We start from the raw sequence: 72,089 nt of genomic DNA on the forward strand, positions 1-72,089 counted from the left end.
GAACCCAAATGCTTTGTATCCGACCAGTATCAGCCTCTTCCTGCATTTTGAGGGTTCCCTAAATTGTAACTACCGGTAATCTTCAGCCATAGACAGAACCTTAACCCAGCAAGGACAATCCATTAAGGAAAACATATTATTTCATTAACTGCAGACTTTTGCTCTACCAGCCCCAATGGAAACCAATAACCACTGGACTGTATATTTAACATCACCTATTCTGATTCTCTTTTGATACAACGAATTATAAGTATTTCATAAACTGTTTATATATCTATAGTGCCACTGAAAAAACTATTTCTTCTGGTCACTCAAGCAGTATATAGATTAGAATATTTTATTATGACAAATCCCTGGCAACTCTTACTGTTTGGCTGACAAGGTCACCTTGTCCTGCAAACAACTGTAAGTTCAGAAAAGTGCCACCATCTTACATACTTAACCTTCTTTTGAGAACTTGCAAGCAGTGCCAGATTTATGCATAGGCTAAGTAGGCTGAAGCCTAGGACATCTAAATCTAGGGGGCCTCGCCAGCCCATCCGCTCCCCATTGGGCAGTCTCCCCTCTCCCAAAATTGCAAACCTAAGACTTTATGCAAGGGCAGGGCAACTTGGGCCCAGCAATTATGAGACTCAGGGCTAGGCGGTGGGGCCCAGTTTGAAACAGTTGATTTTTTTTTTGGTAGGGCCCCAGTTCACAACCAAAGTCTGCAAAATCTTATAGATATAAATAAAATACATCTAGATTGCCCTGGTGCGTGGGCCCCCTTAGGAGTGGCCCGCTGGTCCCAATTTGGCCCAATTGCTCCAATTGCCTTAAGGTCATACTTGATGAGACTGTGCAGGGGCTGGACTGACAAGCCCTGCACCTTCTAGGTCCCTGGTATCACTATTCAGAGTACGGACTCAAGGACTTGTTATGGAAATAAAGGGGGGCACTTATTGGAAATCAGTTTTGTCACCTCCCGCCCCCGCTAAACCCTGGGACAATGAGCCCAGCCAGCTTTTATCCACAGTCTCATAAGCACTACACTACAGCACGGCCATAAACCTGTATGTTCAACCACTGAAATATGTACCAATGGAGATTTATGTTACTGCTTTATGAATGAACACTGTGTTTTATGAATGTATTTTGATAATTACAAAGAGCCACCAATAGGGAGCTCTAGAATCTGACAGCTAAACAACTGGGTACCACCAAACAGCGACCCCTATTGCAGAAAGCAGGTAACCAGCTCAGCCTTTGCACTGTTGACTGAACAACCCCTGCTGTGCAGATAATAGAGAAAGCTCGTAAATTGTATCCCTTCTGGCATCCAGGCCAGGATGCACAAAGTGGCACTAATAAAGAAAAGTTCTAGGGTGGCAACAGAAAGCAAACTAAAAATGCTTTTGCAGTTAATCAGAACTATCCAGCAATATCAAGTTATAGGAAAACTGGTGCTATTAACAGTAACCCTTCTAGTTGCCTAATTGATTCGGACATGTGATGCTAATCCCCCCCAAGAGTTAAATGACAACTCATCAGAGGCAGCTACAGTGGCAAATGGCAACAAAATATCTGTGAAAGGAGGAGGAGGAGGTTTGCTCAAGTGTGTTGCAGGTAGAAACACTGTTTGTAATGAAGTGAGAGCAGTAGTTTACTAGCTTGAATTAACAAATAAGACAGTTCTGAGAATTTACATGCTAGATTAAAATTGATTAATTCCTTGAGAAGGGGATTGCAAGAAAAACACTAGGGCCTAATATGAATAGTAGAATCTCTGGTGGGCAATCTCATCCTGCAGACCAAATCACTTGTCAGGAGAGCTATGAGATTCAGGTGAGGGTCAGATGCCTTCTCAATCCCAGCAGGTATATAAGAGGACGACCCGGCCTGCAGAAGCCAAAATAGGTCTATTTGCGTAAGGCAAGCATGCTTGGGCTAAGTTAGAAAGGCAGGAGCCCTTTCCACTCAGTTTCCTCACTTCCTGAGTGCTCTCTTCAGTGGATATTTTTTCTAAAAGTAACACTCTGTACTCAAGGCAACTCTGGTTGCTTAATGACTATGAATCAATTCTCTTTTTTAAAAACAAAACAAAACAACCCAAACACTTCAGATAATTGATTTAGTACATCTTCCAATACTTGATCAAGAAACAGCTCTTCACACCTCTTAAGTGTATTGGAGTGATGCTTATCTCATTTTAATAGTGGTAGAACTGAAGTAATTGATGCTAGACTTTTGTATCGATGTCTGCTACTAAGTAATTCAAAGAGTACCAGGTCTTGCATTATGCTATTCTTTTATTAGCTCAAGACAGAAAGATGCTAAGTTTCTTATATAACAGAAGCCAAATATAGGTGAAAACATTTGAGTAGCTGAACAAAGATGTGGGAGGTTTATGTTAAAGGTACTGTTAGATGTGCCATTAATGAGTGACTTGCAACTTTGTTTATTTAACTCCCATTTGTAAATGGAAGAACCAGCACTATTGACTGCTATCCTCTTAGAGGGATGAAATATCACAGACAATTCTGTAACCATCATCATCTGCAACGGGAATAGCAAATGAGACTTTGACAGATGTCTTTCCTTTTGCACCTCAGTTTGCACTCCTCAGGCATGAGCTAGGGGTTAAATTAGACCTAATGATAATCTTGTGAACAAAAATGTACATTATGTAAATAGCCACAAGGAAGCCTGAGCAAGATTTGGAATAATGAGAGGTAAGGAGTGGGACTGATCTATTTTCCCCTTCATGCTGGGGTCCTGGCAAAGGACAATAGTTCAGTAGAAGCAGAAGACTCCACAAGATCTCATGGGGAACCGCCATCATCATGTGACCCAGGTAAGGCAGGCTTTGGCGTGAATGCAATGGTGGATTGGCACCTTCCTGTTTTGATACAGGTGGTGAAATGGGTCGGGTCACTGCTGCACTTAGTATAGTCAGTGTTAAGGTAGAAGAACTAATGATCTGAATTGGTATGTTCCCCATTTTGGAAGGTGCTGTTTGTATACCAAGGAAAGTTCCCATTCATACCAATAATGCTTCTCTTTACATCAGTTATGGGAAATCTTTGGGCCCCCGGATGTTCCTGAATTGCAACTCCCATCAGTCCCAGCAAGCAAGGCCAGTGGCTAGGAATGATTAGAGTTGTAGCTCAGCAACATTTGGAGAACCATAGACTTCCCAGCTCTGCTTTAACTATAAACTACTTTACAGAGGCAATTTTTGTTGGGACCATGGGGGGGGGGGAGTAAACTTCCCATTTTCTACTTCCATAGTCCCAGACTGCTCAGGCTCCCCCATAGCTGCTACTGTGGTACCTCGGGTTACATACGCTTCAAGTTACATATGCTTCAGGTTACAGACTCTGCTAACCCAGAAATAGTGCTTCAGGTTAAGAACTTTGCTTCAGGATGAGAAGAGAAATCGTGCTCCGGCGGCGCAGCAGCAGCAGCAGAAGGCCCCATTAGCTAAAATGGTGCTTCAGGTTAAGAACAATTTCAGGTTAAGAACGGACCTCCAGAACAAATTAAGTACTTAACCCGAGGTACCACTGTATTTATGTTTTAAAACTCTCCATGTTAAAAAAAAGAGAGATTGTCTCGTGATATGTTATTGGTACACTGCCCTGCCCCAGTGCTTGGGGGAGAGTTAAGGTAATGTGTGAGTATTATTAGTCTGCCTGGAGATAAGACAATAATGCCATCAATGTCTTCTTGAAATGATTCCACAAGTGATTCAGTTCATTTAAAAGATTCTGCTGTTCCTGACTGCTAGCTGTAGCCCTGAGAGTGCTTTGCTGATATCACTGTGGTTCTGAATTACATTTGAGAAGTGCATCTGGCATCATCAGCACCGGCAGCTACTCCAAGAGCATTGCCTGTAGGAAAAATAATGGGGCCAGATAAAATGAGATCATGGATTCTGTTCAAACCAAGTCTCTGATTCCACTGGGATTTGGTATAGCTCATTAAGCTGTATCACTTGAGCTCCAGAGGGCATCCTCACTCAAGTTAGAATGCTACTATAGGGCTAAGACTTCCTCCCTGTAAAATGTATATAGGATTTTAACTTAAACCATGCCTGTAAATCACTGGAGACAGCAGTTGCTTCCCGATAGTCAGGCTCAGGATACCATTTTCCAGACAGAAGCAGAGGAAGGAGCAGATGACTAAATGCAAATGCATTGTAAACAATAGGAATCGGTGCCGCCATCAGATAGAAGAAGCATAGTCACCTGTCTTACAGGAACATCATTATCTTCTTGTTTATCCATTATATGGCTACATGAACTCAGACTGAGGTCACTGGATCCTGAATAGCTATTACTGGGACCCTCTGCATACCCTGTGACTCATTTAGAATGGTCTATGAGGAACGCTATGCCTAAATAGGTCCAACAAGAATACCCTGAAAAGAAATGAACAGAATCCCTTCCACTGCTTATTGTAAGAAACTGGTGCTGCAGATCCAACTATTGATTATTGTATTTCATTGTAAAATGCTTTGGGATCATAAGTAATAAGGTATGGTTAGCATATGGAGTATTGCATTCATGTGATAAAGTTCATAAATCTCAATTCTCAATAAATGATCAATTCTCAAGACCTACACAATAAGGGTTTATCAAAAGGGGTAACTTTAGAGTCCATGTTAAGAACTGATAGGATTACTAGACATTCAATACTGTATTTACATCTGTACTTACAAAGCTGCTGTTTTTTATTTTATCATGCTATTCCATAGAAAACATTTCCCTCAGACTTGTTATGTTTTGGATACACAGCTTAAACACCAAGTTCCTTGCTGGTTTAGTGACAAAATGGATTCATCTGTATTTCTATAAGTGTTTTCATCAGCATTTCCCTGACTCTTTAAAAACTGTAGATGTAAATATAGTTCTACTTATGAGTAATAGTTCTACTTAAATGTCTACTTTGAGAACCACATCTGTTGGTAATGTATGAACTGACAGCTGATTTCCATTTCCCTATATAAGACCTCAGTGATGGCCTCAAATTGCAAGCAACAGCCTTATCTTAAACAACAAAAGCAGAGAATTGTCCGCTTTCAAAGTAGGAAATGTTACCTTTGGATCACAGGTTTGTATTTTTACACTATGCAAACTTTCTATGTCATGTCAGAAAGATTTATGATAACCAAATGGTCTCTTTACAAGACAGTCTTTGGGAGCAACAAATATGTGTGCTATAGGGCCAAGTGATTTAAAGTTTTATAGAACAATACCAGGAATTTAATCTGTAATGGTGTTTTATTCCTCCTTAAATTTTTGATTCTGCTCAAATTGAAGCATAAAAGACATTACTATATTATGTCGGTACAAGGAAGAATCTATATATAGAATAAAGAATTCCCTTGATGACAAGATCAAGGTTTGGGGCAAGTATTCTTTAGTCAGAGAACTTCAGCAGAAATTTAAAATCATGGAACATGTAGCAAAGTGTGGAAATATAGACTGCAGGACCTTTAAATATACCCTTCTGAGTTCCAAAACATCCCTCTTCCTCTATCATAGAAAAAGGCCAGGCATTTGGAAAGCTAAAAAATGTTTTACTTAGAAACTCACGCCAAAGGTCAGATTCATGTGCCTTTCCATACAGTATTCAGAAAAATTGCACAGGCAGTAAAACTCTGCTTAATTACAGTGGTGAAAGTTCCTAAATTATTGGTATAGGAACTCAAGAGTCGCATGTTTGATCCATGTGGTTTGAAATGCAGCAACCTGTTGAGGCCTCCTCCACATTGTGTTAAAACCAGATACTATTAGGGGATCTACATATGCTAAATGTGGGAAATTATCCAGCTTTGTTTCCAAGGAAATATGAAACAGCTTGCAATCCAGAAGATTGTGTCTAAGTTCCTATACACATTCGTTGCTTTGGGGGGTTTCCGTGACATTGTTGTTTCTCACACTCTTGGGCATCTTCTTTTGTTTTAGTGTTTTGTTTGAGGGTTGTTTTATTTCTCTGCTTTGTACAGTATTTTATTGCACTGGCTTTTATATGGCTTGTCTGATGGCTTGTGTCTTTATTACAGTATGGTTTTATTGAGTTTTCATCTGTAAATAAGTATCCTGTATATGTTGCAAACAAAGACCTTCCAACACGTATAGCTAACTCTTTTCAGCCAGAGGAATGCATTGACAGCTGGTCACCTTTCTTAGGGTCATGTACCAGTAGTGATGTGACCCACGTATGTGTGCATATATACAGTCTTGCACACATGCAGAGACATGAGTGCACACAACATTTTCCGCACCGGCCCCCCAACCATCACCGTGGTGGGGAAGCAATAAATGCTGCCTTTTAGTACACCCAAACCATTGTACATTTGTAGGGGAACTTGATAGGGCCGCTGTTTTATAGCTTGCTGTTGTTACTTAAAATGCACCTTTGCTTTTATAATACCTCATTTTAAAAATCAATTTCATGCGACATGAATTTTTCTTTGGTATGTTCTGATAAAGCTTTAAAGCATTCAATCAAACATTTAAGCAAATAATTTCTTTGAGGACGGCCATGTTGTCAATAGCATTATTGCAGCAATATAAATTTGACTGCTGTGCCATTGGTTGGCCTTGAAAAAGGTGCTTTAAATGTTCATATGGCACAAATCTGCCCATGGTTTCTCCTTTTAGCAGTTGATTTGGTGGATGCTTCCCAGTGGTGGTGTTGGGCGAGATTGAACAAATACAGGGTCATAATTGCTGCATTCACATGCTACACTATCTGCATGAACTGGAACAAGCACATTCGCCAGTTCTCCTCGCACTCAGCCAGGAGAAACTTAAGTGTTTTGCTTCATTTCCCCCTAATCCCAGTTTATCATTACACACAAACCTTAGGTTGTGGTTTATCATAAACTCTAGTCCATATCAAAACAAGCCGAGCAGATGCGAAGTTGGCTTGTTTAACTCCTTGTAGACATGAACTTTCGGTGTTGTGAGGCACAGATATTCTGCAGAAGGAAGTGTGCCTGCCTACATTGGTTGTCGTGAGCCACATTCATACAATATGAACATGTGGACAGGCCACATAGGAGCTGTGTCTGCCCTTCTCACTCCTTATTCTTGGCAGCAGAGCCCACATGCATACAAGGACTTGCTGACAGCATGGCAGGGTGTCATCACTCACCTGACCTCTGGTCAGTCATGTCACAGCTGCTCTGATGCTTCCTCTAGTGCATTTGTTCCATGCTACCCTCACTGTTACTTCCCCTGTCCCGAAAGCAATGGGAATGCAACCAACTAGACATTAGATGGGAAGCAGTGCCCCAGTTTGCCACCCACTTTTGCAAAAAACCACACACCCTACAACAACCCACTTTCCAAAATCATAAAGAGAGATGCTATCTACATACAACTTGTAAGCGTAAAGGTTGTGCATTCCCAATTTTAGATAAAAGTGGGGCTGGTTGGCTGGCATCCACAGCTCTAGACAGATTGTGTTAAGAACATTGCAGACAAATGAAAATGGTGCTCAAACACTAAAGCCCAGGATGCAGAGGAAAATGGAAATGTCTATATGCCCCAGGAGGCTTAGGTTTCTGTTTCTTGAGGAGCCTTCTCAGTGTTAGATGGCAAACTATTTTTGAAACTGAAGTGACTTTCAACAGCAATTTTGCCAGTGAGGTAGTAGGGATTCGCTACTCAACAAAAGCAAGTCAAAAATTACGCTGAGCCCTTGGGCTCACTTAAAGTAGCTATTTGGATTCTGTCCCATGAAAATTGCTACTCCATTATGGTGAACTAAATGGGCTAGACCTATTATAAGTATGATGAGGGAACACAGTGGAAAACATCCAAGATACATCAAAACTTCCATTTGAAGATAAGTAAATTAATATCAGCTTTTTAAATACAGATTGTAGACAGGGGTCACCTTCCTCTGTTGGGGAACTGCTGAAATTCTCACAGGAGTTCCCACTTTGTTCCTAATTTTGATTTCATTAGTGATACTTTTACTGACTGAAATTTTGAAGAGCAATCGTTATGAGTCCACTGATATAAATTTGCATTGTTTTATTATTATCATTATTTATTAAATTTCTATACCGCTGTTCAACCGAGAATCACAGGGTGGCTTACAATATAAAAAACACAAAAATACATAGCATATGGTAAACAAAAACAGTAAGCTCTACAGTTTAAAAGGCCATGATTGTCTCATTAGCCAAAGGCCTGGGAGAAGATGCTTCCTAAGGGGGAAGTGGCTTTGTGGATGGTGGCTCTTGAATGTGGATGGTGTCATTAGGCTACACTTAGAGGGAGTTATGGTAATACTTAGTCAAACACCAGAGAGGAATAGGCTGGAGATTAAATGCAAGTTTCCTTTACATGGAGTGACGCAATACACAAAGGCAACATATAAAATAGGCAAAGAAAATGAAAATTCAGAAACACTGGCATAGGGAGAGCAAAAGCTGGAGAAGTTAATTGTACATGAACATGCTGCTTTTATAGATAACCCAAATTGCAATCTTCAGCCTCCAAGAGATGATAAGAAAGCCCATTGCTCTTTTAGGCAAGTGTCCTATTTTTATGCTAGAGGTACTTGAAGCCTTTTACATCTCTAAAGCATCCTCAGTGTCAACGCTTTTAAGATCACCAAAGAAAAAATTGCAAGAAGAGATCAATGGTGCAGATAGGGCACTTGAGCAGCTTTTAACTACCAGTTCCACAGGGTTTATTTCTGACTGTTAGTATTCAAATCTGACTTGTATGTGGAAAGAAACTTTTTCAAGGCCAGCCAATGGCACAGCAGTCAAATTTATATTGCTGCAATAATGCTATTGACAAAAATGGTCGTTTTCAAAGAAATTATTTGCTTAAATGTTTGATTGACTGTTTTAAAGCTTTATCAGAACATACCAAAGAAAAATTCATGTCGCATGAAATTGATTTTTTAAATGAGGTATTATAAAAGCAAAGGTGCATTTTAAGTAACACAGCAAGCTATAAAACAGCGGCCCTATCAAGTTCCCCTACAAATGTACAATGGTTTGGGTGTACTAATTGGTTTGTGCATCCAAGCATGGCTCGTTTTCTTAAAGCATTAAATGCTTCAGTGAATCATCTGTCCCAGTCTACATTCAGAGATAAATGTAACCTTTGATGAACTAATGAAACAGAATAAGGCTGGAATTTCCTCACCCTTTTGGGATGTACAGGAAATGTTATATTTTAGGGTATATTTTAGTAGGGATGATAAAGTGTTTTGAAAACACAACTGTCGTTATAAACGGTGCTTCAAGCAGTGGGTGTGGTTATGGGGTTATAGTTCTTTAGGGGTGTGTCAGGAAGGCATTGACAGTTTTGAGTTTAGAGACAGAGAATCACAGAAAAGTCCTGTTCATACTTGCATTTGCACACTCACTTTTCTATGCTAGTCATGGGACTCGGCTACACTCATCATTTTATAACGTTATAACTGTGTTATAAACATGTGACACCAGATGGCACTGTAGAGCAGCCAAAAATCGCCTATGAGATTTTACATTAGGAGGTTTTTTTCTTACAGCGATTTATGAATAGCGTTGTTTTTTCTGTGTGTAGTTCCAGCCATGGTTTCACTTAGTGTTATGTGCAAATGAAGTCAGGCTTCAATGATTCCTGATTTCCATTCCAGATTCATGTAATTCTTATACAGAGTTCCAGACTGATCAATTTCCCATTTATAACGGATTAAATACATTTGATTTATTAAGATTATTTTCACTCCACTTGGATGTTCACATTTAAGCATGGTTTGGGAGTTGGGGCGAGTGTGAATTGGGGCACTGGCAGTGCAATCCAATGCATGTCTACTCAGAAATGAAAATACATATAGGATTGCAACATGACATTAATTATCTCTTAACCCTGTGTACAACAGATACAACTGTAAAATTTGATTTCCAGCTTAATTCCTAATTCTGAAAATGTCTTAATATATCAGCCCTTAAAATAACAGACTTGTTATTTTGTGGGCAGTGATCTGGAGATGCAAGAAAGATTTATAGCAATTGTCATCCTTCCATAAGTTGCATGATGGATTTCATGTCAACTGGGTGCCACGCTTAGCTTCCATAAAAGGACTTTGTTCACAAAAAAAGCTTTTCTGTGAGAGGGTTATATTTTAAAATACAAGTGTGTGTGTGTGTGTGTGTGCGCGCGCGCACACACACACACACACACACAATCACATCACCATAAGATGAATGAGGTGTTTCAAAACTCCCAGATCTCTCTTAAATGATATATATCACCAGTCTACACTTTCATGCATTTGGTCAGGTCCCTTGAAAGACTCCAGAAGTGAAAAGCATCTGAGAAGAGTGGGAGGAAAAATTGTTCAAAGACAGTTTAAAACTGTGCTTAAGAACAAATTGCTATCAGGTGTCTATTGCGCACACAGTTCCCTGTTTCCCATCATTTATGTACTCCATGCAGACACACAGTTGTGCAGGATTTGCATGATATCAGCCTTTAATATTTAGGGAGTGGAACTGTGTTCATGAGGCATCAGAGTTACTGGGCATCATCTATATGGTGGGCTCATATCTTCCACGAAGCTGTCATGGTTGATTCTAAGAGGAAATATATTTTACTTATAAAAATTCTTGCCCAGCCTTCACTAGAAGGCCCCAGGCTGTCGCATCCCATAGCATCACTTCCTGTAGAATATTCTTCACAGAGGCCATGTTTGCAGTGAGGTAGACTGCCAAATTCATTGAGAATGTCTGTGAGTGCTCAGGCTTCCAGCTCATGGGGGACAGCCTATGCTTATTCAGTAGACTACCTTGCCCATGGATAGGGCTGGGAGAGATTGTAGCAAGTTTGCTGGCAAGATTGTAGGGTTGTTGCTTTTTGGTGTCTGTGTGTGTGTGTGTAACAAGTGCCATCAGAATCCCCACCCTTATGTGATTATTGCCACTTATTTCTGAATGCCTAAACAGAGCTACAGTCTCCAAATGCCTAGCATTCTAGTACCAGTGGATTGATATTGTATTCAGATAGACAGTTTATTGGGGGGGTGGGGGGATTCAAATTAGCTCTTTTGCCATTTAATTGCCATATTTTAAAGCGGACTTGTACATTCAAGGTTGCTACCTTTCATCCAACACACACTTATCTAAGAGTTAATGTGATTCAACCAAGCAAGACTTGCTTCTCAGTTGAGATTGTTCTGTTATGCTTATGTTCAAATTTTAAATCATTTTTTAAAAAAATAACTTTTGGCTTGCATTGTCTATTGTCCATCCTAAATGGGTGCTTGGTTAGGGTAACCTGGTGGTTGGGAGTGGCACTAGCAATGGGATTATGAAATTTGAACCTAATATTTAGATGAAGTGGCCGGAACGAATTCCAAAGTATAAGGAAGGGGACTAGATTCAAAGTAGTAAAGAAGTAGGCAGAGAACTTTACATGATGTCATGCGTTTTACTCATTGGAAAAACTCTGGTTTGGGTGGTCTTTTAGGTCTGAGGTGGTAGATGTTGAGCTGTGGTGGGGACTGGATCATACAGATACGAATGTCAAGTACAGTTTATTCTGTCTGTGGAATCCTGACCCTTGCATAATTGTTAGGGACAATTATGTCAGTAATTGTTTCTTTCCATTTCTCATTTTTCTGAACTTCACTTTTCCATGTCAGTTTGCAATTTTTTTTAATTAAAAAAATTATCATGAGAATTAATCAGCATTGTAATTTCTCCCAATACACATTTATCATATGCAATATTGCATAATAATTTAAGACTGCCACCCCATCTCAGGAATCACCATGCTTTAGTTTGGCAATGATATCTTGAGAGGCAGCCAAATTTATATAGCACTTTCCAAAATATCTAGTAACCCCAAAATGTATGTGTTTTCTTTTTATTCTTCAGCCGAATTTTATGTAGTTTATAATGATAGTAACTTCTAAGGACTGTGAACTGAAATGACTAAGTATCAAAGAGAACTTTCTTTTATCGCCCTTGGCCTTCCTTTAAAAAAGATTAGCCCTTTAATTGGCCTTTCTCTTTCATTTAATGCTTTGAGAAATTGAGATTCAAGTACAGTCAAAGTGATTTTCAATTTCAAATACTGACACATAATTGTTCATGATTAATAGTATCCATGGTAGCAAATGACATTTAAGGATCTGGTAGTGTCATGTTTGATTTTCATTGTTCACAGCATATTTCAATTTACTCTAATACTGTGAGATCTTATATGGTAAACTGTCAACAGCATCAAGATGTATGACAGGCAATATGTTGAGATATGGGATCAGGGATACACACACACACACACACACACACACACACACACACTATAAATAAGATTTATTTGTGATTTATAACCAGTTACTCTCAATAAATCTGACAGATCCCAGCTGATGAGTATAAATATTTCCTTGTCCACTGAACTATACTGTTTACTCCTTTTGGTCAATGAGTTTCAAAATAAGATAGCTTAGCTCAGGGTTTTATTAGGGTCTAATACAATCTGGAAATATTCAGGAAGTTCTTAGTAGCGTGTGCTCCTTTGCCAGAAATGTCATTTCCCATTTTAGTAAACTGATTGCAGGGCGATTACGGTATTAACTTTTCATTCATTAAAATGTATATAGATATTGAAGATTATGAAATATTCGCTAACTTGTATTAATTGCAGATCAGACTGCCAAGGACTGGCGCAACCATGTAAAGTATTCTATACTAGAAATGCCAAAAGTTGCAGCCTTGATTCCTGGCAGCCTGAGCAGGTTCTGCATTTGGTGCTGGTGCAAGAGCATTGATCAAGCACCATTGTTGTTCTGTGGTGTACATAAAAAAATCTTATGAAGCACCAGCAGGTAAGTCAATAATCCACAGCTGCCTCCTCCAGCTCCCAACATAGCCCAAGCTTTAGTTCAATAGCCCATAGTACAGAATTATTCTCCTCCTGTTTGTTGTGGGGGAGGAAGGGAAAGGAGAATGTTAGCCGCTTTGAGACTCCTTAGGGTAGTGATAAAGCAGGATATAAAATCCAAACTCTTCTTCTTTAGGAGCAAGGGCTGATGCCAGATTCTCAAAACCACATTGACTGTAAGCCTGACGATATACTCGGTGTGTTACTAAGTTCTTATTGCCTCTTTGCAGGCCAGCTCTACAATAAAAGTCCTGTGGTGGATCAGGAATTTATTAAGTTGCAGGAAGCATGGCATGGAAATAAATTGACAGCTCTCTGGATAGAGGGAGGTAGAAGGTGGAGTCCACAAAGAATTGGTATTGTTGTCCGACTCTTCGTGACTCCATGGACCAGAGCACGCCAGGCGCTCCTGTCTTCCACTGCCTTCTGCAGTTTGGTCAAACTCATGCTGGTAGCTTCGAGAACACTGTCCAACCATCTCGTCCTCTGTCGTCCCCTTCTCCTTGTGCCCTCAATCTTTCCCAACATCAGGGTCTTTTCCAGGGAGTCGTCTCTTCTCATGAGGTGGCCAAATATTGGAGCCTCAGCTTCAGGATCTGTCCTTCCAGTGAGCACTCAGGGCTGATTTCCTTAAGAATGGATAAGTTTGATCTTCTTGCAGTCCATGGGACTCTCAAGAGTCTCCTCGAGCACCATAATTCAAAAGCATCAGTTCTTGGGCGATCAGCCTTCTTTATGGTCCAGCTCTCACTTCCATACATCACTATTGGGAAAACCATAGCTTTCACTATACAGACTTTTGTTGGCAAGGTAATGTCTCTGCTTTTTAGAATTCGTATTAGGACCTATAATAATGTGCCTTGATAGTCCCCAAATGGCAGTGCATTCCAAAAGGCCCCTCTCCCTAGTGCTCAACAATCTAACTGTTCTTATAGCTGAGAAGGGCCTCTGTTGCTAAACTTAAAAGTGTGGGCAGGCTGATATGGGGAAAGACCATGAAGTAATTTCTCCCAAGTGTTCATTAAGAGTTAGTTCCATTGAACACAGGTGGACATACTGCTACTTCTGCATTAACATGCATAGAAGGATATTGCATAGGAAAATTTATCACATGTAGTTTGTCAGGCACTTTTTGTACTTTACATTTTAATATTTCCCATGAACATTTATTTGACGCAGCTGGTATCACAGCAGCAGATTTCCTGGATTCTGAATCTTATTTTTACTTTTTTTATTCAATCCTCAGTTTTATTTTTGAGATACGGTTGTGGTTTGCTTTTATCTAGTTTTAAGGATTTTTATTGAATGTTGCTGTTTGCATAAAAACTGTAAAAATCCAAACTGCTTAGAGATTCCTTCCCCCCTGTATTAAGCAACTCCAGCAACTACACAATTATCTCTTATTAAAAGAAAGTATTAAATGTTCTAAAGACCACTAGCTTTCATTTCTTAGAACTCATGGTTCTGTTCATAATAAGAGGCTGTAAAAAATTAAAAGCCTTATTAAATATTGCCTTGATTTCACGCCATTAGTTTTTGTAATAATTAGACTATGAAACTATGAAACATATTAAACTATGACTGTCAATATGTGTGGATCAAAGTGCATTGCTGGATGTAGTATTAATACCTCCAAAAGGGATTGGAAGGTACAAACCAATGAAGTCTGTAATTATAAGCAATTAGAAGCATTAGGGATAAAATATATTATAAGGAGGAGCAACAAACAAGTTGGATAATGAACTCCTATACTTTTGATTTATCGAGGATGTGTGTTTGTTAGAAGACACCCTGAAAGAGATTGGAAGCTCATATTTACTATGCATCATTCATTATGCAGTAGATCTCTTAATGGTGCCATTCCATGCTCAAATGATACGTTCATAGAAAACACAAGATGGATTCAAGCATCTCAGCACGGCTGGTAGCAGGAGCAGCAATTGTTCCTACTGAGACAACACTTTCCATCTGTTTCAGATGTGGCTATTCTATTATTTTTGTGCTAGTAAGCAAAAGGAGATTAGTGGATCTGACAATATTCTGAGTCACTGAAAGCCAAGGTATGCAGTGAGACTTTTAAAGTATAGCAGCAGATCTGGACATAATTGAGTCTGTCTGATGCAACAGTCTCTTGACTTAAAAAATGCATGCAAATTAAACTGCCCTAAAGGTAGAATGGGGAATGTAAAACTTTTCTAAAGAAAAGAGGTGATTACAACATGAATGAGATAAATAATCAGTGTCTGTGAAACCACCAGAAGGCAAATATTTAATTAGTAGAAAGCATTTGCTATTATATTTGCAATAAAAAGTAGATACGGACATTCAGTGGGACAACTCTCATTTCACCACCCACCCAACTTTTGAGTTCTAGGTGAAGACAGATTTATAGAATGTGGAAGTATATTGGAAGCAGACTCTGTTTAATTCTAATTTCATCTCCACTGAGGCTGCCCATTCTATTTTTGCAGAGGAAACATTGGGAATGTAAAGAGAAGGCAGAACTCCTTGTCCAGTTTGCTTCTCCTATCCAAACTGCAGTGAATCATAAAAAGGGGTAGGAACAAATTTTATGCTTCATGGAAACCCTGGGGAAAGTATGCAATAATAGGCTAGGAGGAAGCAGTGTAAATATGACCTGGGCAAGATCGCTTCTCTCTTTCTCCCTCCTGCACATATGAATAACTCAAGTTGCACTGGTTATCTGCAGCTACGCTGTGCAGAAAACAAATTGGCATTCTTTTTTTCTACATAATGTGCCACATCCAACACTTGAAGATTGTGATTTCTAAATTGGCAGTGAAGGGGTAATAATCAGAACAAGTGGACAACAACTGGACAGAACAACTGGACATATTATTTTCTTGTTGAATTTCTGTTAGCCTTTCCCCTCTTGAGCTTCAGCCTAAACTTGTTAAGGCAGCAGTCTCAGTGTCTTTGCTGTGAAGCTAAGGAGCTACTTTGCCATCATGGATCAATGCTGATTAAAGCTTTTTTGGGCCATTCAAGCTGGGAAGCTGATAGGAAGCTATGGCTAAGGACCTAGAGAGAATTGGTTTTTTAAGTAATACATCTCTCTTCACCCACAGATGCTTAGGTGTCTGAGAGATGATGCACTGATAAATAGAAAACCTTGGCACTGACTGATGAATCTTTCACAATATTAGCTGTCATATTTACACATTCACGCTCTATACTCCACAACATAATCAGCTTGATGATTTAGAATACATTTTTTTCTATTGGATTGGGGGGAGGGAACTTTCCAGAGCAGTAGCTTCAGGGCCTTTTTTCAGCTGGAACTCACCAGAACTCAGTTCCGGCACCTCTCAGGTGGGTGCCATTGCCATTATAAGAGAACAAGGGAGGTGATCATGGTGAGTTCTGGCACATCTTTTCCTATAAAAATAGCACTGAGTAGCTATATTGGACTTTTGCCACAAAAGCAACAACCTTATGGCACCTTAAAGACTTAAGAGCAGTATCCACTTACTTGTGCCATCTGTGTAAGGATTTCTTTTTGCACAGCAGAACTTTCCTTACTCTCCTCCTAATATGCACATTCACACCCTCCCCAAACTTGCTCTTGAGCATTGGAGAAAACCCCAGGGGACATTCTGGGGGTGCGCACAGGAAGGAGAAAGGGGCAAGGTTCTTTTCCACATAAGGAAATCTTTGGACCAATGGGACGTTTACTTGGTGTTACATTGGATATAAGCTGAATACCTTTGTTATGCATCTGTTCTGAGAAAAGTGATCTCAAATCCAGAGAAGTTCTGATTTCCCCAGCTCTGTTCAAAGCTCTTCTGTAGAGTTTCTGTGCTTCAGCCTATATCTTCCTTATTCACCACATTTCTCTTATTGTAACACTACAAACAGCCAAATTTCTGTGAACCGTCTTGAGACCTGCGGGTATAGAGCGGTATATAAATTCAAACAACAACATACTGAAGTGTGCAGGACAGTGTGAGTTTTCTTCGAGCCCTTGCATAAGAGTTCATTGAACAGCACTGACACATTTTATCCTTCTGGCCTTGGCTTTTTAGAACTATGCCATTATGTGGTTGGTACAAAACATCTATCTTTTAAAGATGTGTTATATAAGTTTAAAGCACACAATCCAGCAAAAAAACCCCACACTTTAATGTCCTATTACTACATTAGAGAGATATACACATGAGTTTAACTCTACTGTTAAACTCTACAAATAGGAATTCAAGTGCTTAAAATTTTGTTGGATTTTGTGTATTTATAGTCATTTGTTTGTATAGTAGTCTCCTATTTTCTTCCATTTATTTTGTGCATTTGACAATAATTTGGACATATCCCCCCTCCTTTAGTAAGCTTAATGGATTTGTTGAATCCAGGCCTAAATAAGTAAATTGAGCATAAATCAATATTAAAATATACAGGGTCATCTATACAAGTAGGCAAAGTGCACTTCCAGTGTATTTTTCTTTGTATGGAATCTTCAGGCATTTCTTTATGCTACATCCAGTCACCATGGGAAAGTGTTGCTATCAAAGGGTTAAAGGGTAGCAGAAACGCTCTAATCACTGAGCAGCTGGAGGTCATTAGGCTTCCAGGAACATGAGTTTGTATAAATAGTCTCCTGTGTGTTTGTTCTTCCCCTTTTCTCCCTTTTTTGGGCGTGTTTGCTGAGATGTGTGGTTCTTCGCCAGGGTTGTTTTTTGTTTTGTAAATAAACCTTATCTTTGAGTTACAAACCGCATGCTCCAAGACTCCTCTTTGAAAAGATACTGCCTCTCCTGCCCTTCTTCAACTGCTGTGCGAAATACTCTGCTGTAGTGGGACTTGTGACGATGGAAGCGCACTGGGCATTTACATTAAACTAATTAAAGTTTAATGGGACAGGTTATGGGTGTTTGTACGTCAAGAAGGAGCTAAGGAGTGCAGTTCAGAGTGATTTATGCAAGGACTGGAGCGAAGTCAGAAGCGGTTGCCGACAACGAAAGCTTTCAAAGCAGCTTGAGTCCTGCAATGTGCCTAGAAAAGTTTTAAACAGGCACTGAGCAGTTTGTACTCGCTGGAAGACGTCTTATTCCTCAAGGAGCCACCTCAGCAGCTGGGAGACGGTCTACAGGTGTGTGAGTATCGTTCCTAAGCCCCAGGGAGGATGGCAGAGTCCCAGGAAAGTTTTTCTGTCCCGTTTACGTGACTCAATGGGAAAAATTGGCAAGATTGGAAGGCTAGAGTGAGGGTTTGGTTGCAAGCAAAAGAGTTGTGGAGTTGTACTGAAGCACCGCCTTTACAGGCAGCTGCAGACGCGTCTGCAGAAGACAAAGCAACAGCAGCAGCTTCACAGAAACGTGACAGGAAAGCCCAAGGTCTACTAGTTTTGGCAGTGGGACCAGAGCAAATGCCTTATGTTTCTGAGTTAAAGAACACGCATGAGGTCTGGACGGTTCTGCAGCGGCTAAATTCCAGAAACACTGCGGGGGCCAAGATCCATGCTACAGGATGTTTGTTTGATTTACGTCTCCAACCGGGAGCGTGTGTGAAAGAACATATTGCCAAAATGGTGTCTGCCTTTAATCAACTAAGACAGCTGGGCATTCCTTTCTCTATGGAGCAGCAGTCATACATATTGTTGTCTTCTCTTGATAAAAGCTATGAGACTCTAGCTCTAACTTTGGAAGCTATGCCTTCAACTGAATTAACCCTTGAATACATTTCATCTCGGCTTGCAGATGAACAGGATAAAAGGCAAAGAGAAAGAGGTTTGTCTTTAAAGGGGAGTTATGCTGTGCCTAAGAGTGTTGATGCTGAGTTTGAGCACACAGTAAATGCTTTTGCAGCTAGACACTGTTTTCGCTGTGGTTCCCCTTCCCATTTAATTAGGAATTGCACACGTGAACCTGGTCAAGACAGCACCAAGGCCGTTACCCCTAGTAACCAGACAAGGAGTTCCAGGGGACGTCGAAGAAGAGAAGGAGGTCGTGGCTACTCCCACAGCACACAGCACATGGCTTCAGCAATGTCATTGATGCAAGGGCGTGGCCAAGGCAGCAATCTACGCTGGTTGATCGACAGTGGTGCATCTCACCACCTGGTGGCGCCATCTAGTGTCCGTTTGCAGAATTGCAGACATTTGCAAACCCTTAAAGTTGTGACAATGGCAGATTCAACTAAACGTTCCTTAGAGACCGTAGGCACAGTGTTCTTGAAATGTTTGCAAACAGAAATTGATGCCTACGTGCTAAAGGGATTGAAGGGGTGTATTTTGTCTGTGTCAGAACTTGATAGAAATGGGTTTAAAACTGTGTTTGAAAATGGGGTTTGCACTATTTCAAAGAATAACGTATCTCTTTTGCAGGTGGAATGCAGAGATGGGTTATATTATTTTGAGACAAGTCCAGATGAAGTTGAACAGGTTCATGCTGGTTGTGTGAACACGCCTACCCATAATTCTTGTGTCCATTTATGGCACCACCGTCTGGGACATATTAATTTTCAGTATGTTAAAAGGCAACCTGAATTATCAGAAGGGTGCAAAATGAACAAATGTACTAAGTATTTGGATTGTACTGCATGCAAAAGGGTGAAGGTTCATAGATGCAGCTATCCCAGTTCAGATAGGAAATCTGATAAAGTATTCCAACTTGTGCATATGGACCTATGTGGCCCAATGCCTGTTGCTAGCATGGGAGGTTCGAGGTATGCACTGTGTCTCTCGGATGACAAAACAAAGGTTACATGGTTTTTTCCTCTCAAAACAAAAGCAGATACTGCAGAAACAGTTAAAAATTGGGTTCATGCAGTGGAACTTGAATGCGGTACTAGAGTACTTGCTTTTCAGACAGACAGAGGGTCAGAATTTACCGGGTCTGTGTTGCAGAATTTCTTTAAGAAAAAGGGAATTAAGCATCGTCTGTCTACACCTTATTCCCCCCAAGAAGGAGGCGTGGCCGAACGTAAAAACAGGGTTCTGCAAGAGTTGGCAAACTCTATGTTGTTTGATGCTAAACTCCCTCAAAGTTACTGGGCGGAAGCCTGGCAGGCGGCTACTCATATTCTGAACCGAGTATATAATTCGGTGATTGGCACTACCCATTATTTTGCTTTATATGGGAAGAAGCCCAAAATTAATTACTTTCGGGTGTTTGGATGTCCAGCCTATGTACTTATCCCAAAAGCGTTAAGGAAAAAGGGAGGTCCAAGGGCTAGGAAACTCATCTTTTGTGGGTACGAACCACACGCCAAATCTTGGAGGTTCGTGAACCCAAATGGGGATACTACAAGAGTGGTCCTCAGTAGGAGCGCTGAATTTTGTGAGCAATCCGGATGGACTCACTTACATGCTAACCCTGACATTTTGAGAGATGATTTAGGCATTTATGCTGAGAATGAAAGTCCAGAGAGTAGTGAGCCAGAAGGGGATGGTGCACATGGTTCAGATGCAGATTCTGACCAGGCACAAGGTTCTTCTCCTAAGGTAGAAAAGCCAGAATCTAGGAGTGTTCCAACATCGCCAGTCAGTAGGCCTAGCAGACAGCAAAAGCGAAGCAGGTCACCTGCAACACCAAGCCCAAGGGAGGTATCTAAACGGAGGTCTTTATCCCTAGGGGTGCGTCCAGATATAAAGTCTGAGACAGATTCTGACAGCCAACGGTCAGAGGGGGCACAAGAGGAACAATTGCGCAGGTCAAATCGTGCCACAAAGGGCAAGCCACCAGAGCGGTTTAAGGTGACAAGTGTATACGTAAATATGGCACAGTGTGAGCCAGATAGCTATATGGAGGTACAACAGCTTCCAAGCTCAGAAGCCGTTAAGTGGCAGGAAGCAATGGAAAAAGAGATGGCTTCAATGAAGTCTCTCGGTGTGTTTACAAGTACAGAGCTTCCGAAAGGGCAACAAGCTGTAGGTTGTCGATGGGTATATCGTTTAAAGCCCACAACTACTGAGGAGGTGCAATATAAAGCCCGACTAGTTGCAAAAGGGTTTTCGCAGCGCAAAGGTGTTCACTATTCTCAAATCTATGCCCCAACTTCAAGATCGGAGTCATTAAGAATGCTTTTAGCCTCTTCAGCTAAGAAGGGAAATAAGCTGTTTCATTTTGATGTCAATGTGGCTTATTTAAATGCAGACTTACAGGAGGAAGTCTATATGACACCACCACCAGGTTTTGAAGGAGACAAGCCAAACCAGGTCTGGCGCCTACACAAATCCATTTATGGGTTGAAACAGTCCGCCTGTAATTGGAATTCCTGCTTAAACGATGCTCTAGAGAGCATGGGGTTCAGAAAGAGCGCAGCAGATGCGTGTCTTTATCTAAAAGGCTCGGGATGTGAACAAGAAGCAGTCTTGATATTCGTTGACGATTTATTATACAGTGGAAAGGATGATAAACTTGCACAACAATTTGCCACAAAGCTTGGAGAAAGGTTTCAGATAAAATCACTAGGCAATGTATCTGTTTATCTAGGAGTTAAAATTCAGCAAGATGAAAATGGGAACTATTGGCTCAGCCAAGAAGCTAAGATCCAGCAGTTGCTGGAAAGGTTTAAAATGGACAACTGTGCTGGTGTTAAAACCCCAATGGAGTTAAGTTACACAAAGGATGCTCAAGCCGAGCAACAGGCAGAGTTCTCTAATCCCGGGGTTTACCAGTCAGCGATAGGCAGTCTACTCCACATTGCACAGTGGACTCGGCCCGATATAACATATGCTGTCAACATGCTGTGTAGACAAGCTGAAAAACCATCAATGCATGCTTGGCAAGGAGTAAAAAGAGTTTTAAGGTATCTCCAAACTACCAAAAGGTTTCGCTTAAAACTATCAGCAGAGGGCAGCACACAACTTGAATGTTGGGCCGACAGCAGTTGGGCAGATGCTGGACCAGATAGAAAATCAGTGTCAGGAATGGCGATAAAATTTGGAAATGCACTAATTGGTTGGAGATCAAGAAAGCAATCACTTATAGCTTTAAGTTCAACTGAATCTGAGTTCAATGCATTATCAGATGTATGTAGAGAACTGGAATTTTATAAGCAACTGGTACAAGAATTGTTTGGAGAATGTTCCCTACCTATCAGAGTGTGGGGAGACAATCAACCTTGTATTAAACTAGCTAAATCAGGTCAATTCAAGGCACACACAAAACACTTGGATATCCGTTATCAAAATGTATGCCAAAGTGTAAAACAAGGTTTAATTGAACTAAAGTATTGTCCAAGCCAAGAAAATCTCGCAGATGGTTTTACGAAAGCTTTGAGTCCGCAATCTCATAAATGTTTCTGTTCAGGTTTAAATTTGAATTAAGGTTGGTACAGCTCAGTGTTACGAGCGAGAGGGGGTGTTGCTATCAAAGGGTTAAAGGGTAGCAGAAACGCTCTAATCACTGAGCAGCTGGAGGTCATTAGGCTTCCAGGAACATGAGTTTGTATAAATAGTCTCCTGTGTGTTTGTTCTTCCCCTTTTCTCCCTTTTTTGGGCGTGTTTGCTGAGATGTGTGGTTCTTCGCCAGGGTTGTTTTTTGTTTTGTAAATAAACCTTATCTTTGAGTTACAAACCGCATGCTCCAAGACTCCTCTTTGAAAAGATACTGCCTCTCCTGCCCTTCTTCAACTGCTGTGCGAAATACTCTGCTGTAGTGGGACTTGTGACGATGGAAGCGCACTGGGCATTTACATTAAACTAATTAAAGTTTAATGGGACAGAAAGTATGTAAGTGGTGAAAGTCTTCCTTTAGGGAAATAGTAATGTCAGCCCTGCCGTGTTTTTCCTTCTGACCTGCACCCCACCCACTTGGTGCAGCAAAGGAGATCTGTTTTAAACAAGATTAACTTTTCTTTCTGCAGCTATCTGTAAATTTGGGACACTTGTCCAGCAAAGATTTGTAAAGGAAAAAAAGGATACTTGAAAATCTATGCAAATTGCTGTGCAGTGGTAGGTTAGTTTCTGACACTTGTCATTAGTGTCATCACAGCCATTATCCAGGGACATTTGCAGAGATACAATCTTCATGGCAATCACATTTGAAATTGCAGCACTATCTGGGGAACAAATTCATTTCACAGCATCTGTATTGGCTCTCTTAATGCTAGGATAATGTGATATCTCTGCAACATAAGTGCTGCCTTAGGTGAAGATACTTGGATATTCCCCAATGAATAAATGAATAAGTTATACATTTGTTCTGTGGACTGCCCTTTGACCTCCGGGTATAGAGAGGTATATAAAAAACACAAAAACACAGAGAAAGACCCTATTCTATGGTTTTGCGCAGGCTTCCTCAAACTCGGCCCTCCAGATGTTTTGAGACTACAGTTCCCATCATCCCTGACCACTGGTCCTGCTAGCTAGGGATCATGGGAGTTGTAGGCCAAAAACATCTTGAATGGCTGAGTATGAGGAAGCCTGGTTTAGCATGTGCCTATTTACGGTATACATATTGAATCATCAAGATTTGTGTTGGAATTTAATTAATTTGGGCTTGCATTTGTCTTTGCTTCACTGACTCTTTAGAACTAATTTAATTACTTGTGGCCTTTTGTTGTCAAGTAATTATTGTATATAAAGTGTATTTGACATCAGAGCAAGGTATTTAGTTTATTTGTGTGGGAAGCATCCTTAAGAAGGCCTCTTAATCTTTCCATAAAGGCAATAACATTATTTTTCTCTAGTAGATGCAATTAGTTTAATCTGCTCTCTTATATCACAACATCATTAGCTGAATGTGAAAAATGGTTCTTTAATTGTTAATCCCTCCTCTTCTCAACTCCATCCTTAAAGAGAGATGTCTTTGTTTAAGCCAAGAATGCATCATAGTATTGTCACTTGGACTGGAAACAGGCTTGCTTTGTGTGTATTGTAAGGAATTTTATGATATAACCCAAGGAGCAGGGCTTTTCTTAGCCGGAACTCAGTCTGGCACCTCACAGGTGGGCAACATTGCTATTCTAAGAGAATGAGGGAGATGTTTATGGTGAGTTCCGGCACATCTTTTTCTAGAAAAATAGCACTGCCAAAGGTAAAAGGTAAAGGACCCCTCATCTCGCTTCAGGCTGAAGGAGCCAGTATCTGTCCACAGACAGCTTTCCAGGTCATGTGGTCAGCATGACTAAACCGCTTCTGTGCGATGGGACACAGTGACAGAAACCAGAGCACACAGAAACACTGTTTACCTTCCCGCTGCAGTGGTACCTATTTATCAACTTGAAGTGGTATGCTTTCAAACTGCCTGGTTGGCAGAGGTTGGGACAGAGCAACAGGAGATCACCCCGTTGCACGGATTCAAACTGCTGACCTTCCGATCAGCAAGCCCAAGATGCTCATGGGTTTACACCACAGCTCCACCCACTCCCTGGACCTGTAAATGACAGAACTATTCACATGAACTAATATTTGAGGTAAAAAGGCTATGTTAACTCAAGTCCCAGTTATGTAACTTCACTTAGGAGCAGCCTCGAGTATACTATCTGATATTGCATGATGTGTGTGAAGAATGTGTGGATGACATTTCTGTGCCATGCTGCTATCAATAAATAGCAGGACGGCATCTTTACAGCACGGAATAAGGTGCCTGTGCATGGGAGGGAAAGCAAAGAAAGTGATTATTTGATTTGATATTTGCATACCGCTTTCCCAACAAATGTTGAGCACAAAGCAGCTCACAATAATCACAATACCATTAAAAACAGTAATAGCAATCACTAGAATATGAAGCACAGTAACGTATAAAGTAAACAATGACAACAATTTTACAAAAGCAATTGATACGATTCAATAAAGTAATAGTAGCTCAAAATATCAGAAAGAGCTGCTGAGCCCTTGGCTGGATGGTATGCTCTCTCTGGGAAGGGTCATCTTCTTCCCTCAGTGCAACAGGCAGCACATTCCCAGGCAGCAAGATCATTCATGGTTTTTAATCTTGACTTCTTTTTCACTATGTGTGGATCCACAGATGTGCCTTCAGGTGGGAGTTCTTGGTATAGGTCTTGCTGCAGTCAGTGTAGGTGTGGGTGTCAGTCCATTTGTGGAACTATGAGTAATGGCCCCTGTTGGGCTTGGCTCCCAGTTGGTCCATTGGTGCGGAGGGTTGGATGAGGAGGTCTGACAGAGGAGACTCCCATCAAAGAAAGTGGAGGAGACACTCTGCTGGTAGGGGTGATAGTTGAGAGCCAGCGTGGTGTAGTGGTTAAGAGCGGTAGACTCGTAATCTGGTGAACCGGGTTAGTGTCTCCTCTCCTCCACATGCAGCTGCTGGGTGACCTTGAGCTAGTCACACTTCTCTGAAGTCTCTCAGCCCCACTCACCTCACAGAGTGTTTGTTGTAGGGGAGGAAGGGAAAGGAGAATGTTAGCCACTTTGAGACTCCTTCGGGTAGTGATAAAGCGGGATATCAAATCCAAACTCCTCCTCTTCTTCTACTGGAGCAGGTGGGCAAAGGCTGGTTAGTAAGGCAACTGACACTAGTGGCAAGGGAGGGTGGCTTGGCACTGAGACGTAGCCAGAAGTTCATCAGTGTTGGAGATCATATATTGTTGTCCATCACAAGATAGCTGGGGGTAGAAGCTTCAAGGTTGAGCCAACCTTGAGAAGGTGCTTAGCCAATCTTTTCAAAACTCAGTTGATTTAGATTTCATCTTCAGTAGTGTGTCCACTTTCTTAGAAGAGATGTCACTTTAATGATTAACACATTTATTATGCCATAAATATTTGTAAGTGTAAGAAGGTATTCATTTTCTTTAGCTCATAGCCTGAAAAATATAAATGAGAAATGGCTCTCATTCATCTCAAGCTTTTGGTGAGGTGGATAATAAATGAATCTTAGCTCATCTGGCAGCTCGTAGGACCACTTCCATCTGGCCTGCTCGTTCCCCCCCAATAGACTGAGATCAAGGGAGCTAGAGGTAATAAAATGTGACTGCCAAGTCATAAGGAAAAGTCATAAGGTAGGATGCAATGGATTATGTAATGATGTGACCCCAAATGGGTTGAGAATCATACAGAAAAGGTGATAAATCATATAGAAGTAGCTTGTGTATGTGTGAGGAAATGCCCCACTAGATCAGACCAGAAATGTGCCACTAAAAGTCACATTCAGTTTATATTATAGCTAAAGAAATACCTGTACATCCTCGTGTATCTTAAAAGGATAAGTAGTATTTGTCAAGGACAAACAAAGAAGTTGAATGACCCTTACAAAGCAAAGCAGCACACCTTGTTTTATAACTCTTCAGACCAGAAAGCCACAGTTTGTCTACAAGGTTGAACACAAGCTTGAAAGGCAGCAAATGAATTGGAGTGCTTCTAGAGGCGGGCTTAATACTGCAAAGATGTCATTAAAAAAAGGCAAACGTCATAATTAGCAGTAGGTATATACTAATATTATTTCCTGCCAAAAAGGTGGATCTGGAATAAATGGGAAAAATATGAGCTGGCATTTTGATGAAGACAATACTGTATTGTATGGATGCTGTTAAAAAATCTGCGTGCATGAGCTTCACCAATCTCATAATAAACACCTGTCTGGAAACACCTATGATTCCACTGAATTAAATGGCAATTTATATGAGCTACACACATGATCTAATGATTTCTAAATGATTCTCACATGCCTACTTTGCATTCAAGCACTTGGATTAAAAATAATAATCCCTCAACTCCCTTAACTACTCCAGAACTGCAGGTGAAACAAAATTCCATGTATTTTCATTCTTCTGTCCTTATAGGAACAATGTATATCTACAAACATAACAGCCTATTTCATTAGCTTTTGTGTGGTTTCCTTGAGCAAATTAAGATCAATAATTTATTTTTGTTACCTTGTGTTTTAATTCTTTCTTTTATTAAAATAGTTCATGTGTTAATGTTGAATTCCAAAAATTCTGTGTCCTAAATATGGTGGGCACATAGATATTTGGAATGGGCTTTGCTAGGCTTTCTTCTAATGCATTGCACTGAATATAATTGTTTCATACATATATTCCTGCATTGCAGGGGGTTGGACTAGATGATCCTTCCAACGCTACAATTCTATGAATGTGAATTCCTTAAGGAATGGATATTCTGTTTCAGTAGGGATTAAACTGTGACCTTAAACAAATCTTCCTGAATAGCCACCAGGGAAGCCTTAATCCTTTGTTGTGAGAATTAATCACATTAATGAAGTTTGCGGTAGCCTACAAAACTGCAGGTTCAGTTTGTAGTGGAAGAATCATGCTGGTGCACATTGGGACTGATGGGGCAGAGGGCAGGGAAGGCAATGGTAGGGGTGGAGTAAACTAATTTTTGTTTTGTCCCTATGCTTTTTTTCCCTCTTGAGGTCTTTGAGGGCACAAAGAAGGCAAAGGCAGAAGAAGCTGACAGCCAGCACTTACTCCTGGGTTAGTTGTAACAAGGCAGGTAGGCAGGAACTAGCTGAGGACAGATTGTGGTTAGTGGGACAGTGGCCCATTGACCAGCATCCACTGAAAAGGATAGACTTACTCAATTTAACTACTGAGCTGCCACAGGAAGCACTTAACCATTGCAAGCAAAGTAGAGTTGCCAACTGACTGGGGGGGGGGAATCTAATTTGCTTCTGTTTGGAATCAGCAGGTGAAGCTTTGCACAGCACAGGGATAGACATCTTCCAAAATTGTATACCAAGAATCCCTTCCAGTTGGGATTCAGGCCTCATCATGGGACTGAAACTGCCTTGGTCGCACTGGTTGATGATCTCCGGCGAGCTAGGGACAAAGGTGAGAGCTGTTTCCTAGTTCTGCTGGATCTCTCAGCGGCGTTTGATACCATCGACCATAACATCCTTCTGGACCATCTTGAGGGGCTGGGAGCTGGGGGCACTGTCCTACAGTGGTTCCGCTCCTTCCTCCTGGGCCGTGTCCAGAAAGTGGTGGTGGGGGATGAGTGTTCAGACCCCGGGCTCTCACTTGTGGGGTGCCTCAGGGTTCTGTCCTCTCCCCCATGCTTTTCAACATTTACATGCAGCCGCTGGGAGAGATCATCAGGAGGTTTGGGCTGGGTGTTCATCAGTATGCGGATGATACCCAGCTCTACCTCTCTTTTAAATCAGAACCAGTGAGGGCAGTGAAGGTCCTGTGTGAGTGTCTGGAGGCGGTTGGAGGATGGATGGCGGCTAACAGATTGAGGTTGAATCCTGACAAGACAGAAGTACTGTTTCTGGGGGACAGGAGGCGGGCAGGTGTGGAGGATTCCCTGGTCCTGAATGGGGTAACTGTGCCGCTGAAGGACCAGGTGCGCAGCCTGGGAGTCATTTTGGACTCACAGCTGTCCATGGAGGCACAGGTCAAATCTGTGTCCAGGGCAGCTGTTTACCAGCTCCATCTGGTACGTAGGCTGAGACCCTATCTGCCTGCGGACTGTCTCGCCAGAGTGGTGCATGCTCTGGTTATCTCCCGCTTGGACTACTGCAATGCACTCTACGTGGGGCTACCTTTGAAGGTGACTCAGAAACTACAACTAATCCAGAATGCGGCAGCTAGACTGGTGACTGGGAGCGGCCGCCGAGACCATATAACACTGGTCTTGAAAGACCTACATTGGCTCCCAGTATGTTTCCAAGCAAAATTCAAAGTGTTGGTGCTGACCTTTAAAGCCCTAAACGGCCTCGGTCCAGTATACCTGAAGGAGCGTCTCCACCCCCATCATTCTGCCCAGACGCTGAGGTCCAGCGCCGAGGGCCTTCTGGCGGTTCCCTCATTGCGAGAAGCAAAGCTACAGGGAACCAGGCAGAGGGCCTTCTCGGTAGTGGCGCCCGCCCTGTGGAATGCCCTTCCAGCAGATGTCAAAGCGATAAACAACTACCTGACATTCAGAAGACATCTTAAGGCAGCCCTGTTCAGGGAAGTTTTTAACGTGTGATATTTTACTGTATTTTTGGTTTTTATGGAAGCCGCCCAGAGTGGCTGGGGAGTCCCAGCCAGATGGGCGGGGTATAAATAATAAATTATTATTATTATTATTATTATTATTATTATTATTATTATAGCTACAGAGGCCAGCTGAATAGTTGACAACTCCAGAGCAGAGAGAGTGTGAGTCAAGAGCTGGACCTTATCTTACGATGCACTTCTTAAAGTCAAAGCTCAAACCAGGCACATGTTAGATAAAAAAGCACAGAAGTCCTTCTGCTGAGCCATTACTATATGTGTCAGGTATCTTTGGAATTTGAACCATAAATCAGTTTTATCCTTACCAGTATTTGCTTGCTGATGCAAACCCACTCAATTCCCATTATACATTTGTGTATATTCCCGCTCTCAATTTCTCAGAAGTTGGAAGGAGCCATTGGTTTGTTTTTACACAGAAGTTTTTGTTGGAAAGCATTTGGAAAGCACACTGTCATAAAAGCTATGCCACTACATCTTGTGCCGTGTACTGGATTAATTCAGTTACATCCTTGCATGGGACAGCTGCAAATTTCTGCATTGCAAGGGGTTGGACTAGATGATCCTCAGTGTCCCTTCCAACTCTCTGCTTCCATGAATATCCCATAGCCCAAGCACATGAGGCGATATCTTCTGGTAGATCAGTGTGGGTGTCAAGTGGAAGGCAGGCTTACACTAGCAGTAACCAACTGGTCCAATGCACTTGTTTGCTGTCAGATGAATGGTACTTAAACACTGGTGATGGGATAGCATCTTCCATGGTACCTGAGGGCAGTAGGCAATGGGTTTTTTGGGTGGTGGGTTGAAGGCTATGTATCAAAAAACAAAACAACCCAGCCCTGTCCTCCAACAGTGGGAAATGGCTGGGGTGCTTACAAAGAATAGACAGATGGTTCCTGTTCCACCCCATCTATCATCTGAGGCTGTTGCCTCGCTTTGCCCACTGGTAGGGCCAGCTCTGTCCTCTCCTCTTTTCAACCACATCCCCACCCTAAGTGTCTGAGGTTTTCAGCCTTAGTGTCTCCTCTTCTCTTGGACTCCCCCACCATGAAGGTGACACCAGATCTCTCCCAAGTCAAATCTGTTTCATCCCTCGTGGCTTGACGTAGCTTAGCCTCGTGAAGATGTCAGGGGCTAAGCATTTTTATATGGAAACCTCAGAGCGAGTGCCAGACCGAGGGAACAATCCGCTCCTCAGCTCTGAGGATATTTGGGGTTAAAGCGCTTCCAAGGGAAGCACATCTGCGCCGTTCCGCGGAGATCGAAGCTCATCTCGTTAAATCTTTGGAAAGCGCGGGGAGTGGGTCTGTTTATTGTCACTTGTGTGGTGGAAAAACTGTCTCTCTCGTCTCCCTGGCCCGCTCCTTCCCGCCAGGTGTATGTTGCTTGGCCTCTGGCAGCGCCTGCCTGACTGGAAAAGAGACAGCGGAGAGAACTCTCCCCCGCCTCACAGGAGAGTTGGAGGGCTCGTCGAGGGCGCGCGGGAGCGAGCCGACAACAAGCGTGACGCTCGCGCCCGCCGAAAGGGGCGGGAATGTGGGCGAGCCTAGGGGTCAAGGCAGCCGGAGCTGCCGCCTCAGTCCGCCCGCTTCGCGGGATGAGCGGGAAGCAGCTGGCGAAGCAGCCTGGGGGCGGCGGCGGCTGCCATGAACGGACCAGGCGAGACACGGCGGACGGGAGCGGAGGAAGGAGCTGAGGTAAACAGCCTTCCCGCGCCCGGCAAACTTCGGTTTCAAGGGCGGCAGCAGCCGAGTGGTCCGGGCGGGAAGAAGCCCACCGTCGGGAAGGAGTTCTACCCGTGTTACTCGGAAGTCTCCCGTGTTCCTTGGGGTACTTGTTCCCGAGTCAGTGTGTTAAGGGGAGGCTTCCCGCCCCGGTCTTTGAGGGCTGCAGGTGAGCACACGGCTTGGCTCCTCTTGCTCACATGTGGCGGGATCCAGCCTGGCTTGACTGCAGCCCGGGTAGCTCCCTCGGTTAGAGGCGGACGCTGAGAATGCCGAGGTGGCCAGTTCCATCCCGGTGTGGGGCAGCTGCGTGTTCCTGCATTGCAGGGCGCTGGGCTGGATGATTCTCGGGGTCCCTTCCAACGCGACGGTTCTATGACGCTCAACTTTGCACGAGCGCGCGTGTGAATTTAAAGCTCCCGGATGAATGGAGGAGGCCACCGGATTGCAGCCTCTTATCTGAGACTAAGCTCCAGTAGTGCTGAGAGTTAGCTCAGTGGCAGAGCGATCCCATCCTGGGATAGCTGCGGGCAAGATCCCTGCATTGCAGAGGGCTGGGCTGGATGACCCTCGGGGTCCTTTCCAGCTCTGCCATTCTGTGATCTGCTTTGCATGCATGGGGAGCTTGCCAGTCAGTGCAGGCAACACTAGATGGATCAATGGTCCGGCTCGGTAAAGGCTGCTTTGTGAGAGATGCGGAACACTGTCTCTGCACATTAGTGTTTGCCACTTCTCCTGTTTCTTGTCCCCACCTGCAAACCCAGTTAATTTCTCTCTGCCCCCTCCAGCTTCCTTTCCCCATAACTTATTGCCATCTGTTCTTCGATAACGTCCTACGTTTCTCAACAGCATGACCTTTCCATGGTTAATCGCTTTCTCATCAGCCCTATTCCTTCCCCACTGTTCATCACACTTCTCCATTACTTAGCCTTTTCCCCAAGTTCTCCATAACTTCTGTATAGTTACACCTTTCTTAGCACGACACAACCACAGGATTGCCGCAATACGATTCAGCTAGTGGATTCCGAATTATGCCCCCCTTTCCTTCTTTCCCCTTTCCTCTTATCTTCCCTTTCCCCTCTCCATACTAAATGATTCCTATTGATCCTTCACTCCCTCATCAGTAACTGCCCATCTCTTTAGCCTTCAGTTATATCTATTATCTTGTGGTATGTATTAGTTTTTGAAATATTCTGAGTCCTGTAAATTGAGTTGATACTGGAGCATGTCATCCATGCATCCGCATCAGATTTCTTTCTTGAGGCTGCAATCCTGACCCCCTTACCTGAGAGTAAGCTCCATTGGTTACATTGGGATTTACTTATGAGAAAACTTTCACATGATTGCTCTTTTCTGGCCACATCAGTTTGGCTGGGATTGGTGCATACCTTCTAGGTAACCTGTCTGGTTGGTGGAATAGCAGCTTAGAATATTGCTAAGAATATTGCTAGCATGTTATGTGCAGTGATTTTTTTCTGGGGACATTCAAGGGTACGCAGTACCGGCACATTTCCCCACCCCCCGCAAATGTTAAAAGTGTGGCACTCAATGTAACAACTTCATGGTGAGTACTGGCACATTTCTTTTTCTTTTTCCTTTAAAACACTGGTTATGTGCAATTCAGTGGTGCTGTGTCCAGAAATAAGAATGTCTGTTGAATGGCAAACCTTGGAGTTTCTTAAAATAATGGGTGTCTTGCAACCTGATTGTGTATGTGTATGGCAAATGACACAAAACAAAGGGTGTCTTTGAAAATGATAATAGAAGCTTTTGAAGCTCCTATATAGCCAGATCAAATGAGAAACAACCTACATTTCAAGAAAGGTAACCTATGTAACTCAGCCACAGACTTCACAAGTGATATGTTTATACAGAAACAATCCCTGCATAATGACTATTTTTATGTTGCTGCTTTCCTTTCCTTTAATTGTTTAAGGTTCCATGCTTGCATACTTCAACTTATGCTCCCCCATAAGTTGAAATGCTAGAAACAAAACATTTTCTCTCTCCTTATCAGTCAACTGTGGGCTGTAAGTTCTCTGTGCTAGGAAGCGCACCACTGCATTCAGGACAGTGCCTGATATGTTCCTGGAGAGAAATAAATGCTTAGTACTAAGTGTATTTGTATCAGAACTCTCCCACTACTGAATTGGCAAACTTGCACCTGAATTATATAATTTCCATTGACGTTGTACTCCTAATCAAAGCATGTTGAGGCTTGCATATTGCGTGCTGAGGTCCCCAAGACACCCCAAACCCAATAACTCAAACTTCACACATTATTTTTGTTTAAGGTTTTTGGCATAATTTTGGCCACAACTTTATTATCAATACAAATTGTGAGTGGTTGCTTAGGCATTGGTTAGACTATCTGTCCTCCCCGCCTTGGGGACAGCCCTGACTCCGTAGTCAGTGCGGAAGAGCAAGATCAGGGTCAACTGGAGCTGCGAAACAGACCCTCAGCTAATCCCCGCATGCTCCTTGGAACTTACACGGCCCGCACCCTGCACCAAGGGTTTGGACGAAGGGGATGGTAAGTTCCAGAATTCCTTTAACGGAATACCCGTGCAGCATTGGAGGGGCAGGCCCAGCCTATCCATACCCCTCCACCAACCAATTTTAACCAATGCCTAACCGCCAACCTTACAAGTTGTGACGATTTGCTACGCAGTAGGCAAAACCCAATTGGCACACACTAATCAGCCAAGAGGTAAATTCCTACTGGGCCCCCGCACCAAGGCGAACGACCCCATGACAGGCATAGCAAGGTCAAGCGAAGCCCAACAAGGGAGGGCGGGCGGGAGATCCGATGTCCACAGCAAAAGAGAAAGAGAAAGCTGTGGACCTTGCTTAAATAGCCACTGACCCCACCCCTAAGTTTGCAACATCAACTTTCCCCAGATAACCAGATCCTCCCATCTAAACAAGCCCTGGCTTTAACTTGCCTAGCAATCATGGGGTGCCTTGTATAGCCCCATCCGCAACCCGTGCTCTCCTTTTAGTGAGAACACGCTTTATAGTGATTATCTCCTGGAAGTCCTACTCTTAAACTGACCTAATCAAAGCGGAATCATGTATATTGTAATCATTATGGCCCAGAAGGGGAGCTAATTAGTCAGAATCTACTCAGCTGATTGATCTTATTATTTAAATATAGATAGTATCAGCTCTTCACCAGCAATTTATAGCTTAAAATTCAGAAAGTTGAATAATATTGCTGTATTTTGCAAGGAATTATCAGGGAGTGCATTGAATATATAGGCTGAGAAATGAGAAAGGAATGATTGTGCAAATGGCCAGTCAACTCATCAATGAGATTCTCCTAGGTCACTTACCCTTGTTTGGAGAAATGCACGACAATGCTCATCCAGCATTACCATGGGGTTTATGTGTTTTCATTGTGTATTTTAAAAATATTACAGTAAATACTAAAATTGATATATGTGTGTGCATATCTTACCGCTGATTTCATTTTTTTTAAAAAATTCAATCAATCAAGTATATTCCATATAGTACAGTTACCTCAAGGGGAATTTGAGACGCAAGTTTTATAAATAAATAAGTAAATAAATTTGGTATCATTCTCTCCGTTTTCCTACAACTGTAAAGCATGGTGTTTTCTCTTTCTCCTGCATTTATATATGCTTTTGAAAATATATGTTTTGCAGTACCTACTCAGACCCCTAAATAGGTTCTAGGAGATAAATTTGGTCTACTGTGCTTTTACTTCAGTTCCCCAGAAGTTTTATTGATGAATGAGGAGCACGGTGGCGGATGGCTTCTTTTTTAAGCAAATTCTTTTCCTGTGGGAATGGTTGCTGTGATAGTGTTCTAATCCCCTTCATCTCCCAAGGCAGTGTATAATGTTATAGGTATTGGTTGCCAGTGTTTGTGGGTGCAAGGCACCCATGCTCCCTAGATTTAGTAAATGTTAGAATTTAACAAGAGAAGGTGCCAGATGTTGGATTTAGCAGTGCTAAAAGACAGGCTAAATGAGTTTTTTTTTCTGATCAGGAGATAACTTGGCAGTAGAGCCATCATGTAAAACAGAAGGAAGATAATGGGTGATTAACAACGCAGTTACTCTCTGCCAAAGAGGGGTGGAAACCTTTCTTAAACTTTGTGTTAGCAGGCAGAGAAAAGAAAGGTTTTAGGATTTCAGTTTGCTTGATGTAGGCTGGGGAGAAATCATTTCCGTCTGATAGCTGCAACAAGGAAGAGGAAGAAGGGCAAAGAGCACCATGTGGACTGACAAGGACAGGCTTTAACAAAGAGAGAGAGAGCATGGCTGATTTCCCTGTTCTTGGACCGAAACCTGCTGTGCCTATGGGGGAAGCAAGAGACCCTCCTGGAATGTGAATGCTCTGCACTCACTCTTTCTAAACTCAGGTTGTATATATGTGTAAATAAACCATATATCATAAAGACACCACAGTCTCCACTGTGCCCCATAGTCCAAAAGGAAACACAGACCCTGGATAAAGTGTGCCTGCAACCCCTGGAATCTCACACCACTCATGGAGATTGGGGTGATGTGTAACAATATTGTATGATACCTCTTGCATGGTCATTTGGTGAATGGAGGCTCTAAGAGCATCCTATGAAGGGACTGTGTAAATACAACTGTATATATGTTATGTAGTCTACTGGAAAGGTAATGCACATGCATAAATGCAAATCATGTATATTCTCTCATTTGTTCACACCCTCATGTGTAGGATGCACACTAAGCACTGCATAAACCATGTTAAGTGTCTCCCGAGGTTGTGTTAACGTTTAAGGTGCCCCGAGGCTAGATGAATGTTTTGCTGCAAAAGACTAACAAACTTATTGTAGCATAAGCTTTCATGGACTTAAGCCCACCTCGTGCATCTGATGAAGTGGGCTTAGGTCCACAACAACTTATGCCATAATAAATATGTTAGTCTTTAAGGAGCCACAAGACTCATTGATTGATCTGTGTGGTGGGAGAGACAGCATGGCACATTTTGTTCAGTTGCATCCACAGGAAACCGGATGAATAGAATGCCTCTACTCAATTGATATGTCATATATGTTTTTGCCATGGGTAAGCAGGTTAATTAATTTTTAGGAGTTTTGAACAATGTGAATTATTCTGAAAGCTTCAATAAAAAATGTGTTCAGTATTGCAAAACTTTTACTCAGCCAATAGGGTCGCCATTATGGTCTAGTTTCAGCTCCTAGATTAGCTGAATTATTTAGACCTGCGACTTTACTGCATGTATTAAACAATCCACTTATGCCTCAGCCGATGTATGATAGTATTTCAATGTATTGTTTAAGGTAAGATTAAGTCCTAGTTTTATACCCCGAGAGATCATACATATAAATATAAACAAGAAATACATCAGTTTCTTGGGAGCCAATCAATCAAAGCAGAACATGCTCACATATGCTGACTCTTCAAGGAACCCTTGACTATTCAAGATGTGTACTACAAATGCAGTAGAATGCATTGATTTGGTCACTCCAATATATCAGCACACCATTATTTATATGAAAATTGTTTTTTATTCTATTTCCCCTGTCTCTATGTTCTCAATATATGTAGGTGTTTGAGCAGCATGAGTAGCCCAAAGTTTCCCAAATACTGATTTCTGCCAACTAATAATAGATTTATTTTTCTAAAAAAGCCTCATTCAGCTAATTTCCATGAAGACACAGTCTTGTTGAACACACATTAACTGTTGAACCCATTTAGTCATAGTACAAGCTGGGTTCAACCATCACTATGAATAATTCAAGTATAGTTTTGAGGCTCATGGTAATTTTTTGCAAGATGAAAAGTGTGGTGAAATTCTTCTAATTATATAGAAGAATTGTATCCCACCTTTAAAGTGTTTCAGATTGTTTTCAATTTACATTTTCAAACCCTTATGATTTACTTGACATAAGCTTGCAAACATGGTTACGCAGGGATGGATCCAGACTTGCCCTTTGAGTGCAAGGGCTTCTTCTGTTCATTGGAAAGGATGCTCAAGCTCCCAGTGGATGAAGGAGAGGTTTATGTCAATTTTGGCAACTTTCCACCTGCATCTCTGCTCATCACTTCCCACCCTGCCCCCAAACTTCCGGAACAGATTTTTGGGAATTGCAGAGGATGCAAAGGGGAGGAAGAACTGGAACATGACCTCCCTGCTTTCTCTAACAGGCAGTGGGTTGGGGATTCAACCCAAAGTCTAAGTATGATAATATTGCTAACCAGTTCCCCGACTAGTAGTAAGTCCAAGGATGATGCTACAGAGTTTAGTTTTGCCTGGATGAAAGAGAACACTGTGGACTTAGATTATCTTTGTATTACTTATTTTATTTACAAAGGTGAACAGGTCATAGTAAAAGTAAATAAAATCATTCAGCTACTGATCTTGCATCAAAATCCCAAAGGCAGCAGTGTTTTGCCCACTTCCCCGCTTCCCTCAAAAACTACTGCTAGTCCAGCTAAGCTCACAGTTATAAACCTCGCATATCTTCCTTTGCATTCAGAGTCATACAGCAAAGACTCCTATTGGCCTCCCTGTCACTTTCCAAATTTGGAAGGATTCCCAAGACTGGAAACAAATTCCAGCCACGAAACTTCTCATTTGTGCCTGACTGATGTGTGACGAATCTTGTGAGACAAAACCATCAGACAGATGTATTCACAACGAGACAGTTAAACATATGGAAGAGTAAGATACAGTTATGTATCTATCTTCTCCATATGTTCTCGATTTTGACTTCTATTACATGATTGCTCATTTAAATAGTGTTTTGTGAGTTGTTGTTTTTTTTTTAAGTCACAGATTAGGTTCAGGATAGTTTTTTTCTTTTTTCTTTTTAAAAGCAAGCTAAAGGTTTACTTGTATAATCAGACTCTCTGCATTAGTGAAATGTGAATATTGGGGGAAATGAAATTTACATTAGCTAGCATGCAAGTGGGACCTGCAACAAAATGTTGCAGCAGGGTGGACTGCTGCTGTCCAGGATTCTAGCCACTCCACTATATTCCACCTGCCTCTGGTTTTTTGTTTTCCCTTCCAAAAGTAAGCATTTCATGGTCACTGTCCACACTTGGTCATAAGTGAATTGGTTTTAGGAAGTTCCACCTATAGATTTTTACCTTAGAGAGGATGAAGATGACAACAATGATGATTAGCAAACTTTGAGTACTTCTTTATTGTGTATGTGGATAGGGCCCTTTTGGCCACACTAGCAACATCAACCACAGCTTGAATATCAGCAGTAGAAAGAATGATTGGCAAAAACAGAATGGAAGATACAGAAACTAGGTACTCATTTTCAAGGCGTGGAAATCCCACTGCAGAAGAATAGCTCATGGAGGCTTACTTATTTGGGCTAAATTATTTAATTGAAATATGAGAGCTTTCAGATATATTGCTGTATACTTTTGGGGGGAAAAGAAATGCCCTTTGGTAGTAAATTCTGTTCCTACTTAAGTATTTCTCAACTTTGGTTTCAAGATTTCAAATGTGACACATGCTTTGTTTACATGTGTCTCAGTTGCTGCCTCCACCCTTGCTCAGTCCTGTCTTTTTTCCACTGTTTTGTGGGCACTAGGGCCTATCTATGCATGAACACCTAAACGTATATAATACTCCATATGTGTGACCCATGTAATTCCAAATTATGCACAGGCTCCACTGCAAATGACCAAGTGAATATGTAGAGGACAGGGCTAGTGAATACAATTTGACTTTCCTTTTTGTGTATCCCCCACCCCCCGACTGTCTGAACAGTGGGATTTACTTCAAGGTAAGTATGCATGGGTTTGCAGCCATAATTAGTTAGTTAGCTGCTCTGAAATACTGTGCCACATCACACCTCAAAAGAGTTGTGCAAATGCAATGACTATTACATAAATGTTGGAGTTTCTGCAGTGTATGTCAGCTGAGTTGAGCAATATATTGCCATTTCCTACATTTTAAATAGTTGTTTTGTTTTTTTTAATTTAATGTCTTACAGATGCCTGGTGTTTTCCTGATATGTTTTGAATGCTGAGTTTGCCTTTCTAACAATGAACAGTTCAAAACCATCAGCGTTGCTTGGAACTGGTGTATTCTCCAATACTACCTGTCCCACGGAAAGGAAGATCTCTGTGTTTTTTTCCGTCATCTTCATGACAGTGGGGATTTTATCCAACAGCCTTGCAATAGCAATTCTCATGAAGGCGTACCAGAGGTTCAGACAGAAATCAAAAGCATCTTTTTTGCTTTTTGCTAGTGGCTTGGTTATCACAGACCTGTTGGGCCACCTCATCAACGGAACCATTGCAGTATTTGTATATGCCTCTGACAAAGACTGGATTCGATTTAACCAGTCAAATGTTCTCTGCAGCGTTTTTGGCATCTGCATGGTGTTCTTTGGACTATGTCCCCTTTTTCTGGGCAGTGTGATGGCTGTTGAACGCTGCATTGGAGTCACCAAGCCGATATTTCATTCAACAAAAATGACTTCTAAACATGTAAAGATTATGTTGACTATGGTATGTCTCTTTGCCATTTTCATAGCTTTACTGCCTATACTTCAGCTAAGACCTTATCAAATCCAGGCGTCAAGGACCTGGTGTTTCTATAAAACTGAGCACATTGAAGACTGGGAAGACAGATTTTACCTCTTACTTTTTTCATGCTTGGGTTTACTGGCCCTTGGTATTTCATTTTTGTGCAATGCTGTCACGGGGATTACACTTCTAAGAGTCAAATTTAAAAGTCAACATAGACAAGGCAGATCTCACCATTTTGAAATGATCATTCAGCTCTTGGCTATAATGTGTGTCTCTTGCATTTGCTGGAGTCCATTCCTGGTAAGAGGTTAATTATTTTGCCAGTTTTTTAAATGCATGTTTAATGTATGGTGTTCCTCATTTTTAGCCACCCGTTTTATTAAAATGCATAATGGACAACAGAAATGGATGCTCCTGATATTAGAACTCACATTATTGTTTTCAGTAGCATAGTCCTAGTGGAACGCAGGTCTTTGTATTTATAAATACCATATAGTTTTCACTATGAATCTGATCTAGCCCAAATTTAGATCCCATTGTATGTGGTGTAAAGGTTATTCTTTGACTAGATTGCATTTGCTATATATGTCTTCGAGATCAGTTTGTGCAGTGCCTTAGGACAGGCATAGGCAAACTCTGGCCCTCCAGATGTTTTGGAACTACAATTCCTATCATCCGTAGGTAACAGGACCAGTGGTCAGGGATGATGGGAATTGTAGTCTCAAAACATCTGGAGGGCCGGAGTTTGCCTATGCCTGCCTTAGGATCTTTGATAATGTCCTTTTCCACTTATGGTAGGGTTGCCATATTTCAAAAAGTGAAAATCAGGATACAAAAGTTGTTGATCTATTTTGGCAAAATCGCAAGAAATTGGTGATTTTGAGCTGTTTTAAAGGAAAGTTATCAAAAACGACATTGCCGACATGGATTGCCATATGTACGGATTTCCAGATTTTCCCATACATTTTTGCTGATTTATGCCTGGACACTTCTTCCGACTGCAGTATTCCGGGTATGCCTGGGAAATTCCAGACATATGGCAACCCTAACTTATGGTGTCTATGGTGAATAAACATGTATAATGGGGTTCAGGGGGAATGGAATGGGATTGCACACATTGTCTCTGGCCAAACCTACTCATGCTCATTTGAATAGTGGGAGGAGCCATCATCATGCAGCTGTACTTGTGTTAGGCTTCCCTTCACCTTGCTTTTTCAGTTGTATTCCAAGAGGCTGTACTACAAACTTCAAATGAATGTAGGTCGGGTGTGGGTTCTGCTGCCACAGTCTCATCCCACTGTAGTGGGATGTTCTCTCAAAGCAGGCAATGTCTCAAAAGGGTGTTAAAGACTAAATGTCAAACAGCTGCACAAGTCTGTGGATTGCATGCGTGCTTTATTTATTACCGCTGAGGTTTATGGCAGAAGGAAAACTGGTAAAATACATAGGTACAACAGAAACAGTCAGTGCACATTAAATTCAACAACTTGGTTATAGGACTGCATCATTGGGTAGACTAGCATCAGATCAGCAGATGAAAATACTGTATTTAAAGGGATCCAAGAAACAAAAGTAGCTGCGGAATGCACGAAAACATAAAGACTGATATTGCAGCAATGCAGTAAGTTAAAGTTGTGTGAATAGTTTGGTAATCCATATCACTATGACTAAAGCAGAATGGTATGTGAATGCATAATGGGACTGATTACAATGTTTACCGGTATTTATAGAGTGCCTTCATGTACTTTTTCTTTGTATACGTGTGAGTGATAGACAGATATAGGTTGCATTATACTCTTTTTTTATATGTGTGAAATTTGCAAAATAATTCCAATACTTTAGTGCTTCCTGGTTGTTGCAGAAATAAAGTTTTTACTAATTCATATCACATTTAGCTGTGCTTTACAGTGCTGGAGTGTCAGCAAGAGCAAGACAACCAAAGTCAAATCTAACTTTAAAATATTCATGTCGTGTACCTGACTTGGGAATGATATAAGCAGGATCGACACGGATGCAAAAATTAAACTGATATGAAAAAGGCCCCCTCTTATTATAGTTCAAAGCAGAAACATTTCATTAATTACAGTGTACATTCAACAAGAGATCAAAAATGAAGCTAAGGCTGGGAACAAAACAATGAATGTGATGTAATAGAAGCCTGTTTTTCATTTAGCTATGCGTATTTCTCCTGGAATGCTATGGTCTGAGTTAATATGCACTAGTCACCTCTTCTTTGTCTCTCTTTTCTTGAGCTGATTCCATTTTTTCTGAACTGATTCTAAAAAGAGACAGTAGATACTCTTAAGGATTAGAGTTTAACCATTATATGAGACTTTTTTTTTATTAAAGTGCAATTTAGCATAATAGGATGGAGTCTGTTCAAGCAACTTCTTACACACTGGCTTTGAGTAAGGCTTCTGTGCCTCCTTTTATACGCAAAATGAGAATAGCTGTAATATATCACACAGGTTATACAGAAATAAAGCAGCTAGCTTAATTTGATGGGACTTGTTTCTTTTTTTAAAAAAAGTTTTATTTTTTTATTTTATATTTATTTTATATTTATTTTATTTTATTTTATATTTATTTTATTTTATTTATTTTATAAAGAGAGATACAAAGATTATTCTGAAATACATTTTTTTGTCCAAACTAAAACATTACTCTTGATAAAATAAGAACATAGATCAGGAGGAGGAAAGGAAGAGAAAAAGAAGGAAAAGAGAGAGAGAAGCATTAAAAGAAAAAAAGTTAAGAAACTAAAGAACTTCTGATTCTTTGTCAGTTATATATAAGCATTATCCAACTCATCCACTCCAGTATAAAATCCAGCATGAAAACCTTCTATAATCCAACATTATCTTCAGCCTTCAAACCCAAATGCCATTATTTAATTTTATTTTTCACACAGAAAAGTCTGAGAGTTTTCCAATCTTTAGTAAATGTTAACAATGACAAATTTTCTGAGATGGTTTGTATAGGAGTGCACTGCATGGCTCTTAGTGTATATTGGCTGCAATCCTATACCCACTTTCCTGGGTATAGGATTGAAGTCAACATTTACTTCAGAGCTTGTGTAAGATCATGCTGTTTGCTACTATTATGAACCCTGTTAGCATTTTAGTACACAATCAGAAATATATTTCTAAAACTTCATAACTTAATATGAGATGGGGTGAGATTGTTATAAAAGCATAAGTAAGCAGGATGTAGTCTGTAGGTAAAGGCTTAAAGAAATTGAGATGGCGTTTCCAAGTATCTGGTTACTTTTTAAATGAGCAAGCTACATGGAGAATGAAGGAATGGGCAAAATACCTTACTTTGTTAAAATACCTTACTTTGTTAAAATTGTCTTAGAATACAAGCCCCCAATTCCCACCCCCAGGTGCTCTATGAATTACCATGAATTATCATTTTGCTGTTACCTCTTGCCTTAGCAAGGCAATGTGCTTGGTTTTCATGACTCTGTGGGGATTATTAAGAACTGGGGTGGCCAACCTCTGACACTCCAGATGTTGTTGACTCCTTCTCAAATTGGCCACAACTGATTGTGAGATTTTGGTCCAGCAACATTTGGAAAGCCAGAAGCTAGCCATCCCAATTTAGAAAGTGCTGACAAATGCCTGTACATTTTCCAAAAAGCACTTTCATTTTGACAACAATGTTAATTTGCTTGACTTCATGTTTATTTTGATTTACCTTCAGTGCATAGGTTGAATGACTGGATGCATCTGCTGGAAAGAAAGAAGTATACAATTGTTAGTATCAGCTGCCAGTGACACTGGTTGTTACAAGGGTTTGTACCAGCCAATCTCTTTAAGTTTTAGAATTCTTCTGGAAGGTGGATTAACATTAATCATAGGTGTTAATGGGATGGGGTCAAACTAATTTCCTCGTGACATATTTTCACTTTCCAAGCTATCAGTGAACTGGAATCATGAAACTGGGAATGTAAAAAGCAAACTTCAGTGCTGGGCTAAAGTTTTCGGTCCAGACATTTTCATTACATTTGAGGGAGGGTTAGACAACACCCAAAGTTTGTTTGTAGCTATTGGTTTGTTGTCCCTGGCATGTTATAAGACTTAACTGGGGTGAGCCAGCTGGAATTAACCACAGTTTAGAGTTCAGACAACATGCTAAATCTATTTTAAGAAGAAATGGAGGCTTCCTAATCTCTTCATTGTAGCTGCACCAGAGGGGGAGGTGGGAAGGGGGAAATGTGTGAGACTGAAATTTAGTGATATACCCAAACACAGCCAATGCCAGAAATTACAATATTTTATCAGTGTTACAGGGGCACATTGCTATCTTCCTGCAGAAACCTGAGTACAAATATTTAGGGTAAGAATTACTAATTACATTATATTTACAATGCCAAACTGTTTTAGACAGACTGTAAGTGGGATGCTATAGATTGAGGCATCTGGAAAAACACCTTGCTTTAAAAAGACAAGCTGGAAATTAAAATTTATGACACTGTTAAATTGAAATACAATGGGCCCAAGAGGGATTCTGGAACATCTACAGAGTGGATGTGTCCAATACTCTGTCTGCCGTACACAGCTTTAAAAGCTTCTATTAAATTTAACTGGACTTCCACGTAAATGAGATGAAAGCTATGAAACCTGTTGTATACAGTTCAGTATTGTTTATCTTTCCCTTCTACTCACCCCAAAAGTGAAGGCAACTGGCAACTGCATTCTTCCTTTCCCAAAAGAAATTACCATAATATTTGAGTTCCCTGTGTGTCACAATCAAAGAGGCAAGACTCAAAAAGTTTAAATGAACTGGGCTATGTTTGTTGATATATTAAACTGAAAATAGATGTAGGCAGAGAAACCAAGATGTGGGGTCTAACTAATAACAAAGCGTGTTCTCACTAAAAGGAGAGCACGGGTTGCGGATGGGGCTATACAAGGCACCCCATGATTGCTAGGCAAGTTAAAGCCAGGGCTTGTTTAGATGGGAGGATCTGGTTATCTGGGGAAAGTTGATGTTGCAAACTTAGGGGTGGGGTCAGTGGCTATTTAAGCAAGGTCCACAGCTTTCTCTTTCTCTTTTGCTGTGGACATCGGATCTCCCGCCCGCCCTCCCTTGTTGGGCTTCGCTTGACCTTGCTATGCCTGTCATGGGGTCGTTCGCCTTGGTGCGGGGGCCCAGTAGGAATTTACCTCTTGGCTGATTAGTGTGTGCCAATTGGGTTTTGCCTACTGCGTAGCAAATCGTCACAACTTGTAAGGTTGGCGGTTAGGCATTGGTTAAAATTGGTTGGTGGAGGGGTATGGATAGGCTGGGCCTGCCCCTCCAATGCTGCACGGGTATTCCGTTAAAGGAATTCTGGAACTTACCATCCCCTTCGTCCAAACCCTTGGTGCAGGGTGCGGGCCGTGTAAGTTCCAAGGAGCATGCGGGGATTAGCTGAGGGTCTGTTTCGCAGCTCCAGTTGACCCTGATCTTGCTCTTCCGCACTGACTACGGAGTCAGGGCTGTCCCCAAGGCGGGGAGGACAGATAGTCTAACCAATGCCTAAGCAACCACTCACAATTTGTATTGATAATAAAGTTGTGGCCAAAATTATGCCAAAAACCTTAAACAAAAATAATGTGTGAAGTTTGAGTTATTGGGTTTGGGGTGTCTTGGGGACCTCAGCACGCAAAACCTTGCCTAGGCCAAGAGTAGTTCTTCCTCTCTTGCCTCCCCCCTTTCAGGTGAGGTCCCTCAACTCCAAGCATGGATTACAGGTTTACACAAATGTGCTCCATAACCATGGCAGCAGGTCCCACAGCTTTGAATGTGGTTCTTGAGACCACAGCCTTCCTCTGTAATGGTGCCTAAGAGTGCTCACCAAACCTTAACTAGATCATAATTTCCTGTATCTACCTGCCAGTGTGGCCAATTAACTTATTTAATGACTCCCCCCGCTCTCCACTAAGTACACCCACCACATCAGTACAGAGTAGATGAAGAGAAGCCCACCAGCTCAGCCAATGAGCTGATGAGCAAAGAAAATCCTTCTTGGTTCCACAAAAGGTGACCAGCAAAAGCAAGCACTGCCTGTTGGGTGGCAGGGTGAGCGGTCTGCTGAACTGGAGGGCAGGGGTTAAATAGCCCTCACATCAATCCTGCCCCTTCTCCAGCATTGCTGCAGTGTTGATCTGTATACTAAAGCTGCTTGCCAGTCCCCTTCATTTCCTGAGCAGCTGCAAAAGCTGCTCAGTGCCACAACTGCTTAGGGTCACGACAGGCATGGGATTCTTCCAACCCAAGTACGAAATCACCCTAACCATTTGATTCTCCAGGGTCAAAGAGAACCAAGAGAGCTATGAACCAAATTTCAGTGACCTATGGTGCTAGAAGTTTGTGGAATTGTGTACAGCTTAAGCAGTTGCAGTTTTTCTTTTGGAAGCTGTTCATATATCACGTTTTGCAAATAGTCCTTTCTGTATATATTTTAAATTAGAAGAACTGGCAGATCTGCCTTTCTATGAAATCGGGCTGGTTATTTTTCAAGGCCTGTCCTCATGTATTCACAATTAACAAATTATATTTACTGTGCATGGAGTCATGGTGATGATGACTCTTCAGTCTGCAAGGTTTATTGTGTGAACTGGTTCTTAATTTCAGTTCAATTTATTGTGATGGTGATGGACTTTAGTAATGCATGTACCTAAGCAGCTTTCTATTTGATGCTAGAATGCTTAACATTTGGACTAGGGTGGCAGCTGTCATCTTTACTTACTTATGGCTACAAACTACAAATCACTGCAACTGGCTTCATCCTATTGATTTCAAAGGGGATTAAACCTATTAAGGACAAATTCTCATTTTAAGCAGTTTGAAATTCATAGTCTGTATCCTCCATGGATGGCTATGACAGGCTTATTTTGAGCACATGAAAATGATAATCGAGATTTATGCCCATAATTATTTTCACAGAAGTGAGTGGGAATACTTGTGAATGCAGACTCACACACACCTGCATAAATCTACTTTATAGAGGATTGTGATCCTATTTGTATTTTTCTTTTGGAAGTTATTATCCTGAATTGTGAGTCACATTTGCTTTATTTCAAACAACTCAAAAGGCACCACACCATTTCCCATTGCTGTATTACTTTAACTTTAGTTGGAGAGTAATGAGGTGTGTGTAGATAATGAAAATAAAAATACTGTCAAAAGTTATTGAGAATTCAGCATTGCTGAACCGAAGGAGACTAGACCATATCAGAAATAGGAACTTTTGTGCTGGATGATAACACACCATAACTTCAAATAATCTTCTGTCAGGAAAATAGAATTGGTGAGAGGCAAATAATTCAGTGTTTAGGAAGCAAGAACAAAGGAGCCCAAGAGGAAAGAATGTCCTCTAAGTCTTTTTACAATTCCAACCATGCACTATTGTTAGTTTTCTCTATGGGTATGACTGCATGCAGGAATATTTTGGTGATATGCAAATTGCTTGAGTAACAAGGTTCGTTTAGGTTCTTTCCTACTTCTAAGTACACAGTTGCTTTGCAAGTTGCTCCACCTAGGGTGGGATTTGCTGACTTCTCTTGATGGGTTCATGAGCAAAGTAGCTGATACATTTACTGAGTCTAGGTGCAGGGAGATCTGCAGAAATACCCATTATTCAGTTTTCCTGTATTTTTAACATGTACGGTATGTGGAGCTCATTGGAAATAAGCATCAGCACAGTTGGTGGGATGTAGTGTGTATGGAAAGGGGAGTAGTGAAATTAGTAGTGCTTGGTCCACTCTCATTAAAAAGCAGTCCATGCACCTGCTGTCTTAAGTGGATTGGTTTGGAGCCATATTTTTCAGAAGTTGAATTTTGGGGAAGTTTGGGGAAGTTTGGGGAAGTTGAATTTACAGCTTGATAGGAGTTGTTTGAGCGGGGTGTGTGTGTGTGCGCGCACACCACGTGGACGACACTACTTAAAAGGGAAACACAAACACACAGTAAACCCAGGTGTAGACAAACCCTTAGAGGCTTCACATAGGAACACAGGATGCTAGCACTAGCTCAGTGCTGTTAACATTGACAGGCAGCAGTTCTTCAGGCTTCACAGATTTTACCAAGCTTAGATAGAAATAGGGTCACTTAAGAGCTATCTATAAAAAGGAATTGTACCATTAACCAAACCACTTAAAAGGAACAGTGACCTCTTTGACAACCCTGAGTCTGTTGATACACAAAAGGGACTTGTATTAAATGATATGTGTGTTTTTTTACCCCCTTGGAACCTGGTTTGTTCTACTTATTTTCTCTCACCTTCCTTATATAGGTACCTTTTCTTGACAACATGACACACATGGGTTGAACTCATGAACATAGCCTTTTTCCTACCCTGGGAGAATGGGTGCAGTAAGGCCAAGCAGGATTGCAATCTTGCCTTTAGCACACATTGGTTGGTGGTTTCGTACAATGAAGGTTATTTAATCAAACTAACTTCTATAATAAATAATGTAATCTCCAATAATAAGAAATAGAACCTGGTGAAGCTTGCGCATTACAATATTAGACAAGTCAGAAAGATCTGGGTTCTATATTTGTTTTTGCTTTTCTGTTAATGTTGGCATGCTAATGTGACAATGCCAATGCTTATAAAACTTTTTTTTGAAAGGGGAATCAAGATTTAAAGCTAAAGTGAATATGCTTACTTTTGGGGTCTTCTGCCACTGGCCAGCTTATTAGGGGTGCATAGCAGAATTGAAAATGCACCTAGCAGTGGTCTTCAGCTGCTCAGAATGAGCACAGCAGTGATGTTTTCAATACTTTCTCCTTAACTACAAGGGTGTTAGACATTCATTATGATTTTCAAATTAAAAGCAAAGTTCAATGAACTCCAAACAGATGTCTTCTGGCTAAGATATTTTTTAAAAATGCTTTGTGTACCATCATGTTGTCTGGCAACTTCAAATCTGCGCGTCTAGGTTTTAAAACAAAAGAGAAATGAATTTGCAAACAATGTTATATGAGCTAATTGTCAAATGTTGTTACTCTTATTTAATATTTTGGTATTCTTTCTTTTGACTGTGAAGTCATTGGGAATGACATTCGTTTTTAATATGCTATCTGTGTAGGATAAGAGTAAAATGGGGTTTCAGCTGAAGGATTCATTTAAAGTAGAGGTCCTAAGCAAGTCTTATTTGGATGTTTTGTTGAAATCAGAAGGTCTCCCCAGTAAATGTGTGTTAGGTGTATTTTATGTTGATTCATTTCCAGTTATGGGATTGTTGTATTTGTCTATGTAAACCATCCTGCAATCACTGCTCGCCATCAGTTGAAGGAAATGTAGTGACATACCCACTCAAAGAGGTCCATTAATTGGGATTTGTGCATGTGTTTGGTGGCTTAGTGCTTGAAACTGGACTTCATATCTTGTCATGTAATTCTGAAAGGTTCTCTTCCAGATTTCATATGTGAGCTGATTTATTTTCTTGTGTTATTTTGAAATGTCACATGCAGAATTCCATAATGTTTATAATAGTACTGTTTTGTTATCTAAACAGCCCTGTTCCTATTTTATTTCTCTTTCCCACTGATCTGTTAAAAGCAGTTTTATTTCACGATATGGTTCCAACTGACTCATTTTTTTGGGGAACTAATACCTCCATTTGTAGGAAGACTGGAGAGCTCGTTGACTAATACTTTAGTGTTTTGGTGTTTTTTCATGGGAGATATTCCAGTAACAAAGTTAAGAGAATGAAAATGCCTCGAAGTCACAAGTAATGGAGATTTCTATTTCTTTTGAATTCTGTGTAGAAAATATAATCAGAAGAAGAAGAAGAAACCTTCTCATTACAAGTCTTTTCTTACTTTGTTATTTTGAAGTGTCCCAAGAGCTCTTGTGCATCAGCAGTTATTTAGTTGGGATTGAAGAGAGAGAAAGAGAGAGAGACAGAATAATATGGTGGTGGAATGGAAAAGAATGCATTTGAGGAAAGATCTTATTCAACTATTCAACATTGCTCTTTTGTGAGGGCCTATTTTTAAAAAGGGAAAAACCCATTAATTTGAGATGAGAAAACCCCAAAAGTAATTACTACTATCATTTCTACTATGTGGTTTAGATTAATATTTCTAACAAAATCCTAATTATGTGCTACCTATTAGGAAATGAACTTTATTTCTGACCAAAAGAGGGAATCTTTTATGTCAAAACTCTGCAGGGTCTGACACTTTCTACTTGTGGTTTTCAAAGATTACTATCGCTCATGTTCTCTTATTACTTTTTCACGCCTTGTTTCTTCCCAACTTTTTAGAAAAAGAGAAATGGTCCCATTTGTTGTTATTAATAACTCCTAGTCTCATTGGAAAGTGAAGATAAATTGTACTTGGAATACATTTCCTAACAGAAGGAGAATTTCTTTACAATTCTTAATGATGGATAATTTGGCATTAGTTATGGAACATTCTTTTATTTTTTGTATGGTCCTGGCTTGTCAATATCTGATGGCTTTGGACTAGTAATAATTGTAAATCAGGTGACTTACTAGTTCACCCCTCCTTCTCTTCTTAAACTACAAATGACTGTGGATAGGTAGACAGCTCCAACAGTTGTGGACTAATGACCTTTGTAGTACTATTTATATGCAATTTCCTTCCAAAATTTTGTTTTTTGGGTAGAATAAAATTCTCCAATGAAGAATACTTGGGAATTCATGGGCTTAATTGAAATTTATGGACCTAGCTTAGTTCATTATTTTATTATTTTCAATAGATCTCCTGCGAGTAGAATTTAATTGGACATCACCCAATATATCCTACTGAAACCTATGAGACTTAAATGTGCTTAACTTTAGCTGGTATCCTAAGGGTGTGGCTCAAACCCCTCTGTGCTAGATTTGGAGGTGTCCCTCTGCCCAACCTTGCTGGACCCTGCCTGCAAAGTGAAGCTGACATTCTACTGATGCAAAACACCACACCCACACACATTATGTTCACTGAACATGTGGGTGGGCAGAAATGCTGCTACTGGGATGCCTGATGGTGCCAGTCAGTGGAAAGACCTAACACAACACATTCTGGGTGTGGGGAGTGGCTGAGCTGGGCTGGGATTCATTGGATCCTGAGCTCGACCCCACTGCCGTAATTTTTGCTCTGCTAGTTTATTGCTCTGCTAGGTAGGATTGCACCCTAAATAAGTGTTACTTTATGGGCATAGATATTCCACTAGTGCCGAAGAATTCATCCCCTGGCTCATGGGATTCCTCAGTCTCTGAAAGGTTAAGATGTTGTCTGAGTAGGTTTAATTTTTCCCCCTAGACCAAACTTTCTTTCACCAGCTTGTGTAATCTGAAAGAATGTAAATTGGATATTTTATACTATTTCTCCTCAGAGAGTAGAAATGTTAAATTAAGCTATTTTTAATGAAACAATTAAAATGCTAACTATATTCCCACCAGTAATTTTAGATAGCCAATGGAGCAAAATAGTTGAATTTACTGCGAGTGCCTGCATGAGGAATAAATAAAATTGCACATTTTTTTGCACTTCCCAGTTATAAATTTACCAGCATGCTACAGCTGGCCTATATGCAGCTGAAAGTTTACCAGTAGAAATATATTATTACTATAATTTCTTGCCATTGCAGGTTAGCTCTCCCTGCACTAGGAAGTAAAAACTGAATGGAAGAAACATGAGTAACATGCTGTTTATATGAGTTGTGTTGTATTTGTTGCACTAAGGCATGCCTCTGGTGGGAAGACACATGACTTATTCCCATCTATGAATATTTGGAGGATCTATATTTGGGATAGTGGGAAACGAGAAGTCCAGTTTCGGACAATGTTGTAGCCTTAGTTCTGGGTATTGCAAATTAGCTATTTGCCGAGAGGGCTGTAAGGACTCTTATCTCTTGTTAGCTTTTCCTCCCAGGTTGAGCGCTTCCAGATTATTTTGTTCGTTTGTTCATGTGCTCACCAAAATTACTTTAAATTATGAAGACGAGGGTAGTCGGATTTTGCTTTACTGTTCCAGTTGTGCTTTCTTGTAATTAATCTTCCTGGTTAATTGAAGGCTTCCAGGCTTTGTTATAGTGTTCTCTGAAGGGAAGAGGGAAGGGGCTGTGTGTATGCAGGCACAAGGTTGCTCGTATTTTGGATGATATTACTTAGTATCAAATAGTGTAGAAAAACACCAAGGCTACTTATTCTGTTTTTAAATGTTTGATGTTTTATTATGTTTTTATATACGCTGTAAGCCACCCAGAGTGGCTGGAGAAACTTATATAGGTTGGATTAAAATATTATTATTATTATTATTATTATTATTATTATTATTATTATTATTATTATTATTATTATTATTATTATTCAACCTAAAAACCAACCACCTCTGAACCCAATACAGACTAGGTGAAAAAATCTGCTTACCTGTGGAGGGTTGCAAGACACTCCTACTCAGCTACAAAGTCACTGGCTATCTTCAGTGCTATTTTTCTAGAAAAAGAGGTGCTGGAACTCACAACGAACACCTCCTTTGTTCTCTTAGAATGGCAATGGCGCCCACCTGAGAGGTTCTGGCTGAAAATAAAGCACTGGTTATCCTATATTAAAAAAGAGGATGGGTTGGGTAAGACAAATGTCCCAAAGAGGCAATTTAGGGGCCTGGTCAAAGCTTATAAAGCCAATGATTCCCGCCCCCAGACAATAGTCTCTCCATCCATAAAAATGCTCCCAGATACAGAGTGTCACAGCTGGCAGGAGTGGACTTAGATAATAACATACTATCTGTATGGCAGTGCCAGAAAACAGGAGCTGATCCATAAGAACATGCATATGGATTCATTGCACAGAGAAAAATCATGGTTTGGATATGATGCCTATTCAAAGCTACTCTCAAGTATGGGGCAACACATTCAGGGGTGTTTTATGCACTGACTTCTGAACTTTCATGACTAAACAGGATGTGGCCATAGACGTGTGCATACTCTAAGGAATAATTTGTAGTTTGCCTTGCAGTCTTTTTGGAAATCTCAACTTTGCACTCTCACAAATCTGGCAGTCAGCTCAGAGTCATCACGTCAAACTGATTCACTGTGCTAGCATCTTGATGAAACTTGCACACAGATTTGCCAGCTATTTCCCCTTGGTCTCAATCAGTCCTTATTGCCTAAGACTAAACATAAATATTTTTCTCAGATGCAATGCTTCAATGATTTAAGCAGTTATACCCTAATGAAATTATAACTCTTAACTCTAAAGGCCCTGCTATTTCGTTGCATTTAGTAGAAGTAATGGGATTTCAAAGCCAATACCCTGTGTTTATCTGTTTGTCTTTTTTCAAACTGATTTTGATCTGATGTGATCAAAGCTGGTGTGTGGCTAATCTAACTGTTCTGCATGGACTGTAGCTGAAGTTAGTCATGATGAGCTGCTTTTAAAACTAATGGAATAAGCTAATCATGATTAATGGGATTCTAGATGGATTGGGCTAATTTAAGTGCCCAGAAAGGTTATCCAAAGCAGACTTTCAATTTTCAAATAGTTATATGGATTTTAATTTGAATCCCATCTCCTTATTCTTTTGAAATCCACCTGGATAGATCTCTACATCACTTCATTGTGTTCCAAGGATTTGAGTTACTCAGCCATGAACTATAAATGTGTTCTGACTCATTATCTTTTTGTGCCACTGCAGGCATTGGTTATGGGAAAATACATTGCTGATGGGGGACTTTGCAAACATAGCCTTGTTTTCCTTTTTCTCTAAGCACCTTCTTGAACATTCTTACATTGGTAGGAGAGAATATTAAATGGCTTCACCACATGAGAAGAGTTGATTTAAGAGAGTTTTGCATTTGTCAATGGCTAGAAAAAAAATCATCGCTTTTGTAATTTACTTTGGGAATTACTTTCTAATGCTATGAATTTATTGATTGTAGTAATAATACATCAACCCATTTTCTGTTCCCACTTAAATGCATTGGTCCTCAGCAACTAATTTATTTTTTTGAAAGATGTGGCATCAACACCTGGCACCATGGCAAGGTCCCCTGGAATTGATAGGTGTCTTGGGATGTCTGTGCTCAGTGCCAAACACAGAACACCCAATGTAGGTATCACTGAGGGGAATTTAATGTGGCAACTTGGCACTACTCACAATTGTTGCCAGATAAAACCATGGCAATGGAGCTCATCATTTGAGAAGAGATAATAATATAATAATAATAATAATAATAATAATAATAATAATAATAATAATAATAATAATAATAATAATAATAAAATTGTACACCGCCCATCTGGCTGGGTTTCCCCAGCCACTCTAGGCGGCTTCTAACAAAGATTAAAAATACATTAAAATGTCACACATTAAAAACTTCCCTTCAGATGTCTTCTAAATGTTAGGTAGTTGTTTATCTCTTTGACATCTGATGCGAGGGCATTCCACAGGGCGGGCACCACTACTGAGAAGGCCCTCTGCCTGGTTCCCTGTAGCTTTGCTTCTTGCAATGAGGGAACTGCCAGAAGGCCCTCAGTGCTGGACCTCAGCGTCTGGGCAGAACGATGGGGGTGGAGACGCTCTTTCAGGTATACTGGGCTGAGGCCATTTACGGCATATATTAATATGCCTTTTCTAATAATCATAGGATGCAAATTAGTGCAAATCTATTTTCTTCAGCACTGATGGAATGGAAACATGATTCAATTAAAAGAGACTATTATTACTGGTGTAATTTTAATTTAAAATTCTTGGATTTCAGGGCAAAAAGCATGTTGCTTTTTAAGATAACCAGAACATACCTGAACCCATGTCCAAGAGAAGCATTAAACATGATATATTGAATTCCAATTAATTCTAAATGGTTGAACACATAAGATTCCTCACTTTAATGGAAACAGATGAATTTTAAGATTAGTTGAATAAACAAGGAGTTGAGTGGTTCATGGGAAGGTTATAAATCTTTATGCAAAAAATAAATCAGCTTCTGTTTCTTTATGTGACATCTCAAATCACAAATCTTCATCTGGAGTCATATTAGGATGTAACAGATTCTCATGTACACAGATGGTTATACATAGAATGGAATGCCTAGCCATTCCTATATTACGTTGGCGATATCTGTTCAGGATATCATTTCAAATGATATCATTTTTGAATTGTATACCAATTTTAACTCTTAGTAAGAGTAATTAGGTTTTGCATGATTAAGTACTCATTGGTAAAATGAGGTTTGTAGCATGGAATAAAATGGGAAATGCTCCACTAAGAAAGGTAGCATGCAGAAATCAAAGGAGTTAGCGAATTTTAGGTGGGTCAAAGAAGGTACCTAGTAGATGCAGGTTTGGAGAAAAGCAGGTTTGGGGAAACTGGGAAAGCTGTTTATGCTAGCACACAGCTTGGTCCTTTCTCTAATGCCAGTACCCAGCCAACCTTCTCCCATTCTGCCTAATTCTCTGGCCTATTTCTGTTTGCATCAAAATTCATTGGTATGTGATTGTTCACTCCTTTAACATCATGCTTTTCCATCCCTCCACCAACTTCCAGGAAGATCTAGTGAGTTTATTTATTTTGTTTCGACCTGTTTGTATTCCACCTAACTCATTAGTTTTCAGATATTCAGCAGTTTTCATTATTCTGAAAGCAAATTATAACAAAGTCTTTAGAATGAAAGATGATTAATACGGCTATATTAGATGATGTGTTCTGATATCTAATAGAATTTATTTCCTTTTGCAGGTGACCATGGCCAATATTGGAATAAATGAAAATCATTCCCAGGAATCCTGTGAAACAATCCTATTCGCTCTCCGAATGGCGACGTGGAATCAAATTTTAGATCCATGGGTATACATTCTCCTGAGAAAAGCTGTTCTTAAAAAACTCTACAAGATTGCCAGGAGATTTTGTGGTGTGCATTTTATTAACTTGCATACATGGGAACTTAGCTCCATTAAAAATTCTTTGAAAGTTGCTGCAGTTTCTGATTCACCAAGCAGTTCCAAGAAAACGAATCAGCAGCTACTCAGTTCAGCAGTGCAATAAAATGAAGCATGTAGAACGATGAAATGAATGGGCAATGGTAGTTAAGCTGCTCAAAAATTGCTACAGTGTGAATGGGCTGGGGTTTTTTCACCTCTTCAAAACAGGAAAGCTGGCCCATTTCTGGAAATGTAACAATATGGAGCTGCTGGTTACCTTCCAAAGACTGCTATTTATGTGACCGGCCCATCAAACCTGGGGCTGAAGACTTGTGACTCTATAACATAACAGAACAGAACGTTAAGCATATAAGATGATGCTGGCAGCTTTGGAAATACTTTTGAATGAAAGAATATTGTTCAATGTTCTTAGGAAAAAGAAAAGAAGCAAACAAACACCTTATTGTTGAAAGTGGCAATGAATTTGTTTGTTAAACGTAACTTTAAAGATGCATCTTGCCTTGCAAGTATAACTGTTCCACATTTTCTTGAAAATGTAGCACTCAAATCGGAAACACATGCTTTGTAGAAGGTCAATTTCTTCAGGAAGGGACTCAAGACCTTGCAAGCTGAACTTCTCACAACTTAAAAAAAAGAAGTCCACAGATAAAAGGAGCTAGAAACAAACCTACAAGAGCCGATACACTTATTTAACTGTTACAATCCAGGAAATCTACCCTGCTACGTTAAAGGCTAATAATTCACCAGATATTACAGCACATTTACCTTTCAATTATAACCACATGATTATGAAAACAACTTCTTAAGTATGGTGAAACTTCAAAAATGTATTTACATATTAAAAAACACACCACTTGTGACATATGTGCCAAATGTTAATTTTGATCATTCAAACTGAGATCAGAATCAAGTATGTAGCAATATTCAGGTGTGGGTTGATGTTTCTTAAAAAAACAAAAAGTGGTTGATACAAATATGAGAATTGCAACACACTTGGGTTGAGCTAAAATAGTAGTTATTGTAGCACAGAATTATGTAGATTGAATTTAAAAGAAAATAGTGGTGCAGAGCATACTGAGCTTGGCAAATCCTTTGATTAGCCAATGTTCCAGCAAGAGGTTGGAAGAGAAACTAGATAGGATGAAGGGAGTGTGATTTCCATTCCATAAGCAAAATATTTTACAGAGACTTGGGAAAGGTTTTATTAAGAATGTAATAACCTGTCTGCTTAATAACCAGCCTTAAATTTCTGAGATCTAGTATCATATTGTTTAAGATACCAGGCCCATGCAGTACTGCATAAATATTTCAAGCCCCATAACATTCCTAGGATCTCAGGCAACTAAGTGCCTAGGATTTTTCCTGCCCTGTATATGCTTTCACAGGTTTGTTTGTTTTTTAATGGAAAAAGAGTAGTGATGGGTAAAGCAGAGATGTTAAATCTCTAGGATCTCAGGCAACTAAGTGCCTAGGATTTTTCCTGCCCTGTATATGCTTTCACAGGTTGGTTTGTTTTTTAATGGAAAAAGAGTAGTGATGGGTAAAGCAGAGATGTTAAATCTGTTCCCACCATTTGTCTGCAAGCAAAAGTAATTTGTGAGTAGAATACTCAGAAACATTTGTGGGTATTCTTACAGAGGTCACAAGCCAGGCCTGTCATAGCTTCTCTCTCTTTTTTTTGTAAAAGAAAAAGAAAATATGCCTGAAATAGTACCACTTGATGCTACTGCTGCTATCGCTATTACTCCTCCTGCTCTTGAACCTTGCACAGTGCTGTACAGAAATAGCATCCTGCAAAAGGCTTATAGACTACACTAGACAAATGAAACAGAGTTTTGCAGAGCTTAGGGCCAAACAATTTAAGACTTGTAATATCAAATGGAGCCCACCCACCATTTATTGTGTCCTTGTCAGGTGGCTTCCTGTTTTTGTATCCAAACAGGCAGCGTTTGGATGTGACCAGGAGCTTTAATCACCTTTTATCTCTGAATGCTGGTGGGTTGTATTTGCTCTGGTTAGACACCTGCCTTGGTGACTCCTACAGGTTGTGCAGGCGTAGTAAAGATGGAGTGACAGGGTTAATAGAAGGTGGAGAAAATAGCATTTTGTAAAAAAACACCCAGTGAATTGTCATATGAAGGGGTCATTAGCACTTCTATCACAGGCCCTGGGACACACTAGGCTTTATTTTTTGATAGATTACAATAGGGCCTTAATACCAAATCAATGCTATCACTCTCCGTGGTGCCACTAAAATAGCTCGGTGAGTCAAATGTAAAATTGCACATTTTATTGTACAGGTCACAATGTCGGCATTTAATAACTTCCTTCAGTTTTTCATCCTTCTGGGCAAGAAGTTTGCTTCAATGACAGCAGACATGTTCAACCATTCAATTGTGGAAATGCTTGACTAGAAAAAAAAGCATTATTTTGTCATGTGAATAAATGTTATGTAGATACTTTTCTTTGTGGCTTTGTTTTTAAAAAATGTATGTATATTTGTTTTCTTCTATGTATTGATACAGAATGAATGTAAGATGCAGTGCCTCATTTAAGCTTATTGCCATGTGACTAGAGCAATGATTCTTTTGGAGTGGTTCTCAAGTGCTGAGAAAAGTCTGTGCTGTGAAAGTCATAAGTATTAGAAACAGTCTGAGTAGCTTGTATGGTTTACAGATTTAAAGTTGTTCACTATGTGCTTGTAAATAAAGTTTGCTTCTTTTGAAGCTTTGTCCTTGGACAAAAAAAGAGAGAGTAGTGTTTAATTTATGTACTGTTTCACATTTCAAGAGAACTCTCTAAGCATTCTACAAAATCACTATAAGAAATACAATACAGCTTTCACATTCAAAACCACACCACTACTAGCCACCACCATCATTCTACATTTTCAGTAATGTAACTAAATGCCTTTAAACACACCATTCTCCTGTGTGTTCCTATGTATCTAGGTAGAATGCTATCTCATCTGTCACTGAAATTTGTTTCTGTATCTTCCTAGTGTATGCATACAATCCTGTATTCTGAATAAATTTGTCTTCCTGGGCATTGATAGGAAATACCGTGTTTGGAATATATCACCTCAGACCACTTGTGGAATCTTACAATGCTCCTTTATGCAAATAATTCTCATATAGGAAACTTCACATACTAGAGCCTAGCATTTCCCCTTGATTTACTAGTTTCCTGTGCACAGGAATTTATTTCATATGGAAGACAATTTGATGCTCTGAAGCACCACTTGCTTTAGTGGGAATTTGGCATAGTTATGCAGTAACCTCTCTTGCATTAAGTTTCTTCTTCTTTGGCAATCACTTGTAGCTGAGTAAGATTGTCTTCCATGAACATGGTCTTAACGGTGAGTCTGTAAGTGACTGTGGAGGCCAATACTGAATCCACACATCCTTCCACAGTGGGGACATAGGTTTCTGGGTGGGAGTAGATCACAGAGAGGGTTTGCCACACATGCCTTCCTCTTAGCTCGTTTTTCCTTTTCGCCCTGAGTTCTGCTTCTTCAAAGTCCATTGATGCCTTTTGTAAAGGCTATTCTCCAGCTGGTGTACTCTCAGGCCAATGTTTATCAGTTATCAGTGCTTATGTTACATTTTTAAAGATTTGCCTTGAGAGCATCTTTAAACCTCATTTTTTGTCCACTGGTATTTCCATTCTTGAGTTGGGAATAGAATAGTTGCTTTGAAAGACGATAATCAGGCATCTGAGCAACATTACCAGTCCAATGGAGTTGATGTTGAAGATTCATTGCTTTGACACTGGTGATCTTTGCTTCTTCCAGTACACTGACATTAGTTCACCTGCCTTCCCAAGTGATGTGCTTTCAGTTTATGGGTCAAATGAAATGACATGCAGGTTTTCTGAAGCTACAACTTTGCATCACAATCAAAGCTCAAGATTTATGAAAAAGTTTGGATTCACTGGGTCTTGGGCTCTCCCCACTGTGCACCCACCTCCCTAAATTTAAATCAGTGTGAGACTGGTTTAGATTCTCCCATTGACTCCACTGCCACTATTTCATGTGCATTTTGTGCAAGCAGTATGTATGTGTTTGTCATCTTTGTGTCAGAGGGGCAACTCTGTTAGCCTATTGCAGCAAAACCAACAAGCACTTTAAAGATGCACGGATGCATTATGACTTAACCTGTCATTGATTAGAGCCTATTTCAATAGCTGCAGAATGGCTAGAAGCATCTCTCTGGCAGAGTTCTTTCCTATCACCAGCCAACCGATGCTTTTAACTGGAAATGCTAGTGCTTGAACCTGGGACTGTCTGCATGGATATGTACTGTGACAGGACAATGCTAAACTACAGGTGCACATCAAACTCAAGAAAAAGGTCACTAGTTGAAAGTTGAAACAACTTGCTTCATTTTAGCACAGTGAATGATAGCTCTTTGCATAACAAACTAGTCAAGACTCATGTTTGCCATATGAAACTGATGCGTAATCATTTCATGGTGACTCGCCTACAGCCAAAAACAACCAGTGAATCTGTTATAAATCTCATCAAAAGAAAGAAAGTCAGAAAACACATGTGTTGAAAAATATTCTCTGTAGTAGTTCCATGAAAGATTGAGTAAATATAATCAAGTGTTTTATATACACTTCCGTATATCACGCAGGGCCAAATTAGCTGAGATGCCATCGACAGAATTAGCTATTGTGCGAGAGGCTTTTTGAAAGTAACAGCAAGTGTATGGGGGCCTGCTCCAGATTGGGACCCTGGCAGGTCTGAGATCTGCATGTGGACCCCTACACTTGGTTTGCGATTGGAAGAAAATTTCCCATTAATTCTTATGGACCTTTTTCTGATGCAAATAGAAAGCCCAGTATGGATCAGTACCACTGCAGAGGGAAACTCTACCTCCTTGCAAGGAGCCCAATCTGCATATTCAGTGTGTATTCAGAGAGAACCATATCCCACTTTTCATTGTGTTTCTTGTGACTGAATCATCCACTCCTCAGAGCTCCCTACCGGAGGTGTATCCTTGGTACACAACACCATGTTGTTCCTCAAGAGGTTCTTTCTCATGAAGTATTGTTTTCCTCAGCGGGATACTGTTCTTCCCTGAGAGCCTCATTCTCCATGGCAGAAGACCCATCACCCTGGGAGTTGGATGCTGCTATGACAGTTTGAAGGCCTTGTAAGAAACCTCTCAGCTTCTCCAAGTCCTTGGTGTTAAGATTATCTGAGAGCCAGGAATCCATTTAACTGAATACACATCTATGATTTTGTCTGGCTGGCAGATAGTGATACATAGGACATTAGAATACACTGGCTAAGCCTCACATCTTTGCTGGCTTCCCACCTTCATAACAGTTTTATTATTCAGAAATCTTTACTTGCAAAGCTAAATTATGAAGAACAAGGGTAGGAAGTTTCACAGTTGCTGAACTTATTTCTTGCTCTGTTGCTGAACTCACACAGGTGCTTAATGTGCCTGCTTGCCTAACTGTTTACCTCAACATTTTGTTATTGCAACCAAGATGCTTCAACAGCTGAGGTTCCCCTCATAGACGTGGAACTTGACAATGGTAATACAGCATGTCTGGCTTGACTGCATATGAGAGATGTTCTTGAAACCAAAATCACAAAACATCTGGGTGGGGGGAGGGGAGGGGAGCTGGATTTGATGAAAACTGGCTAATAGCAAAAGCTCTTCTCTCTGACAAATCTCATCTACATATTTTCCGTGTGGAGTGAAACCAGATGGGGGAATGGTAGAGAGCCAATGAATGTATTCTTTATGGATTTAAAAAGATATTTGACTGATTCCAGTGTTGGAGACAAATCACACTGATGAGGCTCAGATTGTCCTTGGTGATATAAGAAATCTGTAAGGTAATTATAATACTATTATCTGCATTAGAACAAGATCAGGTTAATGAATAAAGAAAAAAAGATAATAATAACAAGAACAGCTGATTTTAAGTACTTAGCCATCCTTGAATTATTTTACTGGAACACCTAATCATTTCTGCTCTTCTTTCACCCTGTGTACATCTACCTTTGTCACGTTTCCAAACAAGGAAGACTCAAGAAAGATTGTGCTTGGTACAATCCTTCATTCAGTGTACTGGACCTTGAGTAGAAGTTTTCAAATTTCCCAGTAGTCCCATTCTCATAACTGATCTAAAAGCATTCCAGGGAAGATATCATTCACACAACTACACAAAGTTAACTTTTACAGTAAGCCCCAGTGACCATTCACAACTGGCTTTTAAAAAACACAACCACATGACCTGAATATCAGAAGGTGGTGAAATCACCAGGGCAGTTTCTGGGAACAATGAGCCTCAGTTTTAAAAAAGGAAGCGGAATTGCTTAATTTATTAACGGGGGAATCATATAATGTGTTTTACCCAATGTCTCCATTGTGGCAGATTTCATTTATTTCTTTTAGGAATGGTTTCAAGTGGTTATGGCCTCTCTGTGGGTTGGAAAAGTGACAGAAGTTCAAGAAAATGTGCACTTGGTGGATTGCTCTAGTTTTTGCACTGTACACAGCTCAGCTACCATGTTTGGGGTCAAGACAAAGCTCCCAGCCTTTATTTATCTTGGTGTACAGCAAGGGTAGGAAATCACACCAGATTAATTACCTCCTCCACAAATATAATGTTGCGAATTATAGGGAATGTTGCTATACTCCCAATATGAATCAGATGAAGGCTTTTGCTGTAATCTCTCAAAGGAAATTTACTCAGGTTACCCAATTATTTCTCATTTGTGTGTTGGAATATGCTCGATAATTTTGCAGATCTTGCTTCTAAATGTCCCTGTGAACCACAACTATCCAGGAATCCATCTTCCATTTGAACTGAACGCGTAAGCTGCAGTCACTTCACAGTCAACCTGAGATGTGCACGTTTGACGCAACCATTGCTCATGGACAGATGACAGCATCTTGAATCAGAGTTGGGGATGCTGCATGTGCATGGAAACCAAACAGATAATGGGTGAAGACATCCCTCCTTTGGTGTGTACAGTAACATGACCTGAAACCCAGTGGGGATGAAGGTAGAGGGACGACCTCGCTGCATTTTAAGCCACTAATGTTTGCATAGCTTTGAGCTAGCTTCATAAATGTTTTTATGATTTCTTTCACTTCTCCTGTTGGACAGATTGGTTCTGTCCATGGTCAGTCTGAAAACAAAACAAAACACAACACAACACAACACAACACAACACAGTGATTTCCCTGGCACCAGCTTCATTGCCTTGTAGGTGGCAGATGTAAACCGTTTCATTTGCTCATGCTTTTAACGAACAGTGATAATGATTTTTATTGCCTCTGCTGAAATTTACTGTTGTATTGTTTCATTGCTGCAATATTATTTTGCCTTTTACTGATTTTCTGCTCTTTTAGTGGTGTTCTGTAATACTCTTATGCTTATTTTATTGCTTTATAATTAATTCATAAGTGTAGATTAAAAATAAAATAGGGATGTAACCGTCTCCATTCTCTCTCTTTATGCGAGAGAAAGACTTTCTCCCCCTGTCTAACTTTGTCCAACCTGTCAATTTCCTGTTTCTTCCTGCACACACCTTTCATCATGCTCCAGTTGTGTTGCTTTCTCCAAGCTCTGATGGCTTTCCAATGGAGAGGAATTTCTATGTCCTAATTAGCTTCCATTTAGAAAGCATTAAACGGCCATCCTAGACTATTAATATCAAGTGAATGGTAACTCAGGAGCCCATACACTCAGTTAATATCTGTTTCCCACAATGAAATGAAAGTAATATGACACAACAGTGCTTAAGGTTGTAGTCAACTAACTTTTACTCTGCAATTAATGTCTATAACAAACGTCAGTCCATTAATTTCATTGGATCTACTCTGAGTAAAACCCAGTTGATTAGAACCCTATATCTGCTACAAAAATGAAGTGAATAAATTATATAATTTGCCTGAAGAGCTTTCAACAAGGAAAAGAAAAGAAAAGAAAAGAAAAGAAACCCCCAATGGCACATGCTACTCTTTAGAAGCTAATAGGAGAAAACTGCTAGTTTTCTATTTCTTAAAATATTATATTTATGTGGCCTTGAAGACGAAGCTCTGGCTATGGCTCAAGCTTTGTTTTAAACCAGTGGGTATTGCCCCCTTGATATTGAGGGACGATTTCCAATCATCGTGGGAAAGGGAGGTCATTAACGAGGTTCAATCCTGCGGATTGTCTCACCTTTACTTTGAGTCTATGACGTACAATCAAGCTAGAGCTGTGATCTCCCGGAGACTGAGTGACATTGCCAGACAAGAGGACATAGCCCAGGTAAAACCAGGCATGTTCCTAGGGGACCAGATTTATCGGACCATGCCAGCCCCCTACCTTGCAGAAATCCACTATGTGGAATACCGCAGACTTCTTACAGCGGCTAGATTAAATGTCCTTGACTCTGCGATATTGTGGGGAAGGTACAGGGGAGTACCATATGCCCAGAGAACCTGTCATTGTGCCATGGGTGTGGTTGAGTCCACCGAACACATTCTCTTGACTTGCCCTTCTTATGCAGAGCTTAGACAAAATTTTATAGATCCACTCCTATGTCAATTTAGCTTCCTACCCGGAGAAAACCAGGTTTTACACTTGCTGAATAATGTCACTAGAGTTATACCTTCCTTGGTGGCCAAATTTCTTTTTTTAGCTTTTAAGCGTCGCAAGACTATAATTGACTGTATTGATATGGGGTATCTGTTTAGCCCATTTTAGTGTTGGCTAAGCTCTAAAATCTTCCTGGATGTTTAACTGTTTATTGACAAATGTACTTTTTTCTGACTGACGGTCGAATAAAAGGTTGATGGTGAAAATATTATATTTTTATTTGTGGTTATGGTTTGGAAGGAAGGCTCTGAGGGTGATTGGTAGAACTTACCTTCCTCTAATTCTGTAATATGCTGAAATTTATTTGTATCTTTGCATTATGATCCTCCACAGTTGTTTATTGTTTATATTTTGTAAAAATAAATAAGATAAATAAAAATATTTTTAAAGACTGAACTGATGTAGGCAAAATAAGGAATCGAAATAAAATATGGCTATAAAGCACTTACAAATTTTAATAGCTTTGGAAACAACTTGGTTAGAAGCTGGCTAGTTCCAAGGAGATCCACCCCCGATTTAGTCCATTTACTGAGAACACAGACTCCCAGTTCTGAGGCCATATAAATATGACAGCAATGCATAATTCAGTGCCGTGTGATTTATTGAAGCTTTATGAAGATTCTCACACACCAAGGATTAGAATAATGGAATCCCAGTGCTTAAAGTTACCAGAAGGTTATCACATCTGTTTGCTTATCTCACTGTAGGCCCAAGCTTCCTGCACACCAACAGTTTAACCTGCTTGACTCTGGCCACAGATGCATTGCAGACAGGGAGTTGGAATAAACAAGCACGGCAGGCCACAGTGTTTGAAGAGCAAATAATTTCAGATGACTCAGGCAAATAAATACCCTGAGGCACACACTAAAGGGTAAGGTAAGCAGCTGGTCTGATCCAACACTGGCACAACACATAGAGAGCAATCCAAACACAAGGCTGCTGAGATAAATGGGTTAGGATTTAGCGGATCACTGGCTCAGCCAGTGGGTTCCTAGTATAGTCCCACCTCCTGGTTCCTTCAGGAGCTAAGACCAGTGGATCTTACACCCATGTAAGCCTTGAAAAAATCAAGGAGCACATTTTCACAGTGCTGGTTGTGACCATCAACAATTTGATTTTCCTTTACGGAAAATATTCAGCTTGCTGCTGCTGCTGCTGAATAGTCACATGTTTTCTGAAACACTGCCCTCCCTAAATTGCATTCCTGAATTTACAACTTGCTGGAGAGGGCAAGCGGCTCTGTCACAAAGGCATGCTCTTCTCAGGTGATAGCTATGTTCATTCCACGATCAGAAAGTGTGCACACCTTCAGTACTGGAGGTGGAATTTGGGTAGGAAGGTTGTGAGAATTTCTTCTGAGATGTCATGGCATCATCCAGTGATCACTATTCATTTCAAAACCTATGGTGCAAATTTTCAAGTTCAGCTCATGCTGCCTTTTAGCAGCCCTTTTTAAAGCTACCTGCAGAAATCTCTTTATTTGGATAATGAACTTGCCACTTTTATTTTTTCATCCCAGAATATGGGTGTGATCCACAAAAGTGCATTTCTATGAGGAAGCTATTATGAGCCCAGGTAAACCTACAGGCCATGCAACTACCAATGGAACTGTCTGTTTCCTGAAGAGGCATTTTCCTGATACTCACAAAAACTCCTGGTGAGTAACAGAGCAAAGTGGGTAACAGTCATAGGAAGAGAAAAAGTGAAATAGCTTTTCTCTTTTACTGGCAATGTTTTCCTGTATAGGGCCTTTGAATGAAATATAGAAATGCTTCCCAAATTAAAATTTACTTTTTCTGGAATAGCCAAAACAGCTTATACAGTACAATCCTATACATTTGTACTCAAACTCAATGACATATACTTCCAGGTAGATAAATACTGGATGGAGCCCTTAATTTTTTTTAAAAAAACATTCAGTCACTTCTCTTTTTAAATGCAGTAAGAATATATGAAGAGGAGCTGTGCTGGATCAGACCAAAGGCCCATCCAGCCTAGCATTCTGTTCTCACAATGGCCAAACAGATGCCTATGAAAACCCGCAAACAGAACTTTCCCCACTCGTGATTTTCAGCAAATCACATAATTCTGTGGTGTTCACTATCATAGCGTACCAACTTTCATTCCTGTTTATTTTCTCCTGTGTAGCTGCTGGAGATCTGTGCACATACAATAGAAAATGCAACTCCATACATGTCAGATGTGGAGAATCCTCTCCTCTCTCAATAGCATCAAAGGCAAGAAGAACAAGCAAGTTCATATTTATGGGTTTTATTCAGTCATCTGGTTGCAAGACAGAGAATCCATGTCTCCACACAAGGGAGACGTTGCCTACTCTGAGTCCCTCCTCTTCCGCCCCCAACAACATCCTGAGTTCCTATGGAAAGTCCCAGGCGTCACACGCCTTTGTATTCTCTGTTCTTGAATGCAAAGTGATTGAGGAGCCCTTGGAGAAACAGGCTCTCCCAGACTCTCCAATGAGGTCTCTGCTGCTTGCTCTGTCACTTCCCCCTCCTCCTCCACTATCTCGTAACTTGGCAGTTTCATTCAGTTGTAATTCAACCTTGTCTCCTTCTCCTCTTGAAACTGCTGGAGACAAGGGAGAGGGGCAAATCTTCCTACTCCCCTTCCTCTTCCGAGAGGAGCTGAGGACACAGAGGGGGATCTTCCCAGCCTTCCTGTTCAGTCCAGCCCCTGACAATACAACACCCTCACACTCATAAACTGGACATCTGCAATCTGTGCTTGGTTTGACTGGGCAAAGTTACATTGCAGGGACTGTGGATGCACTACATCAGCTTCCTTATATCTAACAAGCTTTGATCGAAGGCACTCAACTGGAGTGTTTGTTAGTCATTTACGGTATATACACTTGACATTAGGACTCTACTATCGTGGATGATGGTAAAGAGACAGCAATTGGTTGGTACATTGTAGCCTTTGGAAACAACTCTGTTAAGCTTTCTTTAATAGCTTTTGTCATTAGAAAACCACAGGGCCAAACTACACTTTGGCTTAGATTCAGAGATGACTTGTAGAAGGCAAGGCAGCACTGCCAAATTCTTCTAATTTACCCATCCTACGGCAGTCCCCTGTCACCCATTGCACATCATCCAGAGAGTCCCTCAAGCCTGTTAAAATCTAGCAATCGAATTCAGGAAGCATGAAATACAGCGTTTGAAACAAAAGTACACACATTCAGTTCATTCAAGGGATTCCAAATAAATAGGTTTATTATTAGCTTTTTGCAGTCTTTTTCAAAAGCTTCCCCCCTCCCAAAGGCACAATCAGTTTCCTTTCAATGCCACTTAAAATGATCAGTTTCAGTTCAAAGAAATGTACATTACAGCAAATACTGTACTGTTAAATGATGAAATGAAGCACAGATGCGTGATACAATCACTCAAGCAAGGTGCTTTCGGAAAGCAAAACAAATGATATGAAAAATCTGTGCTAACTTTTTAATCCTTTTCAGTGAAATGAATTTTTAATGGTCATCTTGCAACTTATTTTCCAGCTGATAATGTTTTTTTTCTCTGTCAGTTATCACTAAAGATATGCAATTCCAAAGGAGTATACATTCATTAGGACTGTGGGCATATGCAATCATTTAGGCTCTGATCTTTTACACACTTGTTTGGAAGTCAGATCTTACTGAAATCAATGGAACTCGCTTGCAAATGCCATTAAGCACTTCCCCCCACTGCCATCTTTCTGCTTTTAATTTTACGGAGTCATTCGTAAAGTGAAGCATGCCTGGGCCAAGTTACTTTGGCTCCCTCATTTTAAGTAACTGCTGTGTTTCTTGGAATGAAAACACTCTGAGGGAAAATGGCATCGAATATTGCATATACTGACGTCATGAAAGCAATTACTAATTAACCAGCAATTCATCACAGTGCATTTAGTGACCAAGAGGTGTTCCCTTATATCTGCTTCAAGACACTGTACAGAGGAACAGAAAATAGCTGTCTGAAGAAAACACAGCACCCAAAATTCATAAAGAGAATTTTCAGCCAGTCCACTTATTTATTTATTCCTTCAGGTTGTGTGTGGGTGGGGGACCAGAACTGCAGCTGCTCTCCAGTTCCCCAAATTCCATGTGTTCATCTGAAGGTTTAAAAGAGTCTGCACACATACAAGCTGTATGTGCACAGAGTTTCTCAACATGATCTGAAACCCCGAAAAGTCAGTCCAATCTTCTGGCTGAACACTATTATGCTCCCTTCCCATAATTCTATCTCATGGATTCACTGAGTGTGTCAAATGAACAGGCACAGTCCCCGGAATCACCTTTGAAAAATAAACCCTTCAGCGAGCCTGTATTTTAGAGCCCTACCACACACGCATGCGCGCGCGCGCACACACACACACACTTTCTGCATGGGCACAATAAGCAATTACAGTTCAAATCAACTGTCATCTTAACATGGGCTCCTGAGATATACAAAATTGTTTCAGTTGTACCCTGGCCAGACATGTTTCATAAAGGGAGAGAAGCTCACTCTGTGTTATATGTATTTTATAGCCTTTTCCATCCCATCCCCAGTTATGAGTCTATTTGGGGAGTCATCAGATTAATACAAACTTAATTAAATACAAACTAGGATTTTATGCATCACCATAATTTTTCCTGAGAAGAGCTGTGGGCTAAAGGACTCATGTATCCGGTTTAAGCAATACATTTTGTTTATATAATTAATTGAGATATTCTGATGCCACTCTTCAGTCAAACTTTCAGGGCTGTTTTTAACAAAGGAATGAAACTTTGAACATATAACAATAGTAAACGAAAAGCTCAAGTCAAAAGCGGTGATTTAAAACAGCAGAGCAGATAAAACAAAACCCACAATTACTAGAACAGCAGATAATAATAATAATAATAAAAACCCTGAGAAAGAGGAGAAGGCTTTTTTCTGGTGCTGAAAAGGCACCAGAGATAGTGTCAAAAGAGGTCGTTTCATGCACTGATCACTACTGAGAAGGTCATTCCATTATCATTACCTGCCTAACTTCAGATGATGAGCTGATGCACTGCTAAGGATGACTGTTGAACTTGTGAGGTAGGTGATCTTTCCAGACCTTGGGTGTTTGAGGCTTTATTAACAACCACCAACTAATCAAATTGCTTGGTTTATAAGATGTTCAAACGGCAAGGAAGAATGTATGCTAGCCCTTCAGGTTATGGGTAATTGGGCAACACCACTTTGAAAGTTTTGAAGAAAACAAATAAGTTGATATAGATGGGATTGTGTTTGATTCATCTATGTTATATGTTTCTGCCAGCTGTGTGGTCACAAACTTGGGAGCATATTGTTGGGAAGGATTGCAACTCACAGACCCCCATCACCTGGTGTTTTCTTCACACTAGATACCAGTACAGGAGCACTGGTTCTATTTACCATCACAGCTAGCTCACATTTATGTCAAATCAAAGTTCAAAAATATGTCATGCAAGTTGGCTTTTGAGCTCTAGAAAACAGGTAATACAGATTATAACCCATTTGCTTCTCCACGTATGATAATGTACTGAAAACATTCTCCGCAGTGCATCAGGATACCTTAAAAGGAGTGCTGGATGCCTAGGCAATCTCCAGGAAGCAGAATGGAAACCAGGACTCAAAATGATACAATCATTTCTGGGCTCCAGAAGTGTCCGGCTAACATTTTATAATAACTCCTGGGTTTTCAAGAGCTGTGTGGCAGAAATAGGTTTGGCAGCTATGGCCGCCTTCTGTCATTACAAGGCTAAGAAGGAAGAGGTGGTTTATTAGTTTTCTGTGCCACTTATCTGAAAAAACAATCACCCCAAATGGCTTAGAGCATTTCAAGAACTCATTTGCCATAAATCAATTACCCGAATGTAGTAGCATTACCCAAATATGAAAAAATGTAATGCAAAATACTGAACTACCTTGCCAATGATAAAAGGACACTAATCCCAAATCATAATAGAACTTGAGAAACCTTCCTAATAAGGAAGGAAGTGGCAGCTTGAGACTGCTGCAACCATTATCCTTTCCCAGAGTGCCTGTGGGAATGATACTAGCGTGTTCATGCATACTAGCGCTATTCCTGGAAGAAAGGTGAGGGCAGCAGCCAGGACTGTGCTGCTGCTGCATCACCACCGAATTCATTGTCAAAGCCAGCAGCTTTTAAAAGTCTTAAAATGAAAAAAAAACAACAAACCAAATTCCAAACCATTTTAAATAAAAGAAGAAAGGAAGTGTAACACAAGACTCTGTCTGCCAACATAAGTAAGCCCCTCATCTTTACCTGAATCACTTGGCACTTCCTTTTGTTTCATTTCTAGAGTTCAGCTGAAATATCCCCTCAAATCTGGCCAAACTTCCTGTCAAGAAACTATACAGTCAAACCTCGGTTCCTAAACACCTCTGTTTTGGAACATTCTGGCTCCCAAACACCAAAAACCTGGAAGTAAGTGTTCTGGTTTTCGAACGTTTTTCAGAAGCTGAATCTCCAATGAGGCTACCGCTTGAGTGCAGGAAGCTCCTACAGCCAACCGGAAGCCCTGCCTCGGTTGTTGGACATTTTGGAAGCCGAATAGGCTTCTGGAATGGATTATGTTCGACAACCAAGGTTTGACTGTGTCTTTACTTAAGGCTAAAAGGACTACTAGCTTAGAGCGACGAATATAGTATGAGTAAGTTACACATTGTGCTATAATAAAACACCTGGGATTGAAATGGTGTATGAGGTAAAACTGTATCTGACTTGGCCTCAGCCCTCTGCGAGAGAGATAATGAAACAGGGGGCTGACTCCCAACAAGAGTGATGTTAGGCTTGCTAAGGAGAGAGACACAGTTGGCAGTTAGCTGCACCAAAAGAGAATATTTTGGGTATTTTATACAGTTGAGGATCGGGTTGTCATGAACCCTATTTTACAGAGGATTCTGCTATCTGAAGGTGTCCTGTATTTGAATGGCTGCCAGGTCCACGTCCAATTCAAAGATAAAGAACCATAAGAAGGGAGAGCAAGGAGGCATATTGTCTGTATATTGAAATGTAAAATGGTTAGGTGCTTGACTCTGATGGCCAGCCAAACAATTTTATAATTGGATTCTGCGTGTCTATCGTATCAGTTTTCCCATCACAGCCATGTTTTTAAATTGAGCTAACAAGCTAAAGGATGTGAGATTGGACAATGCACTAATGATAATATGCTATGTAATTAACTTGGCTGTGAGGCAAGCTGCTGAATTCTTCTTGCACACTGATGAAAGCTGGTAGATCCTTTGGACAAGCATGAGGATATCATGGCTCAGGGGAGACATGAAATCTAGTCCAGTTGCTATAGAGAAAACAATTGTAAATCCCTTTCGGAAGTGTGACTATTTCTTGGCATTTAAATGTCACATGGAACGGGTTTTAATGGAGCCTTTTGCTATGATGAATCTTGTGCAACGGAGAATATTATTGAGGAATAGGCTCTATTAAACATAGCTGGACTTTGAGTAATACATACAGGGATAGTTAGCTGGGTCAGGCCAAAGCAATCTTTTCAGACCCACTAATTTTTGTAGTGGCAGGAAAAAAATTAAATAAAGTAGGCATGGCTCTGTGCCCACTCATCAGACTGATTTGGAATCTGATTGGAACTTTGGAAGGCAGTGATCTGCATACCCATAAGCTGAATAAATGTTGTTGCTTCGTTCCTTAATCTTATTAATGGGAAAGGCACAGCTTGCATTCCTGTTTCAGTGCTGGACTGAGCATGTGTGCTTGTCAAATTTTCATACGTGAGGGCATGCAGGCCTCAGAAGTTGAAAAATGGTGGATTTGGCATGAGGTCAAAAAGCATTGGCTACTTTATATGGGATCAGGATGGCAGTTACCGGTAACTTGAGGGTTTAAAATGGCAATTAAGAATGCTGAGCTATACACATTACATGTAAGTAAGTCTCAATGAACTTAGTGGGACTCGCATCTGAGTAGACACTCATAGGATTGCCTTGTTAAGGAGTCTTCGAAAGAAACTGTCTTGCTGTAAATGATATTTGCCATCTCCCAAACCAGCTGTTGCCTAATAAAATATGTTTTTAAAAGTTTTTAAATATGGAGCTAAAATAAGAGGGGGATTGGATATGCATGCTGCTTTTAAACTGTTTTGATGGAGAAGGTGTTAAGCACCCTGGGACTTGGTTTCAAAAGGATTCAAAATGAATTCAGTCTGGTATTGGCAGCCTTGGTTGAATGAGTAGCATGCCATTTGGCCAGCAGCTGACTTTCCTTTGCAGTGTAGTTTTCGGTTTGCTGTAATGGTATACTGGAAAGACCTTGGACTTACTGAGTCAGTGTGGTTAAAAAATATATCCACAGGCATTTTTTTCAATGGAAACCATGTTTGTAGAATAGGTTTCTGTTAACATTCTCCTACTTTTTTGTTTGTTTGCAAATTCTCTTTCCCCTGCTTTTGGTATTTTACTGGAAAGTGAATTCTGTGGTTTAGAACAGTTATGAACTCTCTTCTCTAAAGAAGGACTCGCCATAATTTTCTGCATTCACTGAACGACTTGTTCAAGCCACTCAGTTTGAAGGTGAGGTGGGG

The 72,089-nt window shown here is 40.5% G+C and overlaps 1 protein-coding gene across 2 annotated transcripts; it reads left to right on the forward strand.

Moving 5' to 3' along the window:
* The first annotated feature begins 29,965 nt into the window (after window positions 1-29,965).
* Window positions 29,966-57,963, forward strand: PTGFR (prostaglandin F receptor). 2 transcript variants are annotated; one of them, XR_014565377.1, is made up of 4 exons: window positions 29,966-30,463; window positions 38,474-39,314; window positions 54,702-56,319; window positions 56,439-57,963. XR_014565377.1 is itself a non-coding variant. In XM_083743150.1 (3 exons), the coding sequence occupies exons 2-3, from the start codon at window positions 38,526-38,528 to the stop codon at window positions 55,005-55,007; spliced, it is 1,095 nt and encodes a 364-aa protein (XP_083599276.1). In that variant the 5' UTR covers window positions 30,503-30,659; window positions 38,474-38,525; the 3' UTR covers window positions 55,008-55,327. The 2 variants fall into 2 exon arrangements, 1 of the variants encoding a protein (XP_083599276.1); XM_083743150.1 differs by lacking the exons at window positions 29,966-30,463; window positions 56,439-57,963 and adding an exon at window positions 30,503-30,659 and having other exon boundaries at window positions 54,702-55,327.
* Window positions 57,964-72,089: the final 14,126 nt, after the last annotated feature.

This window comes from Podarcis gaigeae (genome assembly GCF_964106915.1).
Source record: "Podarcis gaigeae genome assembly, chromosome: 6".
NCBI lineage: Eukaryota > Metazoa > Chordata > Lepidosauria > Squamata > Lacertidae > Podarcis > Podarcis gaigeae.

Coding starts and splice junctions, on each gene's coding strand:
- PTGFR (XM_083743150.1), top strand. CDS start 38,526: ATGAACAGTTCAAAACCATCAGCGTTGCTTGGAACTGGTGTATTCTCC. Junction 39,315..54,701: donor TTTGCTGGAGTCCATTCCTG/GTAAGAGGTTAA, acceptor TTCCTTTTGCAG/GTGACCATGGCCAATATTGG.